The 69,967-nt window shown below is 40.5% G+C and overlaps 1 protein-coding gene and 1 long non-coding RNA gene across 7 annotated transcripts; one reads left to right on the plus strand and one right to left on the minus strand.

The window, feature by feature from the left end:
• Window positions 1-3,596: 3,596 nt before the first annotated feature.
• RPS6KA6 (ribosomal protein S6 kinase A6) lies at window positions 3,597-31,089 on the plus strand. 5 transcript variants are annotated; one of them, XM_057404748.1, is made up of 21 exons: window positions 3,597-3,757; window positions 6,979-7,095; window positions 11,077-11,158; window positions 11,970-12,050; window positions 12,548-12,627; window positions 15,395-15,501; window positions 15,765-15,802; window positions 17,443-17,585; window positions 18,403-18,473; window positions 19,670-19,758; window positions 20,202-20,266; window positions 22,192-22,294; window positions 23,608-23,732; window positions 24,018-24,143; window positions 24,690-24,779; window positions 25,391-25,549; window positions 25,991-26,152; window positions 26,546-26,622; window positions 27,686-27,803; window positions 29,372-29,512; window positions 30,400-31,089. In XM_057404748.1, the coding sequence occupies exons 1-21, from the start codon at window positions 3,713-3,715 to the stop codon at window positions 30,523-30,525; spliced, it is 2,145 nt and encodes a 714-aa protein (XP_057260731.1). In that variant the 5' UTR covers window positions 3,597-3,712; the 3' UTR covers window positions 30,526-31,089. The 5 variants fall into 5 exon arrangements, with proteins under 5 accessions (XP_057260731.1, XP_057260733.1, XP_057260732.1 ...); XM_057404749.1 differs by having other exon boundaries at window positions 3,598-3,757; window positions 24,021-24,143; XM_057404751.1 differs by lacking the exon at window positions 3,597-3,757 and adding an exon at window positions 4,245-5,197.
• Window positions 31,090-42,744: 11,655 nt separating this feature from the next.
• On the minus strand, window positions 42,745-47,939 carry LOC130596784 (uncharacterized). 2 transcript variants are annotated; one of them, XR_008971611.1, is made up of 3 exons: window positions 47,733-47,939; window positions 43,140-43,264; window positions 42,745-42,960 (listed from the first exon to the last, which is right to left on the minus strand). It is a non-coding gene; the product is annotated as an uncharacterized LOC130596784 (long non-coding RNA). The 2 variants fall into 2 exon arrangements; XR_008971610.1 differs by lacking the exon at window positions 47,733-47,939 and adding an exon at window positions 47,654-47,716.
• Window positions 47,940-69,967: the final 22,028 nt, after the last annotated feature.

Genomic DNA, 69,967 nt, shown 5'->3' on the forward strand with positions numbered 1-69,967 from the left:
CTGCTGTAATTACCAGAGGGAAAACCTGTGCAACAGTAGTTAAGCCTTTTGCCAGCTCACAAAAGCCCTTTGGACATTCTCCTAAGGCAGTAGGGTATAGTCCCAGCAAGTCATGGGATCTATTGCAGCTATTTAAATCAGGAGGCAGTTTGACATTGGAGGATTGGGTCTCTTAGCCTGCACCTCTGGAAAAGTAAGTCTCTTACCTCTCAGGTTGTCTCATCTTTTATGTAGCTGTTCTAGTTATTTTTATACTAATCAAGAATGGGCAATATTTTCTATCACTTTCTCATTTTGTCTTTGGAAAGCATGAACGTTGTTTGCCTAAATGTCTGAGTTTAGTTTGTGTTCTAATGAGAGTTAATATTTAAAATGTTCGGTTAGTTGCAGAACTTCAGCAGTACTGAACAACAGTAGTTCCTGGATGAAAATCTCTGTCAGAGTAATGGTACTTGCTTCTTGCCAGCCTGATCTAGTTGATGTCCCTGCTCATGGGGGGGGGGGGGGTGGTGTTGGACTAAATGACCTTTAAAGGCCCCTTTCAATGGAAACTATTCTGTGGTTCTTTCACCTGCTCTCATGGAAACGTGCTTTCCAGTTCTCCATAATTAAATATGTGTGTTTGTAGATATTTAGTAAAGACTTGGAGGTTGAAATAGTTTGGTATATGTTTGTGCATAAATATTTATGATTATATCACTAAAAGTGGTCCCAGTTGGCTGTGGAAACAGAGTTTTGGATTTGGTTTCCACGGAGGTGGGAATTAAGTGTTAAATTTTTTGCCTTATATGAGAGATAGTGAGCACTTTCATTGCTGAAACTTAGCCAATATAAGTATCTGTACAGAAGAGTAGCGATTTGATTTTTGTCATTGAAATTTGTAACTAAATAACTAAAGAAAGTACTAGATTCTGGGTCACAATTCAACAGGTTGGAGGTGGTTTTGTTTTGTTTTAATGGACAGTGACCAGGATTCACAAACAGAGAAGGTAAAAGCATGGTCGTGACTTTCAGGCACCTGAACAAGGAAGTCTTTGGACTTTGGCAGACATCCCAGTCTTTGTAGAGACTGGACAGGAAAAAAAGCCCCATACGCAACAGTGAAGGGGGAAAGTGTATGATAGGAAGTTGTTAATTAAGATGGCATTTGATTACCCACCATAAAAATCCAATAACTGAATACATTTGTTTTGCCAGAAAGCTGAAAGTATGCTTTATATGGTGTGCTCAGGAACTGTGTAGATCGAATAACATGCTGATTTTTGTTTCAAAACCCTGTTCCAGAGGTGACAGCTTTCTGTATCTGATTGCCTGGAATTTAGCTGCTGTTTTCAGTGTATGAACAATTCTTCTGTCTGGTAGTATTGCTTCCAGAGCTTAAATTATATAGCAATACTTGGAAAATGCTGACCACATTTAAAGAAAGAAAAGGCAAAATGCCCTGTAAGTTCACTTCAAATAAGCCCATGAGTGAAGAATTGTATTTGATTTCTGAGCCCCTGGAACGTGGACACCCATTTTACTACTGGGTCCAGATAAGTTTTTTGGACAACTTTGGTGGGCCTCACATTGATTCACACTTGAATGTAACCTAGTGATACTGTGAAAAGAAAGTACGTGACAGTGAAATGTAGACCAGTTTTGGTTGGAAGGCACCTTCAAAGGTTGCCTTGTTCAACCCTCCTGCAACCAGCAGGGACATCCTCAACTAGATGAGGTTGCCCAGAACCACGTTCAGCCTGGCCTTTAGTATCTCCAGGGACGGCACATACCTGGTTCATATCTGGTCTGAGTTTTGGCATTATTTCTCAATATATTCAGTTAATTCGTATAACAACAAGTATATTGGGTGTTTGGTCCATCCCAGTATCTAATTTGGTAAAAATATTAATGCAAAAAAGAGTTGATACTTAGCAAATTAGTTAGTAGCATTGCAGTGTATGTGAGATTTTTGAATCTAGGGTAATGGGTTAGTGGGTTTTGGCCTTGAGAGATTACGGTGGCAGTGCATGATAGGTACAAATAATGAATATGTTGAATATGCCAGTCCTTGGTGAAACTGACAGATTATAGGTAATGTGAAATGTGTGTGTAAACCGTGGTTAAAATAGAAACATAGAGAAGAGTGAAAGTAACCAAAGTCTCATGCTACTTTACTTGATAATCTTTTCTTTAGTGAATCCAAAAATGAGCGCTGATATCTTGCTAGAAAAATTGGAGATACCAGAATCATTCATTTAGCACTTAGCTCCTCAAAGCTGTACTTGAAATCAGGAGTCCTAAAAGAAGCAGTAGAAGTGGTTGAGGGTTTGCTTAGATGATGCAATCATGGTGGTATAAACCTGTCCCTTCAGCCCTACCCGTCTGTCGAGTTTCCTGTTTTGGTTTTAAACAGGGGCATGGTCTACATTTCAAGTTCTTTCTAATCGTGTTTTACCAATTCGCATACTGATAATTATGCCATAGTGCAGTATCTTAGGCATGTATTTTAAGTAAATTTAGAAGTGTAAGAAAAAAAGCGTCGTTATCTGGTCTAAGAGCTTAGTTGGTTTCAGTTCTGTTTTCAGGAAAAAAGTGGTTTGAGTTTCCTTATGTTATTTCTGGTTAGCGTTTTGCTGTGCGAGACTGATGCCACATGAAGGTAGAAATGCTGACAGATTAACATACAAATAAATTAGCAATTATCAGTAGCAAAATCCATAATTGGCTTCACCCATTTTGTCAGGTATTTTCAGTTTTTAATTAATTTTAATTTAATTTGCATGTTTAAATGGAGCACGTCCTTCAGAGTCACTGGGGTTTTGTCAAGTTTCAGTTGTTAAGCACCATCGTTACTTAGAGCTTCAACTAAATAACTTATAAACTTTTTTTACTGTGACTGTGGACTCTTGTCTTCTTTTTACTGCTGTTTGGAGGTGGGGAGGGGGCTGGTAATTGCTAGCAAGTATTGTGCTGGTTTAAGAGCATGTCATTAAGAGCATGTCATTTATTTGCTTCTGTCCAGATGCATATCATACTTTACTGCTTGTCAAAGATGTGCTTTTGAAATTGATCCAGAAGTATTTTAATATACGAAGCTAGTTTCTGAAGTACTTAAAATTTGAGTATTCTATTTGCTAGATATTTAAATAACCTCTGAGACAAGCCAATTTTTAGAGGAATCTAAATTTTTAAAGAAATAGGTGATTATTTTGGGCGTAAGAATTCTGTGGTGTGTATTCTCTGTACTACCTGCTCTTGCCCTTCTCGCTCTTGCCCTGAAAAGACTCAAAATCACTTCTGAATCTTTTCTTCTTAAACTGCAGTTAACTGTCAGCAGCAGATTGTAGGTGTCTGAAAAGCATCTGCAACGTAAGTTTTGTGCTTACCAGAAAAGTTTTGCGTTGCTGTCATCTTGTATGGATGGTATCTGTAGCTTTTAAAGAAGGAATTTTAAATTCATTCCAATTAAATAACACTATCCAACAGCATTTACAAAGGGATATGCTAAATCATACATAAGGGAGATGCTAAATATAATGTCTAAGTAGTAGTATTTGTTTGAAACTCCAGTTTTAGAGTGACAAGAGCATCAGTTTCCATTTGTGTGCTCCGAAGTGTGAATTGGGTCAAATGATGAACTCTGCTTATTTAAAATTTTTAGGTCTTAACTTTGTTTTTGTTTTTCTTCTGCATTCCCTTTCTTTCCCCTCTGTAGCTAAATGGCCTTAAAATGGCAGATGAGCCTATGGAAGAAGGTGAACCATATGCCTACCATGTAAGTATATTCGATAGATGTTCATTTGAGACGCTTATTAGCGTGACTTGCTTTTGAAGCAAAAGTCATGCATTTCCTGCTCTTTAATAACTTTTGAGCCTGTCGTTTTATGTGACCAGATCTGAAGAGGCTCCAAGCCTCAAAGGTGATTTTGAAAATTAGTACCTGGGTAGGGGCCTTGTTTGGGAAAGTTTGTCCCATGAGGTTATGGAAAACCGATTCTATGTGCTGGAGAAAACATTGACAGGTCCCTCAACCTTGGGAAATGCTCTGTCCAGCCTTGAACCATTTATCCACAGAGCGCTTAACGTTGCTCTTATTACACTGTCATCTGTTTGTTTGTGTTTTTTTTTTTGTGATGTAGTTGTGGTACATTTGTCTAGAAGGTGCTTAATTCCTGCTATTTTAAACCAGAATTTTTACACCAGTGTGTTAATTTGACTTGCATAGAAATATCCCAAATAAACTCTGAGTGTGATTTTGACCAGTGATTCGGTGATGTGCATATTTAGGAAATGCTAAAGATCAGTGTTCTATGTGTTGGCTAAATCTTGGACTGAATTTCAGGCTAATTCTGTACGTAGTGAAATGCCTGAGTTCGCATGGAAAAATTTGCCATCAGTTTTCAGCATGCCCATCCATGTATTTTTGAACAGAATCATGGAAGAAGGTATCAAGTAGATTTTACTGCCAGCTGTAACCACTGCTTTGTGTTGCAATAACTTCTTGAGTAAGTGATTTGGAGAATAAACTCTTGGGGATAGAAACGTGGTAATTGGACTTTTCCTGGTGTGGAGTAAGCAAATAAACAGTCAGTGTTGTAGTCGTATTACATGTAGCAAAGAAAGATGCGCAATGGGTTGTCTCAATCTTTTGCTGTGCTTGAACCAGAAGGATGTTGCTGAGCTTGTTTGTTAGGTGCTTGGAGCTACATACCAGTCAAGCTGCAACAAAGTAAGATGGCACAAAGCCATAAATGATTGTAGAGTTTCTTTCAGTGCTTTGTTCTCTTGAACTACTGAGAATAGTTGCCTCTTGTGCCAGGCAGCTCGGTGGGAGCTGGTACCTGAACCCTGAGATGGATGTGCTGTTCAACCAGCAGAGTACAAAACCAGATAACCAGATTTCCAGTTCATGGAGGCCAAACCAGAAATGGAAGTGAAACAGGCTTATATATCTGTTCTACTTCTTACCTGCTTGTTTCTTGTTGATGATGCAGAGGTCCTCTTATACTTCAGTCATGCCAATTTTTAGTACTTTAATGATTCTTAAGTGAGATCTTTTGCAAAGGTAAAACACTTTATAAAAAATAACTCATTTCATACATCTCAAGTTATTCTTTATTTGCATGGAAAACATTTTCCTTCTCGGTTCACATTTAGAAATACTCTGTCAGTCTCCTCAGCAACCACATGTGATGTCACAGGCTAATGACTCAAGGTGGGTGATAAACAGAAGAGCAGGTGAACTCTTAAAGATCTTTTCTCATGCATAGGTTCACAGCGTTAAGGAATACAAATTAGGATGGTGAAGTAAAAAGGCATTTAAATAGACTATTTACATATTTCATAGAAAGAACCACCCATTAAGTCTCTTGTACAACTACACAACTCGCTGCTTTCATCTGTTGTCAGATGACTTGAAATGCTGGTGTTCTTACCTGCCTTAAATTCCAGGCACGTGCTTAAAATATGTGCATCTTTTCGATGAATATTTACATGTACCGTCAGCAAGGTGGAGGGATGAAATGAAGTTGGCATGTGTACACTGTATCGTAAATGTATGTCAGCTGTTTACTTGTTTTAATGTGTGATCTTCATAGAACTGTTTGGGTTGGAAGGAACCTTAAAGCTCCTCCAGTTCCAACCCCCTGCCATAGGCAGTGACACCTTCCACTAGACCAGGTTGCTCCGAGTCCTCCCTGTCCAGCCTGGCCTTAAACCCTCCCCGGTATGCAAGACTTTCTGTATTCAGCCTGACTATAGAATGCTGTTTTTAACTGAAGCCAACCATTTCATTAAGTGGTCAGGTCTTTTTCTGGTGCTGTTTGTACTTGTTGTTGAAGGAGAGCAATGCACTGTGTTAGGGTTAGGGTGTTTTTCTGGTCTCTGCTAAGAGAAGTTTTCAAGATGAAGACCTAAAGAGAGGATAGGAGGATAGTTAATAATAATTTGGATACCCTAAAAGCAACGTACTGCAAATCAGATGTGATTTCCTGGTGTGATTGGGATGTATTTTTTGTGTACAAGAAGTTCATTGGTATTCTTGGTAGGGCAAAGAGGTGCTGCTCCTTTTCTACATGTAAGCTGAGATTGCTGTTGTAGGCCTTAGCACGTAGTTTTAAGTTTCAAGGGTGCTTATTTTGACATGTTGCTTGTTTTGGCTCACACAAACTTCTCTTACACCGTGAGAGCTGCAATACATCATCTGATTTGTTTTCATCATGAATGTTTGTCTTTTCACAATTGAGGGCGCTGTGCTCTGCTTTGCTAAAGATGAGAGTAACAGGAAGAAGTGAACAGTTCAGAATTACCCTCAGCTTTCCAAAGGTCGTCTCCATACAAGATAGTCCTTCCATGAACTCTGCACTCCAGAGCTGTTTCTTCTGTTGAATTCAAGAATTCTCAGAGTTCTTAAATGACTCACAAATAGGACATTTGTGCTCTTCAAATGATGCATATTCCTCTAGCTGCAAATGGATGACCATATTTATTATTTGCTGCTGTGAAAAGCAATCATTACTGAAATGATTAAATTCAATTTAGGTTTCATTAAGACTGTTTCAGGAAAGGGGAAGATGAGAAGACTAGCAACTGGGAAAACTAAAGGCTGCTAAACAAAAGTGAAGCACAGAAGGATCATCTTAGACTTAGTTTAAAGATCTGTGCATTTATTCCTTTCATGCAAGAAAATCCATCTTTGCTGTAGCTGTAATTTATGACAAAAGTAAATAAGCATTCTTTGAGAATTTTACTTCAGTTTAGAAATTTCTGTTTATGAAAGGATGGATGGGAAAATTCTTCATTTGAACAGCTTTCTTGTCATACTAGAATTTAAAACATTAAGAAACCCAAAGAAAACAGAACCCACACCCCCCAAAGAAAACCCCAAACAAACAAAACACCAGCAAAGAAAAGAGGAGGCATTTGTGTGCATTTCTAATGATACTTGACTCATTCAGGCCTGTTCATTGCTGCTTTTTGTTTGTCTTGAAATAATAGGATGAAGGAAGTGTGAAAGAAATTCCTATTACACACCATGTGAAAGAAGGCTGTGAGAAAGCAGATCCAGCACAGTTTGAACTCCTTAAGGTTCTTGGACAGGGATCATTTGGAAAGGTAAGATAATTTTTTATTTGATGTTCAGTTTAAACCTGCTTTGTCTTACTCCCCTTATTTCACTAATACTGCAAGGGAAGGTATAAACCTAACACATCTGAGTGCAGATAGATATGCCTGTGGAAATTGCCCTGTTTTGAAGTTTCTACCCTGTTTTGCAGTTGGGTGGGGAGTGGGAGGTGTTACATTTTTTCTATGATAGCATTTCTGTCTTGTTTTTAGAGGAAAAGGAGATGTCTTTTTCCATAGACCTGTCCAGGCATTCCTGAAAGTTACTGCTGAGGCAGAGTTGCTGGGGATGTTTGAAAAGATACTGACAAATTTCATCTTTTTCAATCTTACTCTGGTGCCAAGGCAGCACTTTTTATAGCAGTACACCCAATCATACCAGACACTGAGGGACAGCAGCCTCAGTCTTTAGGCAGGAAGGGTCAGTCAGTAGCAGATTTTGGGAGGGCTGCCATGGAAAGCTGTGGTTTGCTTTCACTGAAAAGAGGCACATCTGTGCTTCACTTGGACTGGCATCTGCAGTTTCATGGGGATAATGGTACCAACAGTACGGAATTTGGCCGGTTGGATTATAGAATCACAGAATACCAGGTTGGAAGGGACCTCAGGGATCATCTGGTCCAACCCTTCTAGGCCAAGCGTGACCTAGACTAGATGTCCCAGCATTCTCTCAAGGTGAATCTTAAAAGTGTCTGGTGTTGGGGAATCCACCACTTACCTGGGGAGATGATTCCAGTGACTGGTTGTTCTCCTGCATGCAGTTGGTATCTCCCCAGGACTAACTTGTGCCCATTACCCCTTGTCTTTTTCATGTGAAAAGATTTAGGTGTGGGTTTTATACAACAGCTCTTGTGCTGGCAAGCTCTGTTTGCCTAATGCCATGGCTATCTGAAGCAAATCCATGGTGTTTTCAACTGCTTCAGGATTTTGTTGCACCATCTGCTGTGGAATCAGACTGAACAATAACTCTATTCTGTATAGGTTGCTTTTTATCTTCTGTAGCTTGGGTTCATGCTTGGGAGGCACCAGTGGTGTAATAGACACTTCTGGAGGCTCTTCTGGAGGAGGTAGTGATTTGTCTTTTAATGATGGTACTTCACATGCTGTGAATGTTTGACTTTTTTCAGTATACAAAATTTGTATTGATGTAGATATGGGAGAATGATTGTGGTAGTTTGGAACTTGAATCAGCGTAACAGTAAATAACCTGGGAAATGTATTTCAGGTTTTTTATTTTGCTCTATCTGTCAAGTAATGTGCAGCTAAAAGACACTAAGTGAACAATCAGTCAAATAGCATGTAGAAGAAATATGGCAATTTTTTGGTTACACTGATGTTTTCGTAGTGTACCATTTGGAGTCATGTTGCAGAAATGAAAACAAGACTGTAGTATCTCAGTCACTAGTTTTAAACACGAGTTGAAATACTAATCCCAGTGTATAAGAAGCTAATTTATTGTTTTAAACCAGACTCAAACTAGATCTTTTGCAGCTTCAAGTAAGCAATCTGTTTTATACATGCTTCTGTTTTCCTGTTCTTGTGCTGGTTTTATTTGTCTCATGGCAAGAACAAATCTCTGCATAGAGCTGTATGTGGGGAGGAAGACATTAGGAAGGCATTTTGGAAATGATAGTTCAGAAATAGACTTTAAAGTATTTCTTCATGCTTTACAGCTTAGGAAATATTTGTTTATCTGGTAATGTTGGTTGGCAATTCCCTCATACACATCTTGAGAGCTTAAAAGGCTCTGTGCATTTATTACTCCTGACTTGAGATGTATTAAGCTATCTTAGGTTAGTACATCTGGTACCGACCTTTTAGCCCTGACTCAGATTCTTACTTCCCAGAGTTCAGACTCCGGACAGCCTAAAGAAAGCTCTTGCTCAGAATCCTGCCAGCTTGGTGAGACATCTGTTTTAGGGCTCTCAAAACCTGGCAGTGCTTGGTTGAGGAACTAGCTTTAAGAACTGGATGGTGACTGTTGCAAATCTGAGCAGAGCTCATTTTGTCTACTATTTGTGGCTTTCTATTGAAAAGGGAAAACAAACAACAAAGATCAGTGAGTGGTGCCTTGATGGTGTTTGTGTTAATCCCTCTAGTTCATACTTCCCAGGGATCTCCCTTTGGGTTTAGCAAACACAAGGTTGGTTTTCCCTGATCTATTATAGTGCTACAGCCCATCCTCTACCTGTCTTTTCTGACATCTGTGCAGGATTTAACAATGCTTCACAGAAATAGAGGGTTAAATTTCATGTCCATTACTGAATTTCTCTCTTCAGCCTTTGATAATCTAAAGCTTTAGCACCTGATCTGCTGAAGATGATCTTCGGTTAGCTTAGTTGAATCATCTTGCACATGTGGCCACTTTGAATCTGCTTTTCAATTGAATAACCAGTCATTGCATCTCTGCAAGGTGCAGGCTTTGTCTGCACGTTAAATAGTAGTAGTTTTGAGTACTACTTGAGTAGTACTACAACTATGCTTGAGCAGTTTTGACTGTCAACTTTTTTGGTTGTTATTGGCTGAAATTTGTAACTTGTATGTGAATTCCTTACATTCTCACAGGCTGCTAGTTAATAAGCACTAAAATACTTGTACAGGCTTATAAATACTTTTGTAATTGTGAGTGTATTACTCTACAGATGTTTTCTTATTTGCTGGTGTCTGAATTATTCCCTTTACTATTTGAGCATCAACATCATATAACAGGAGAGCAGTGCTGCAGATCAGTCATTAGGCAAAATTTAAACAAAGAGCCCAATAACCTTGAAACACAATGACATTTTTCTACAAACTAGAGCTTAAAATAAAAACAGCCCCTCTCCCAACCCTGTGGAACGTGGTCAGTGGCAGTGTATGAATTTCTCATTCTAAAATGGAGAATGTTGCCAGCTTGTATGCTTATTTTTTAAAAAGCTAATTTCTAGTTATCTAATAATTTCTAATGAAGTATATGTGTAAACAAATCTGGTGTTAATGAAAACATGAATATGGTAAGATCACAGAGGCCATTTTGGGTAGCTCTTGGCATTCTCTTGTGATCATACATCATTTTTTTTTTTATGGTACAAACATTCCTCATGATAATTGCTATTATAAGAACAGCAGCTTGGAAACAGGAGCGCATACCGAGCCATTTTGTAAATTGAAAGACTACTAGTTAGAATATTACTCACTGGAGATACATGTATTTGTACTGCATGATTTTATCTAATACTATGCTTTTCTTAGTGTCGAGTTATATACCATCTATCTTTAAAACTCCCCTGGAAATAAAAGAGTAGAAAGACCTGTTGGAGTTGCTATTCCAGGGGGAAAGGGTGCTTTGATCTTGAATGGTGAGGTTTCCTTGCTTTCATCTTGGCACTCTTACAGAATTCATTAATACAACCTGTTACATATTTCAGACTTGGGTCTTAAAACTCAAAAAACTCTTAGGAGGTGCCAGACCAGGGGCACCTCCAGAATTGTCCTTCTCCAAGTAAGGAATATAAAGACACAGATTTATACAAGTACTTATCAAATAAGTACTTATTTAAATGGCTTGCTGTAGGAAAGAATGCGTAGTTTATAATGAAGCTTAATACTTCAGAGAGCTTGGTGGTGTACGTACCTCTAATCTGATTAAGGGAATGTAATTTTGTTCTTCCTTTAAAGGTGTATACTTAGGAAAGAACACCGAAAGCTGTCTGAAATAAAAAGGATGTTTGCAAATCCTTTGTGATAGTTGCGTATTTGATTACTAAGCTTGCTGATGCAAAAAGACATTATGAATGTTTGGCATCCTTTTCATTGCATGGACTTTTCGAGGAGTGGGATGGGACTAGGGACATGCTATCTCCTTGTCTGTATTAATGAAGTTTAAGGTAAAGACATAAAATAATGTGTTTTATTTTATTTAAGTCAGCTTAATCTAGTGTTTACGTAAAAGATTTTCAGGAGTAATTTTAAAAATGGGGTTTGTATTACCAGGTCTTCCTTGTACGGAAAATAATTGGCCCTGATGCTGGGCAACTTTATGCAATGAAAGTATTGAAAAAAGCTTCTTTAAAAGGTACGTGTGTGAACCTCTGTCTCTTAAATGACTCATGTAAATATTCTTTTTAAAAGCTTTTTTTTGGGTTTGGTTTGGTTTGTTTTTTTCTGCTACGTATTTTTGAGTGAGTTCATAACTGTTCTCTGATGGTAGCTTTTGTCTGGAGTAACTTGTAAGCTCATGTTTTAGAATTATTTTAAATCTGGCCAAATAGCTTTAGGTATGTGGTTAACAGTGCTCTTTCAAACTTTAAAATTGCATCATTTAATTTCGTTTAGTCTGATCATTATATGAAACCAAATTAATTTCATAAACACTTTTCCTTTTGTCTGAAGTTAGAGCTCTACTGTGGTTAAAATTGGTCAGTCATTCCTTCTTATAGGTGCCATAGCAAGCTAGCTTACTGGTTTGTCATTCAGAAGAAACTGTAATGCATGCAAGTTCACTGTGCATAAAGAGGGATTGTTACTAGTTGGGGAGGAAAAAGTAATCTTAGAAGACAGAAAATATATGTTCAGTCCAGATAGTTAATTCAGAGACTGAAGTTAGCTGCCTAGAAATACAGATGTGAGCTTTTTCTTGAAAGTAATGTAGATTATAAGAAAATACTGGAATGTGTTGGAGGGGAAGGAAATTGAAGACAATAATGAATATCAGTCAAGGAATTAAAAAAACAGAGTTTTGTTATCTGAAAGCATGTGTTTTGTGAGAGACTTTAAAGTTATAAACAAATAACAAGGAAAAGTATTGCTTTAGAAATAACTTCTGTTCAATTTGTATTATACCAGATATTTTTGCTTCATCCTAGTCTTTTCCTTTTTCCCCTCAGTTCGGGATAGAGTTCGTACAAAAATGGAGAGAGATATATTAGTAGAAGTAAATCATCCATTTATCGTCAAACTGCACTATGGTTGGTATTTGGTTTTGCTACATTCTTTGAAAGTTTCTTTCATACTTGAAGGCATATCTGATCTTGTTCTTTCTCAGGTTTATAGTGCCCAAATTAGGTTCTAGCAACTTTAAATAATAGGGCTAGAAAAGAAGGTAAATTTTAGATTGAGTCCTCTTGAAATGAAAGATTTGGAAGATTCTGGCAAATTCTGCAGAGAGGTTTTTTTGGTTTTCATTGAGTAAAGCCAAAACACAATAATTCACATACTTGGTTTTTCCCTGTTTGAGAAAGGAGAAATGTCAGTATTTTAATGATCTCTTATGACTAAGATTGTCTTCTACAAGAAGCAGGTGATCATTCAGGAAATTACCTCATGTGCTGCTGAGTTATTTTAGATCCATAACAAAAGTATTGCCTTTCATTGGAATTTCCAAGTTGTAAAAGCATTCAGATCTGTTTTGTAAATCGTCTTTGTCACACAACCATTGATCTGTGTATTTATTTATTTATTTAAGCCTTTCAGACTGAAGGGAAGCTATATTTAATATTGGATTTTCTCAGGGGAGGAGATGTATTCACACGATTATCCAAAGAGGTAAGTACCTAAAATTTTACCTTCACTTAGTATTAAGAGTTTTTGTCAATATAGTATTGTCTTCTGTAGCTGTTTCCCCCATGTATCTTATCATAATCAAGTTTTTAATAACTTAGTTGGGCTTTCCATACATGTTCTAGAATAAATTCTGTAACCTTAAGTAACATGAGTGTGTATTGATTAGAAGTCTGAGTTTTAATTTGGTATCTGCAAAGTGCAGTTCTTTTGTCTAAAAATGTTTTGTTGCTTAGAAACCTAATTGAAGTAAATTAAAATTTAGCAACGAAGGAAGAGGATGTAGAAGTTCTCGTGCTCATAGTCAGCTTAAGTGCTTCTGAAAGCCTGCATCTCTGAGAGATTTCTGCTGCATTGTAAAATTTCAGAATGCTGTAATACAAATCTTAATGCTTAATCTCACAAAGTGTAAATTGAGTATTTTTGAAAGCACTTCCTTTCATCTAACATGGGTGTGCAACTGCACCTTTAATTTTTCCTTTCGTTTTTTGCTTTTTTTTTGGAGTGAGAGCTTCAGAGGAGGGAATAGGATGCAGCCTGGTTTTTGTTGTGGGTTTTTTTTAAACCTTTTTCATTAAGTATTTATTATATGCTACCTTAAGTATTATGAACATGTTTATGAGACTTTTCTTTCTCCAAACTTGTCAAATTTTCATAAAAGATTTCAATTTTTAATGGCAATTTCTCAACAACTTCTCAGTAAGAGGGCTTTTCAGTGTTTTCACCCATGTAAATACATTTGTATTGCTAATACATAGGAAATAACACTTTCTTAAATGGGAAAATGGGGTATGTGGCTGGTCCTTCATGACATGAAGGAAGTGGTTGTGTCCCCAGTATGCAAAGCCATGTGCTAGTTTTATTTCCTCATATGGTAAAAACTAAGCTTGACTTTAAGAACAGGCAAAAGAGAAGGAAGAATTTAAAGGGGAGAGAGGGGTTCTCCTTTTTATAAAAAGCTGACCTTGGTGAAAGAGTGATTATGTCTAAGAATTGAGCTCAAAATTGATTACCGAGACTAAAATGGAGGTCAAAAGGCTTAAACAAGCCAACTGACTTGCAAAGAGTTGTTGGAACAGGATGTAGGAAAGAGGTCAAATTCTGCTTTGATATAAGATGTCTAATTATAGAAGAAATTGTGTTGTAGCAGGAAGAACTTTAGTACTAACACAGCTGGGATTACTCAGTTTGCAATATTCTTAAATAAGGGATGCAAGCCTATCCATAATAATACTAGCTGGGTGGTTGAAAGGTGTATTTATTCCCTTTGGGAATAAAGTAATAATTATCAAGTTTTGTTATTGTTAAACCTCTAATTGTTTTTGGAAGACTTCAGTTATTTTCTTTTAAACGTTTACTGTGTATATAGGTAAGGAAAAAAATCAGGGCTTTTTATTTTATGATGGAAAGATAAAGTATTTTCAAAAGTACATGGAAAAGCAAAAATGGGGACAATATCCTTGAGGGTAAATTCCCCATGGCGTTTCATAGTTGCCACACAAGGATTATTTTAAATTAATTGGGTTTAGTATGAGGTTATTAAAACACTTCTGTTGGTGTTTAAATTCTAATATGCATAGAAGGGTTTAAGCTGTGGAGGTGAAATGAGTATATAATGAAATTTTCATTAGTAACAGTTAATGAAGTTGACTTGCATCATGTTTAATTTAACACAGAAAGCAGTTTTAAGTGAAATGATTATTGGGAGACTGTAGAATACCATTTAGCATCATTGCATTCTGAGGTTTGTATTTTGACTACTCCAAGGATTAGTGATATCCAAAGTTTCTCCTGAATGCAGATAAAAGCCTGTATCAATAATGCTCTTTAAAAAAAATTAGGTAAAACAGTATAGCGTAACAGCTTTATTGTTCACAGAACATTAATACCTATTGTTATGGAAATTAGGAATATTTCTGTTGCCAGTAGAGCAGGTTACATATGTGCAATTCAAAGTATAGATTAGTATACTGCTAAATTGGTACGCCCAGTTACCTTAATTTTAGTGTTGTTAGCTATCTACTGTGCAGTTGAGATGGCTGTTCTCCTTATTCCTGGTGCTTTCAATAAATAAAGGACTAGTTCACTTAAACCTCAGACTCAATTCCAGTAATTTGCAGAACACGACAAGAGGCAAAGCAGGTACAATTCTTGTATGCGAGATGAAAAGCAACCAGTTGAATATAGAGGATAGAAGTGCATCACTCAAATGCTCTGTATGTAATGTCAGTCAGTTTTTCAGTATCTCACTAGGTTTCTTCAAATTTCCTCAGAAGAGCAGGGTGGGTTCTTCATCTCCTACTACAGATTTTCATGTAATTGTTGTTTTCACCAGTTCTATTTTCTGTACTTTTGAAAAAGTATTTCTGCTTTTTCTACATATTGTTAATGTGAATTCAAAGACAGTCACTCAATACAGCAGTCGTGTACTAAATTTTACAATGCAGTGGAAAGCAGTCAGTATAGGATTGTGGCAGGGGTGCTGGTGTAACATTTATTACCTTAAAAGTTAGCTAATGCTCTGCAATAATGCTCTGATGGTTTTGTTTAAGTATTGCAGGTAGTTTGACTGTATACTTTATGATTAGCCTGTATTAGTATATAATTTCTGTTAGGTGAATTAATGAATTATGAGCTCATAAAGTACTTCTAAAACTTATTTGAAATTCAGGCAGACAGGAGTATTTTTTTAGATTGCAGTTTTAAAAACTGAAGACAAGATCAGAAGGTAAATCTATACAGTTCTTATTAGGTTATGTTTACAGAGGAAGATGTGAAATTCTACCTCGCAGAACTGGCCCTTGCTTTGGATCACCTTCACAGCTTGGGAATTGTATACAGGGACCTGAAGCCAGAAAAGTAAAGTAAAATGTATTTTACCACTATTACATGTATTTTGCTTGTTGCTTTGCATTTTCTACTATAGTGATGTAAAAAATTACAAATATTATTGTTAGACTATGTAAATGTAAAAAATATATCTGTGATTTTAATGAGATAATATTGACTTATTAAATTAATAACAGCCATTGGAGATCAAAATTGTTAACTTTTATGTGTTAAATGTTTTATGTAAACATTCCCCTTTATGTGTATTGGTGAATGTGAATTTTAATTTTCAGCATTTTGCTTGATGAAGCAGGACATATCAAGTTAACAGGTAGGTAACACTTACTAGTATAGCACTTTCTGAACGTATTCCTGTACAAGCTTTTAGTTACAAGCCTAAGACATGTATAGTGATGGCTAGATTATGTGTGAGCCAGTATTTAGCTGTTTAGAAATTGATTGGTTAGACAGACTTCTTAAATCTGTATCACTTCTCTATATAAATATTTATTTTTTTTTATACAAGTACTTTTAGTGAAGTATTTTAGATCACCAGAGACTGTATCTTGCAGTTTTCAGATCCTTATGTCCATGCAGGTTCCCCTGAAGTTAGTTTTCAGGGCTAATATTTGTGTAGATCAGGTTGCAGTACTAAGAGCAATATTGCTAACTGCATATCCTAATTGCTGTATTTAAAATTTAGGAAAAGTAGTTGGAAATAAAAAAAACAGCCATTGAACGTGTTTTTTGAGGGAGCTTTAGTTCAGGAGGTGGTACATTAATAACTCAAACTATCCACCACTCTGGTTAGGAAGTGAGCTGTATCAGATTTACTACGAAATGCCTTTTAACAGAAGATCAAGAGGTGGTAGAGACAGGCTTAAATTTGCTGACTGAGACTTTTAAAAGGGAGCAGAGGTGCTTTTGGTGTAAAAAGATTTTAGTGTACAGTGAGACTTCTGAAATATTACTTCTTTTTTTGCCTGTCTAGATTATCACTTTGAAATGCATACAAAATTGCAGAACAATGTTCTATGAGGAACAATTAAAATACATATATTCTGGGAAATTACAAATGCGTAAGACTATTTGGAAATCAAATTGCAATCAATTTCTGCAAGCTTTAAATCATGTTTCAGGTTATGCTTTTATGTTCTAGATTTCATTATATATTTTATCTACCGATATTACCTATTAAATTCCAAGATAAAATTAAGCTTTTTAAACTCTCAAAAAATTGTTGGAATAACGATGGAAAGAAATCATGTTTATAAATTGCATAATTTTAAAAATTCTGTATTATATGTTTAAATCCAGTTATCTCCTAAAATTCTCATTTCCTTCTGAGACTGGAAAGAATAATTTATGGGATTATTGATTAGCAGTCATTTCCCCTTTGAAAAAAGGGACTCTTGAGAGTTGGGCAAATATCAAGGACTTGCGTATCATTGTTCAAACTAGTGAAGAAAAAGGAATCTGGGAGTGAAGTGAGCAGATATACAAGTTTACTGAGTTTGAGTCAGGTTGCAGAACCACGTTGTCTTATATAACAACAATATTTTTAGTCTGATTTTATTTATTCATCATTCAGTAATACTAGACCCTGCAGACTGAGTTCTCTTTGAACCTGATTTTTACTTCAATTTTTTATGTGAAAAAAGCAGGTAGTAAACAGAGATGAGACCTTTTGATTATCTTAAGGCTCTAATCATGTAATATTACAAGTATTTTGAATAGTAATATTGATGGCTAATCAATTTAATAGGACTTACAGAATGGTATGTAGTAAACTGGTTGTGTGCAGTATTTCTAGATATCTGCAGTTTCTTGTTTCATGAAGAGCTAGGATAGTGACACAGTAATCTGAAAGCAAGCAAGCAAAAGCTGTCAACACTTTGAACTACTGTGTACAGTATTTTGTTTTTTCTAAAGTTCTTTACTGGCTATATTCTTGTAATGCTGTTGTTGTAGACTTTGGACTCAGCAAAGAATCAGTAGATCAAGAGAAGAAGGCCTATTCTTTCTGTGGTACTGTAGAATACATGGCACCTGAAGTGGTAAACAGGCGAGGGCACAACCAGAGTGCTGACTGGTGGTCCTTTGGTGTTCTCATGGTACTGTATGCTTCGTTGCTTACCTTGCTTAAGGTCACAAATACATTGCATATGTCTAAGTGAATGTGAAGTAATGTCATTAGAATAAGCTTGTCCAGATCTAATTACTAATGCTTGGGTAAGGGGAAGAGATAATAACTGGATGTCACCTGAAATAGTAACTAATCTGAATAAAATTCCCTTTTCACCTGCTTAGCCCTATAAGGAGTACTTGTCAGGAACCAAAACAATCACATGTAGTCCATTGGTAGTTTAGAACAATTGTGGTCAGTGTGAGTCTTCAGTTTGTATATTTATTTCAGATATTACTTGATAGTTAAAAAAAACCCCACCCTGAATACTTGGTTTTATGGAATATTAATTGCATTTTTGTAAGAGTAAGCCTGTTGAATGAATACTGGAGTGTTGCAGTGAAATAAACCAGTAACTGCTAGCACACCTATGCCATGATGTGTTAGAGCATCAGGCTGAAATATGCACATTGAAATTAAAAGTAAAGTACTGTTTTAGAATTTATTCTTCTTGTTCTTTTCAGAGTATGGCAACATCTAAGAATTGGTTATGGAGGAGATTTTATTACTTAGAGTAGTTTGTGGATTTCAGATATTCCTACATCATAATTGTGTCTCACTTGCCACTGTTGTTATCATGTAAAGTGCCAGTGACAACCAAATTTTAGATTTGTGAACTTTTTGGATAATCTTTTAAAAGCTCAAGGCAGTATGTCTGATGTAGAGATAGGGAACAGTACATTACTAAACACTTTGAGCAGTTGGGGGAAGAAGTGTTGATTTAGATTAACATTTGTTCTTTTCAGTTTGAAATGCTTACTGGTACACTACCATTTCAAGGTAAAGATCGAAATGAAACTATGAATATGATACTCAAGTAAGTATATCTTCTTACTTTTGGAAAGTCAGAAAATGTCATTTAAATATGTTTTAACAGCTTGTTGTAGCTGCTTGTGCTTGAAGAGTTTTAGGAAGAACAGGAACAAGAAAGCCCAGCCCCCTCCCAAAAAGATTCGGATCCCAGACCACAGAAATACAATGAAGTATATGCAGGAATTAAAAACGTAGGGATTAACTTGTATTTTTATTGTAGGTGTATAATAAAGGTAAAAACAGTACTGTGAATTAGACCACCATTATTTACCGCTCATGATGTTGTTAGGCTGTTACAGCATCCTTTATTTTGTAAGCAGTAGTTAATCAGATGTTGCTTTGTGTATGTAGGTACAGAGAGTGCACATACAGGCTGACATTTTTCATATTAAATTACATCAGTTACACCAGAAGCTGTCTAACAGGACAGACTGGGTAAACTGGTAATTACTAATTGAAGCTGTTGGGCAAATATGTTCTCATCTTTATTTGCACTTAACTAACAAAGAGTTTGCTTTTGACCACATGTAGAGCCTTGAGCCTTTTGAAGGGGTGACAGTCAGGGAAGGGGGTGAGAGAGAAGTTCTCTTCTTACCAACGTACAGCAGTTTGAGCTTACCCTGAGGATGACTTTATAGTGTTATTACCTGTGAAAACAGATCGATCAGATCACTAGCCTTACTTGGAGTTTGAAGTGATACTACAGTTTTGGAGAAGAACTTCTTGCCTTAGCAAGTCAGTAAGCATTTTATATGATGGCTTAATGAGGCTTCTACTTCTTGAGGCTTTTGTTTCAAGAGGAATATTAGTAATCACTTCAGGGGCAAGTAATTTGGGATTTGAGTCTCTTCTGGCATTGATTCTGGTGGAGGTATTTTGGTGATGCTTCCTGGTGACATGAAGATATCTTTGAAAATATGTATTCCTGAGAATGGTTTTACTCTATTTTAGCATAAAGCTTGTCTGGGGGGCTTAGCTGTGGTCAGGATGTCTTTTTGTTCGGATTTGTTTTGGGCTTTTGTTTATGTTTGGGTTTGGTTTCTTTTATATAATATGAAATTTAAAAGCTGCTGATTTAAATATGTACAGTCTATGAGACTTTGGAATAGATCCTTGATACATCAGATTGTGCAATAAATTCTGTGTAGACAGTTTTTGGCAAGATACATTTCTTCTTACTTGGTCTCTGTTTTCCTCTAGAGCAAAACTTGGAATGCCTCAGTTCCTCAGCCCTGAAGCACAAAGTCTTCTGAGGATGTTGTTTAAAAGGAACCCATCAAATAGATTAGGTTGGTTCATTTATTTGGATCTTGGAAATAAAAGTAGTTGGGTTAAGTTGATTATTTAAAGGAAGTATTTGCTAGAGACTCTCAAGCTCTGGATGGTCAGTAACATTTAGGTCTAGCTACCATTTTTTGTTAGTTTGGATCATGACTTCCTGGGGTTGGCTAATGAATGTTTACTTTCTTCGTAACTGTAGCAGTGAGCCAAGGCTTTGACAGTGTCAGAGCAAAGATAATTGACTGTATTATGGGCTTCTTGTAATCTGTTTGCCTCCCTGATAAGGTGTATGCTTCTTAATTGAGTATTTTAAGTCTTTAGAATATTGCTGTATTTGTAATTCCCTCTGCCATGTCTGTGCAAAGTTTTTAGAAATTAACTAATTTTTTAGTGCAGTCATCTTCAAAACTTTACCCAAAAGTGTTATAAATACAGTATTTCCTTTGCTCAGGAGCTGGTTCAGATGGAGTTGAAGAAATTAAGAGACATCCTTTTTTTTCTACTGTTGACTGGAATGTAAGTACAAAATGAATCAAATTATGCTGGTTTTAATTTTTCTACATGTTGTAGCATTATAAGTACTTGTATCCAAATAAGGCACAGTAAACATTGCAGGACTGCTGACTGTTACGTTCTGGCTTCTATAATTTGGCATGTGGAGCTGTAGTATTTATGGTATAGAGAGTAATAATTATAAAATGTGCATTTACTTTGTAAATAATGAAGAGTTGCAGCATTCAAATGCTTAAATTGTCTGTTAGAACACTCTAGCTGGGGGAGGATGCTTATGTTGCCTATGTGCAGGAATCCTTCTCTTCAGTAAATGTCTGTCTAGTGCTTCCATGTGGGGCACAAAAGCTCATTGTGATTGTGATTCTCTTTGACTTCTCTCTAGTTAGCTGCAGCACATTCTGACTTTATCAGTCATACTGTGTTCACAGCTCAAGTATTGACTGCGATGATCTGGAGTCTGTACAAGTTCATGACTGCTTGCTTAAATTTTTAACAAGCGCCTTAAAGCTTTTCCTCTGTAGATGTCTATAATCTTTTGAGATGTGTTTCCAGAAACATTCTCAAACCCCAGATGCTCTATATCAGATAAACCCACGCTGAAAACACTCCTTTGCTATAGTACCTACAAAAGGATACAGACAGGACTACCTGCAATGCCAGCCAATACAGTGCTCAGCTGTTTCTGTAAAGCCTGCTATTGTGATCCTTCTCTTTATCTCTTGTATCTGCTTCTGAGAAGGTGTTTTTTCTAGCTGTGTTTATGCAGTATCCACCATAAAGTCCTGTTTAGCAAGTAGAGTTTTCAGTAACAGCAAAACTTTCATGTTAGAACGCTTCATAAGTCCTGTCATTTTTTTTTTTTAAATATCAGTGAGGAAGTTTGAAAGATCTGCAGAGTTTCTGGGGTTTTGTGGTTTTTTTTTTTCCCCCCCTTTTTTTAATTTGGCAGTGCTTTATATTTATTTCACTACAATGTTGATGACCACTTCTGTATTTTACCTCGTTATTTCTTTGGATGAGTTCGGGTCCCTCTTCCTTGGTTGTGTGTTTTATGTGGGTTTTTGTGTTTTATTTATCTTTTTATTGAAATATGTTGCATGTTTCTGTGCAGGAAGATTAAATGAGAAGAACTGCAAAAAAACAGGTCTGAAAGGATGAGAGAAATGCCAAGAAAATGTTCTCAGAACCTCCTGAACTTTGCTTAGGGCTGCAACATTGCTTGACTTTTCCTTAACTGTGAATGGGGCTTATTGCAGATTTGAGATGACCAAGGCAATGCATTTTTTTACAGCATATTGAGTAAAGTAGAAAGAAAGAAGGAGCTTTTTCCTTCCTTCCCCCTAATTTAGTATATTAGATCAGGGAAAAAAATGGAATAGAGCTTTGAGAACTGGCAGTTCCTTGCCAAAAGGTACGTGCCTGTCACTCGTGAGAAGTCTTTGGGACCCAGAAGAGCAAGGTGAAGACTGTGTTCCATGTCTTCCCTTTTGGCATGGGTTTTTCAGGGTTCTGACAAAAGAGCTGTGAACCAGGTCTGAGGTGCTGGCAGAAGGTAAGAGGTGCTATGGCTGTTCCGTGTTTTTCTGGATAAGCCACGGAGGAACTAGTGACAAGTAACAGCCTGTTAGAGTTTTAAAAGTACTGATCTGGTAGATGAGGCACATTCAGAAGAATAAGGAAAAGTTCTGTATTGTTTGACTTGTTTGGTAACATTTACTGTAGCAATTCAAATCAAAGCTCCATGAAAGTAAAGCAGTCTTTCCATATATATTTGTGGTTTTCTACGTGCTATATATTGTTCACTCTTTCAGAAAACTGTTTTAATTAAATAATAATATTGGAGTTGCTTACCCTCTAGCTTGCAAAATTGTAGCACCTGTGGAAATTTCATTCACTCTTGGTTTTATGATCTTCTCCTCCTACTTTAGAAACTGTTCAGAAGAGAAATTCAACCTCCATTTAAACCTGCTTCTGGAAAGCCAGAAGATACCTTCTGTTTTGATCCAGAATTCACAGCAAAAACACCAAAAGGTAAATTGTGCATGTTTATAAGTTGATGAGGTTTGTGGGACAAGAGGGGTCAGATTAGTGTTACAACAGCAAACAAAGAAGTCAAAGTTAAAAGGAAAGGGTGTAACAGGTTTCCCGTACTTTGAAGGAGTATGTTCCCTTGGTGGTTTCTATTCTTTGAAATATTTTGCTATACTTTTATATTCCTTTTTTTTCCTGTTGGTGAATCAGCCGTAGCTTTGAGACCATAATTCAGATGCTAAGCCAGATGTGCAGTGCTTGTGGGGGAAAGCATTTACTACAATAAGTAAACCAAATTTGATTGCAGCAGTGATTTTTTTTAGAGTCAGTATTCCACTGAAAATTACTTGCTTTAAGTAACTTTCTTAAGCCCATTGCTTACTATAATTATTCAAATTAAATCTTAGAACTAGTATTATAATGCCTTTTCATTGAGCTGTTCCCTTCACTACCCATGCTGAATTTGACTTTACTCCTTAGAAAATGGTGATGCAAAGGTATAGAACTGTGGGGAAGATGCAGAGTGGACTGAGTACCTGTACAACTAGATCAGTTGAAAAGCCATCTCCAGTAGTTCTAAGAAGCTTATGAAAATTTATCTTTAAAATATCCCTTAAGTTATTGAACCACAAAAATTTCCAAGTAACTGAACTTGGAAACAGAGCAAGTGCAAACACTGTTTAGTATGCTTCAGGCTTCATTTCAGGTTTTCTTTTGTGAGTTTTTCTTTACTGCTGCATCTTACTTTTAAAACCACTTGTCATGTTTGGAGAACATCTATGGTTCTAATAGACTACACAGAATTATCAGGCTGTGCTTGCTGTGAAATTTCAGTGGATTCAGAAGTACATATATTTTGAGAAAAACTTGGTTCTAATTATTCAGTAGTATTACTAACTGAATGTCTTGTATTGTCTCATTTCTGCCTTGCCAGCAGCACATATACCACTGAAGTAGCAAAATCTGTGGGCGCTCATCTTTGCTATGCAGTCCTTGATCATAAGACTGTGATCTTTATTTCTTTCTCATAAGTAGTAGTGTTGTTTTAATAAACTTCTTCCTAAGAACATGTATTCTGACACTGGTTCCTGCAGTATCTTGCAGTTTTAGATGAAACCAGGGAATACTTGCTTTGTGTTTGGTATTGAAATAAGAGAAGACAGAAAAACGACTGGAAGTCTTACTCACCATCTGGTGTTATTCTTGTTTGCTCCCCTTGCCTCAAAATGTTTTTTCTAACATACCTCTCCTGAATGTTTAAAAAATAGCCTTGCTGGGATTTAGCCACACTAATCAAATGTGCATGCCACTAGATTCTCCAGGAGTCCCACCTAGTGCGAATGCACATCAGCTCTTCAAAGGATTTAGTTTTGTGGCAACTACTACTGTGGAAGATCATAAAATATCACCACTCACCAATATACTGCCAATAGTACAGGTACGTCCTAGGTATATTTTTGGGGAAACTTTTTTGACATGCCAAAGACCAATATTTAGTGTTTGCGGTCTGTTCTTTTTTGTTGGGGAGACTTAAAATTTGCATTATTAGAATGTTTCCAAGGGATATTTCTAAATTTTAGAGTGTGTTGCTGTTTTTCTGGAGGCAGAATTCATAAGAGACATTGTGGGCAACCAGAAAAAACTTTTGCTGTTGAAAACAGTACTATGGGCGACGAGCGTTTTATTGTTTTAGGTGACAGATTGTATGTGTTTTTTTGTTAAGCAGCTTCATGGAAACGGCGCACAATTTACTGATGTATATGAACTGAAGGAAGATATTGGTGTTGGTTCCTACTCTGTTTGCAAGCGATGTATCCACATAGCTACAAATATGGAGTTTGCTGTGAAGGTACTTTAAATAAATTTCCTTGTGACAGTTCTGAAACTATTGCATAGTAGTTTTGTAAATTTAAATACCTGAATTTTCTAGGCAGTGGAGATATTTAGATGCTGTGGGAAGTGAAAAATGGTGCTTGCTTCATTTGTTCAAATTTGGTATTGGCTTCTTTAGCTCTTCTTTTTTCTGGGTAAAGTTTTGAAGATCTGGCTTTGCAATTAGTCTGGAAGCCTGAAAGTACTGCATGATGGTAACAGCTGAAATAAAATAAAATCCACAAGGGTGGAACGGGACTGCAGGGAATTAGTGATGCTTCAGACAGTCCACTGCATTTCCTTGTCCATTGGAGCAGAATGGACTGCATTAATGACATAATTTTAATCGCTAGTAAGGATAGAGCAAGAAATGAATAAGCAGTGGGATGTGAAGATGGAAGATTAATTAATTGAGATTAGTAAGAAGTAATGAACTCTAGAAATATTTTTTTTATTCTGTTGTTGAAGTGGGAGTAAACGCTTTGTTTAGCTAAGTTGTTTTTCCTGTTGCTGTATTTTGCAGATAATTGATAAAAGTAAGAGGGACCCCTCAGAAGAAATTGAGATTCTCATGCGTTATGGACAACATCCAAATATTATTACTTTAAAGGATGTATGTACCTCTCTTTCTCTGCTGTCTCTTATTGCACAGTAATCAAATAAATATAGATGTAGAAAGCTTATTGGGATTCATTTAACTTCTTTTACATAATAAAATATACTGGAAGAGCAGTACATATAGTAAGGTGCTGTTTACATAGAGAAATTATGTAAAAGTTAGAAATACTGTGTTTCATCTTATTTTGAGCAAGTAGCTAATGTGTTGGCAATGTGAATCTGAAAAAGCAGCTGCATGTTGTCCGTATATGCGAAGTGCTGGCAGCTAAAAATTGTCCATGGAGGGGAAAAGCAACAGGAGCAGTAGGGCTACACTCCTATTGCAGCAGAAGTTCTTAGTCTGATAAAACTTGATTCATGAATTAACAACTGATTCCCTTGATGTCTCACAGAATGCCAATAAGCTGCCCTATACTTCGTGCTTTAAGGCTCCTGCATTGCAGAATTAAATTAGACAGTCCCTGCTGTTTGTGCTTTATGTTCATATGTGAAGAGGTGAACAGTCTAGTCTGTAACTTTCATTTATCAGGATACATAATTATAGATGATGTTTTTAAGAGATAATCTGTATTTATATATGCATGCACTTGTTAAATTTCTCCTCAGGTGTATGATGATGGTAGGTTCATATACCTTGTCACAGAGTTGATGAAAGGAGGAGAGCTGCTTGATCGAATTCTCAGACAGAAGTTCTTCTCTGAACGAGAGGCTAGCGCTGTATTATACACTATAGCCAAGACTGTGGACTACCTGCACTGCCAAGGAGTGAGTGGTTTCCTCCATGACATAGCTGCTTCCACATTTCTTAGAATTAACATGCCTTTAGTTATGTGCTTTAGTTGGCTTGCTTTTTATGGCAGAAGGGAAGAGGTTTTCTGAGTATTTTATGACAAACGTGAATAATATAAACAACTCATCCTGTTATTCTGGCAAGCCCATAAGACTCTAATTGTACAGTTTATGAAACAGCAGATATTTGTTCTCTTAGGCTCATGGGCAAATGGTTATGTTCCAGTTTCATTATGAGCCAGTAGGCTTTTTTATTACATTCCTTGAACTAGAACTTATTGTTCCTTGGAAGTTACATAATTGTGTAGATCTCTTAATAAGTATGTTAATCTAGAGAATAGTTTTTCTAAATGTAAATTATGTACAAATATACATGCAAATTCTAAGTGATGGATTTTAAAATTTCTTTGTTTGAAGGTAGTGCACCGAGACCTTAAACCTAGTAATATTTTATATACGGATGATTCAAATAATGCTGATTCTATCAGGATTTGTGATTTTGGATTTGCAAAACAACTTCGAGGAGAAAATGGACTACTTCTGACTCCATGCTACACTGCCAACTTTGTGGCGCCAGAGGTACCTTAAGCTGATGCGTGTGTTCTCACTGCTGGTTTTGATGCATCAAGTACTTAAACTTTGTAGCAGTGCTTCAGAAAAAAAAAAAGAAAAAAATTCTGCTAGTTTTCCTTAAATAGAATTATACATATTTTAATAAACACTGTGCATATGTTTATAATAAACCTGCTTTAAAAATAGCAGAATCCACCCTTAAAAATGAGATGTAAGCCTCCTGAAAACCTTCAGAAATGATGTTCTGGGGACAAGAAGTAGTGTTGGTAGCTGCTGTACTCTGTATATCAAAAAATAGTCAATCCTGGGATTGACTCACCCTTCCTTAGGCTGTGCAGTGGTATTGGTTTGGGGTGGTCTTTTAATACTGAGAATTTTTTAATGCTTTTTGTTTTATAGGTTCTCATGAGACAGGGATATGATGCTGCCTGTGACATATGGAGCTTGGGTGTTCTTCTTTACACAATGTTGGCAGGGTGAGAACTATTTCTTAGCTTTTCTGTTTACCTAAAATTCCAGCATGCTGTGTGAATCCGTGTTTTTGTTAAAATGGTAAGATATTACCTGACTGATTTTTGAATGCAGAATGTCAAAGACACTGCAATGGAACAGGAATCTTATGTACATGTGTATATAAAGTAGGCTTATCTCATAGGTAGGTTCAAGGTTTCTCTTCTATAGTGCATGACTTAGAGATGCCAAAGTCTGTCCCAGTTTCCAGGAGACAACTTGGTCTGTAAAAGTATGTGGTGTTTTCTTTCTCCTTCTGACCCTTGTCCTCCCGACCCTGGCACCCTTGTAGTCCACCTTGTATCTCCTGTCCCAGGCTTGAGTCCTGGCCCTTTTGTAGAGCACACTGGCTTGTAACCTCTTAAGTTTTCTAAACCTCTAAACTTCCATTAAGCACTATGAGGTGCTCAGTGGCCAAATATTTTTTGTCTTACAGATAAACACTATCTGTTGGAAACTGTTCCCCTTGATAAATTTGTAGTTCTTGTAAAATCACTGCCACCACCACAATTCTGTCATAAAAACTAGGATTCCTGTATGATTTGAATGCAAATATGCAGATAGAGACTGGGCAGTATGCTGCCTGCACACTTGAGAAACGTTGTCTGAATAAAAGGTATAGCGGGTTAAAAGTAGGGGGTAGGAGTGGTCCAGCATGTATTCCTGTCTTTCCATTTTGTTCCTTTTAAGCACATCAGCTGGAAGACTAAAACTAACTGTCTGGGATCATTCCTAAACCTCTGTTGATGATGCTGTTGATCTATGCAGTGCTTTCAAAGTACTGAGATAGAATGCATTAAGATTAATTATTATTAAGCTTTATTATTATCATAAGTATTATTATACTTGATTAACCACAATTAAAATAATATAGTTCTGAAGATGAAATGTTAATATAAGAAGTATTTAATAGTATATAGTGTGTTTCTGTTGGCAGACTTGTAATGATTCATGAGATTTTACCAGTTTCTTGCAGCTTCTTGCCTATAATAAGGCATTTTGGCTTTCCTTTTTTTTTCCTTTCAACAGCTATACTCCATTCGCCAACGGTCCTAATGATACTCCAGAGGAGATCCTGGTACGGATAGGCAGTGGAAAATTTTCCTTAAGTGGAGGCAACTGGGACACAGTTTCAGATGCAGCAAAGGTGTAAATGTGTTTTGTTCTCATTTTTTTGTATAATTTGAATGAACATCTGCTGAACTTCATAAAAGACTAACACAGTAGTGTGCCATTATTGCCTGCAGACTTTATTGTAGTGAAGGTCATGTGGCCAAACCTCCAGTTTATAGCAGGGTCAACTGTGACATCTGACCAGGTAGCTCAGGGCTTTACTCAGACTTTAAAAACCTCCAAGGGTGGTGTCTGAACAGCTTGCCTGGAAGCCTTTTCCAATGCTCGCCTGTTGTCATGGGGAAGCAGCTTTGCCATCCTGCCTATGTCCCTTTGGATGGCTGCCCTGCCGTTGTACTCATCGGCCCATTCTCCACACCTCCAGCTTGGTGTCCCACTGCAAACTCAATGAGAGCGTACTCTCTTCCTTCCCCAGTCACTTAAAGAAGATAGGTCCCAGTATAGGCTTTTCTAATAGTCAGTTGGGTTTATTTCTTGTTTTTACTTGAATCAAAATCAGAATGGAAGGATGACTTTTTGCAATTATTGTTAGTTCTAATAGCTAATTAGTCTTGCTTGAATAGGTTAATATTTCAATGCTGAATTCATCAGCATGTTAGTATTTCCAGCAATTAAACTAGTACTTTAACAACCAAACATATTTGGCTGTCTTGCCAAAAACTCTTGAGCAGCTTGATTATACATCTGCCCCTATTATTTAAAGACAGCATCACTCATCAGTTGCTGTATGTGTTGTCTGGGCTTGGTGTTAGCGTGGTCTGTAGGTATCTTAGTCACCAGCGTTACCTTTTATAAAGCTTGGCATTAATATTAAATCTTTTCTTGATCCCTCTAGAACTGCACTACTTGTTCATTTTGATAGGAGTGATTCAGAATGCTTATTGGGCGATGCTGTCTTAGCACAAGTAATTCACTTCAGTATATGGAAGAGTGCTTAATGTTTTGTACCTAGCAAAGGGAACATTCTGTCAGCTTGTTCGTGTTTTGTTTTCTTTCAAGCTATTCTGTATCTGCTCTGTGCCCTTCCCACCCAGCTCTTCCTTTGACCAACATTGTAATTAGTAGCTTATTGCTAATGCTTCTAAACAGGCAAACACAAGTGTCCATTTTTGTTGCTTTTACTCTTTGTATGGTTCCTTGAAGGAAAAATTCATTAATAGTATATCCCTGTATATGAATTCAGTTGTAATACATAGACCCCAAATATGTAGTACAAATGAAGTTTGCAAATAATAGCTTTCTTCTGTAAAATGTTTGCTAAATTTTAGTATTATTTCTAGTCCTTTAAAAGATTATATTAATAAGCAACTGAAATATGAAACAAACAAGAGTAGGTTTCTTTACAATAAAGGCTTGCTCTGTTGAACTGTTTAAATAGTACAACACATTGTTTTCAGACTTCTGCAGTGTCAAGGCACAGAATGATCCAATTTATCTGCAGACTTTTGTGTGTATATTTGCATTGTGTTAATCCCTGCTGTATAGGGTACTCTTTTCTTCACTGCTGCCTTAGTTAATGCTTTAAAGTCTGCATAAGATTATTTTAACTAAATAATGCGTGTGGTTTTCATTTTTATCTAGGACTTGTTATCACATATGCTTCACGTAGATCCACATCAGCGGTATACAGCAGAGCAAGTATTGAAACATTCATGGATAGCCTGTAGAGACCAGTTGCCACATTATCAGCTAAACAGGCAAGATGCACCACATCTAGTAAAGGTAAAACAACCGAAAGGCTGGCTGTTGCCTGTGCTGGTAGATGCACAATGAATTGGGTTGCTTTTAGAGCTACAGGCAGAACTTTTTTTTTCCTTTTGTTTTCCTGTTGTTTTTCCTGGTACCTAGATATTTGAGCTACATATGCAGATAAATTATGGATAAACACATTTTATTAACCTGTGTATAAAGGAAGAGGTTTTCCTGGGTGCTTTGTTTTCAGAGATTAAGATAACTTTGGCCCTACAGAAACCTGGTAAGAAAGTTACTGGAGACAGATTGCCATATGTCTACTAGCATTCTTATTCAAGTAATCCTTTGGGATTTGTTTCTATGGCTGGCTCATATTGTGCTTTCCTAGCATAAGTTAATAAACTATGTTACAGGCTTTTTCCACTGGTATTTTATCTGTTCTCTATCAGTGTTTCTGACTTGACACAAAAACATTCTACTGTATGCAGGCAGATTTTAGGTTGGCTTCATTAGTTTTGTTGGATTCAAAACCAGCAACATGTGATGGCCAGTCTTAATTGTGTTGTCTTCATAAGTCAGGACCTGAATAATCACTTTCGTGGCTGTATTTGTTAAATTGATGCTCATGTTCTTGGAAGGTACTAATTCTGACCCATACTAAAGGGTGACTTCTACATCTAAGGTATGTAAAAGCAATATGCAGGAAAGAATAAGAAATGTCAGACACCTGCGCTTAGACACCTGAAGGATGCAGCAATAAATTTTTTTGTTTGTTTTTCAAAACAAACTTTAGAGACCATGCATGACCTGCCTTAAGTCTTGTGGGGTTTTTTTACAGAGTTAATTAAGAATTTATTTTCTTTATTTTTTGATGAAAATGACCTTTACAGGCTTTCCTGTATTTCATTGTTCTCTAGGGAGCCATGGCTGCTACATATTCTGCACTGAATCACAAGACATTTCAGCCAGTGTTAGAGCCTGTTGCAGCCTCCAGTTTAGCTCAGCGACGGAGCATGAAAAAGCTAACATCAACAGACTTATAGATCCACTGGGACACCTTAGCAAACAGAAGCAAGGGGAAAATCCAATAAGTGGCTCTATTTTGCCTGACCTGTGATCAAAAAAGGCATCTATGGTTTCCTGCTACACTACTTGAATTCTGTAAAAGTCCTTTTTTTAAAAAGAAAAAAAAAAAAAGAAATCCACAGGTTCATACTGTGTTGTTTTACAGGCCGTATCTGTTAAATTAATTTAAACATCAGGTACACCATGATGAATTTCTCTACACTGTCCTTTAAGAGATCTGTTGCAAATATTCTTTCACGTTCTGTATAGTTTTGCTGGGTTCATTTAAAAAATGGTTTAGGGGACCGTTGCCAATGACCAAGTTGTACATAAAGTGTCAGTGTAAGTTTTCTTCTCTTCACACCGTTAGACCCTGTTGTGAAGGACAAATTCTTTGTAATTGGGCACTTACTCATTTAACTTAATTAACTTGTTCACTGCTATTACAAAAAGCTGACTAATGTATCGTGCCAGTGTTAAATGCATTAGTGTTAATTTGGAGGGTCTGTTTTTGCATGGTGCCAGTAACTGATAAGTTTATGTGAAAATACAAACAAAAGGGATGTGTAAGATTCTGCACTTTTACCCATAAGCTTAATTGGATCACTTGTGACCCAAACGAAGTGGGGGTTAACAAATGGCCTCTTACAGGAAAATTAACATTTCTAGTTGTTACTATGAATGGTAGTGTGTCCTGCACTGAGCTGGAGAAAGTAAGTATGTGTATAAACTGCCAGAATTAAGGATCTCAGTAACATTGGTACCGCTTTAAGACATCATTCAATCCGATGCTTTTATTTATTTTGTCTATCCATTAGTACAACGACTATATTACTGTTTCCTTGGCAGTTGTTTCCACTGAATATACACAATATAAAGTTTGTTTGGTATATAAGACAAACTGACACTTTATTCTAACAAACTTGGCACATGGATTTTATTTTTTATTTATTTGATTTTTATAGGACGTTGCTTCTATCTGAATCTCTTGCCGCATGTACAAATATTACAGGACATAAATGCAAAATTCTAATTGCCTAACTGTAGGGGTAGCTCGGGAAAATAAATAAGCCTTGCAGTGTGCCCAGGTAAGGGAATTCTCACCAAGACATTTCACAGTTATGGACAAGTTATTGACCATATCCTGTCGCCAGCAGTTCTTCACCCTCTCTGTCTTGATGTTAGAACTTCAGCTGTTTCTGGGTGCTGTGATGTGAAGGAAATGAATTTCAGGGCCAGAATTATCTTGGGGTTTTCTGCCTCGAAATCAGTGCTAACTGCTTTTAGACTGGGAACGAGTGCATTCAATGATGATGAGCTTAAAAGTATTTTCAAAAGTTGTAGCCACTACTGTGCAGTTGTAGTGTCACGGTAGAATGGGACACATTTTAGATACTAAGTATGTGTGACCACAGTTAGACTATGAGCAGAGAATCCAAGTGACCAAAAAATCAAATGTAGTTCAGACTGCTTTGCCATCATTGAATTTCGTGTCCCAAGTACCTTTGGTAGCCAATTACAAGACACCAGTGATGGCAGAACTTGGCATCCTGAGACAGGAAAAAAATAGCTTTCAGGAGAGTTCTGGCCCTACTGTCCAGAGTGGGAGTAGTAACTTGGATCTTAAAAGGCAGAGGGTGCTGGCTGGTTTTTGCTTGTACCTGTGAAGTACTTGGTGACATTGGAAGTACTATTAGATAAACTGCTTTCTTCTGTTGTGGTGGGGGAAGATGGAAGTTATCTGGCCAAATAGTTAGGTAAGAATATGTGTAGATTTGAGACTTAATGAATATAGCAAACATAGGTGTGCTATTTGTATCATGCAGAACATACCCCATACTAAATTTCTTGAGTGTTTGATAGATGTTGGAAGCTTTAGGGGCCATTTGTGCCTAGTTTTGAGGTGCCTGTTTGAAATGCTTGAAAGCTTATCAAAGAGCACAACTGCTGCCTGGAAAGCTTATTGTTTAGTACAAAATCTGCCCCTTATGCAGCTGGTTCATCCTTCTACTCATTACTGAAGACCTTTGGCAGCAGGAATGCCTGTAAGCCTCTTCAGGCTATTGGTATAAATTTTTTTGTAAATTCACAATTGACTGCCAGAAGAATATGGATTCACTCTAACAAAAAAAAAGGACAAAACACAATAAAGTGGTGGAAATAAAGCCCCCTGAGCTGAGGCCAAGGTATAGTGTGGGTTGAATTGTAGTAGTAAAAACTGTTAGGGATAGAGGGTAATGCAAGGTGCAGAACACAACTAAAATGTCAAACCTGAACTGTCTTCACCTTTCCCATAAGGCAGCAGCTGGTCTTTAATGGCTTTATTCATGAATCATTTAACAGTGTTTATATTGGTATTTTCTTTTAGCTTACTTAGAAGCACCGCATTATAAGCACCTTAAAAGCATTTTGCACAAAAGGAGTTGTAAGCAGCTGAAGGTACGCAAGTTCTTGGTGTGCAACAGACAGGTGGTAAGAGGAAAAGTACACAAACAAGATGGATGTTCTCATTCCTAGCAAAGAATTTAAAGCATCTTCTATAAAGTAGTCCCTGCTGTTTTTCTGTCATTACTAGCCTTTAGTGCAGGTGGTACTCCTGGGGTGAAAGCAAGGTTTCAGTGACTGCAGCATTACAAAGTTGTCTCATCACAAGGCAAATATGTAGAAAAACACTTTTGTTCTATCTGACAGACCAGTGTACCCTGGTATTCCAGTTGTAATTGTTAATTGGAGGGGGAAGTTCACTTGCTATGAATAATTCAGCATATCAGTTTTTGAAACATTTTGGATATGCAGGGATGCAAAAGAGTTCCCTTGCAGTTTACTGAGCGCCGTAGTATTTAATGATCCTCTCCTGTGTGATACTTCTTTTTTTTAATTTCTTGCATACCTCTCAAACTTTTTTTTTTTCCCAAACATGGGTTTTGTTCAGCTAAGTAATTGTATAAAAGTAGCTTGGTCTGCATTATCACTTCAATGTTCAAATTCAGTGTTCTTTCAATTCAAACATGCTCTTGGCTAGAGGAAGAGGTTAGCGTAAATTGTTTCCTTTTTGTATCATCTCTGCACTGTTCAAGATTACAAAGTAGTTACAGTCTTTCTTACTGATTTACTTTTTAAAAAGAAAAAGTAAAATAAAGATTTGCCATTACAAAGAAATGGCCATATATATTAAGTATTCAAAGGGATTTCCAGAGAACTAAGTATTCAGTGGTATAATGCTTTGTCTGTTACTGACAGCAAAAGAGCTTCTGCTCTGATGTTTGGTGATGGCAATTATAAATAAATGCTAGTTCTCAAGAGCATGTAGAGCCTGATAAGTTCTCTCTGAAGAGAGATTTCTAGATACATCAGCTATAGCTGGAGCAGGCTTATGACATACTGTGCTGTTCTTTCACCTCTCGGATATCGTGGTTTCTGTCTTCATTTATCCTTTTGATTAAAAAGTGGGGAACTCTTTTGTATTCCTGTTACGTATCCAAATTCTATGCAGTGGCATCAATGTCAGCCAGTGGTGTGTAACAAAGAGAGCCTATACTCATTGCCACAGGGGGTTCATTTAAGCCACTCCTTTGTGGCTTGTGTTGTCTCAATGCTGTTACCATATTGTGTGGGGCTTCTTTTCTACTATGCTTATAACTGGTATATTTACTTTGACCGTGTGAAGAGCCTGAGGTGTATGGGGTCTAAGGGATAGGGACCGTTTGAGACCTGTCTTGTAGTGTGGTTTAAACGTTTTCCTTGCATCCAGAGAAGGCATCCAAAACCTGACCCAAGTGAGTCATGTTAAGCTTGAATTCCATCTTCCATGGTTTAATTCATTTTTCCAAAGCTGATCTTTATGTCCAACAGTTAAAATTATCTGTAGCAGTCCTGAACAGCTAGAAGTTACTTGCAGTATACTTACAAACTGGCCATTTTGCAGTGATAGATTTCTGCATCCAGTGCTTTGCACTCTGTCCTCAAATTTTGCAGTTAAAAAGTTGGGATAGCTTGTAAGAATTGAGCTAAAAGAATTACACAATTCTGTAGTAAGTATCCTGACTTGTATCAATGAAATCAGGCTCAAACATCAATGCAGACATGGGGATTTATGTGTTTCTGTAGCACTTACGTGGTTTTCTTTAGTCCTGTCCAGAATGAGAAGTTCACACATATCTGTGGGAGGGAAGGGAGGAGCAGATTTTTCTCTCTCAAAGTTTTCAGAAGGCTGTGATAAAAGCCCATATATAATCTTATGGGAGCTCTAGGTGATGAAAAAGTAAAAGATCTCCTTGAAAGTTCATCCTAAAGCTTTCTTGGGTGTGTGTTGATACCTGTTGTTAGCATGCCTGCGCTGTCGTTCATACCGTACCATCCTTTTGCATTAACACCCATGTAGTTAAGAATGCTGTTTGTCAGTGTGCTTTTTGAAACTGTATTCCCCCAAATTATGTTAGTGTTAAGCCTACATTTTCTTTTGGGATTAGAAGAATGAATACAGATTTTAAACCCCCTACTCTTAATATATAGATAAAGCTGACTTGAATTACCATAATTTATGTCATTAGGAGTGTCCCCCCCAAATAATCGGTGACTGGTTTTCTTGAGATTTTTCCTGTGTAATGAAAGCAAACTTTCTTTGAAAGCTTTAAAAGATACTTAATAGATTATGTATCTTCAGTAAGATTTGGGCAGTTGCTTATTCCCAGTAGTAAGTTTGAATAACATTGAATCTTCTTTTGGGTTCTTTGTTGGTTGGGTTTTTTTTCTCATGTGAGAACTGAAAAGATGCTCAAGGTGGATCTCCTTTGCAGGACAAAGTGTTCCTATTTTGTGTGGTTTGCATTAGGCTTATGAGCAGCGTTTGCATTGTCATAATATCCCAAGCACTTTGGCATCTTGCACTGATACTCCGATTAGAGCTAAAAGTCTTCTGGCACGTGACTGGCTATAAATCTCAGTATACGAAAGGGCATTAATTGAAGACGGTGTGCAATGAATTACATGCTCTCTGAGGTACTTCAAAGATGAAACTATACAAAAAGGTCCCCGTTATCAGATATTGTAACTGTCATTTCTTTCTCTGAGCATATTGTGGATTTTGTATCATACTGTATTTATTTCATTTAATTTTAAAAACAAATGTTTTCTTTAAAGCTCTGTATATATTGACATTAAAGTTTGCATTGTACTACGTTCTCTTGTTGTAAGGCTGACTCTGGTAGGGCATTGTATGGTATGTTGTTTTTCTTTGCACTGTTGCCTTGAATTACGACATGCCAAAGACAACCTCAAAATTGTATTTATTTTTGTTAAACTTTGTGAATAATGATAAAGGTGCAGTTTTAAATAGCTGGCAGTTCCTTGAGTACTAGAATAAAAAGATTGCAAATTCATAATATTTTATAATTGAGAAAAATACATCATTTATGATTTGGAAGTTCACCAACTCCTTTTTTCTAAATTGATATCAAAATCAAGGAGCAGACATTTCTAAATTAACTGTACTGTGAATTGCATTATTTGGGAAACCTTGCCAAAAATCTCCCATACATCAAGAGCTGCTTATAAATTTATACTCAGTGAAGTGTTTCATGCCACACTTTCAATAAAACATCCATTCACCGGTAGGATTGAAGTATTACTTTAGGGTGGGATGATCTACCGTGATGTTTTTCAAGTATCTATTCAGATTTTACTTAATCTATAAAGAGGAAATAGTTTTCTGCAGAGATCTGGTCCTTGGGGGACAGGTGCTTGTGTTAGGAATGAATACATTAAAGCCATTGCCCTGCACACTGCTCAGATTTGAACATGTGTATCAGCGTTCACCATGCAAGGTCTCAGGAGCTGCAGGAGGTGGCTCTGCTTCCCGACACCGCTTTGGCTTTGTGTTTAAGCTGCTGAAGTGCTGCAGATCATTGAAGACTTCTGTCCTGTACCCCAGCTGTTGCTGTGAAACTGAATGTTGCTGGCATCCCTTCTACACGGTGATGGAACAGCTCAGTATGCAGTTGGTAATCCTCTTCATGGGACAATAAGGTGAGATTTTGATACAACAGTTGATGTTAAAATGCTTCCAAGGTATTTCATAGAATCATAGAATTTGGTCACTAATGTTGCTGTTTGCACTCAGGATGGGTTACAGATGCCTTATTTTTCAGTTACACTCCTAGTCCAAAAACACAGAATATTTTTTTCCACAGTTTGCCTGAATTAAGTCTATCTCCTTATACTTGCTCCTGTTTGCTGACACAAGGCACTTCTAAAAGCGCTTTGGGGCCTGTCAGTGGTGGAGCTGCCCGCACACAAACCCCTCAGCAATTTGGGGGAGGATCAAGTGCTTCAGCTTTTTCTTTGCTGTTTTAATTAACTGGTAAGTGAAGAAGGAAAGGGAAGGCAGGAGCTAAACAAGCACTGAGCTCTTTGTCAGTCACATCCTGCTCATTCTGCTTTCCTGCAAACATGGTTCTTGGAAGCCGTTTTCCCCATGATTCATCCCTGAAGCTTTATGATTGTAAGAGGCACTTCCCACATCTGTGTTTTGTGCTCTTATGGGGTAAGAAATGTTTTAAGGTGAAGAAAATGCTGTCACAGATACTAAAAATACGCTTATTCAGCTGAGTAGCGTTCTGGAGGTAGTCACCAGGTCGAGCTCACATCATCACCAGCAGCATAGGCTTACTGTGCCGGACACTGAGGAGCTGGGACTTTACGGAGAGCAACTGTTTTAATTCTTGAGTGTAAGCTGTTCAGTGATGGACCGTAAGGATGGGGAGCAGGAGGTAAGGATGGGCAGTTAAATGATACACTGGTCTTAGCTGAAATCCAGAATTAAGAGCGCTCTTTTCATATTGCTCCCTAGTGAAGTGAAGGTTGTGTCTTACTACTGAATGCGGTGCCTTCTTAGTGGGGCAGAATATGTGTCATGCCATTTCCACCTCGACATGTCTGCCCAAGCCCTAACTTGTAGCAGGAAGAGATAGCCAGTGTGTGCCGATGTGTTTGCCTAACACATGGATTTAACTGTATTTGTATTAATTTTTGTTTCAGTTTCTCCCCCAGAGCTTCTGGAGAATTTATCTTAAAGAAAGAAGAAAGAGGCTGGGGCTATTTGCAGGCCTCTTGAAAGACACAAGAAAGCTTTGCCAGCTGTGCAGGTCACATTTCTCCCTCGCCGTTCTGCTGTTCCTTAAGGACAGTTTACACCAGTGCTCCGGCAAGGGCTGCCTCGCAGCTCCCCCTTGGGTCTGTTACTCTGCAGCTCCATCCTCCGATCAAATCCTTAACTCCATAACCAGTTTGGTGCCTGCTCTTTTGGTTTCTAGCATCCAAAGCACCCCATAATAGTGCTATGCCAAGTCCCCAACATCTGAACAAAGTTTGATGTACTAATGCTGGCTAAGAGTGTGAATTGCTTTATTCCTGGACAGATACAGGGGTTTTTTTGGCAGTCAGCATCCCAGTTTGTGTCCTGGTCTCTGCTGAGATGGCTGGGATTCGTGGCTATAAAGGGCTACGTGCTTCTTAATTTAGGAGGGTTATATTTGCTTCTAAAAGCTTTGAGGGGAATTAAAACTGTGTTTGTGGAGCACTGGCTCGGCACTGTGCGTTGCTCATCTGGCAGCTAGGTGCACTGAGAGCCTTTAGGGTTGTTTGGAGGTTTTTAACTTAGGATGCTGCTCATGTAGCAAGGTGTTAGCAGCAGGTACTGTGTTGTCTTCTCCTTCTTTTGGGCTGAATTTGATGGTTTTACAGGTGAGCGAGCAGCTACAGGAGGAGGGCTGAGGCGTAGCATGGGGGCTGATGCACCGAAAGGATGCGGTTCTTCACTGCTCTGGAGAAATGGGTACCGGTAAGGTACAGAGACACAGCACCCCACACCCGCGCTCAGTACCGGTGGCACTGCCGCCTGCCGCGGTGCCGGTGCGGGGTCTCGGCGGTGCTTGGCCCGATGGAGCTCAAGGGGCACCTTCGCGGCTGCCCCCGGTTGCGGCCCCACCGCCCCGCGGGCTCCTGCGCCGCCCGCTCCCAGCCTGCGCTCCCCGGTGCCTCCGGGAGAGGGAGGCAGCGCTCCGCGACCGAGCCCGCTCCGGCCGCTCCCGCAGTGCTGCCCCCGGTGTGAGTGAGGATGTTCCGAGGCCGCTTACGGCTGGAGGGCACAGAGCGAGGACGGTGCCGTTGGAATCCGATTGCATTTACATTGTTATTGTTGTTATCGTCGTTATCTTTATTGTGTTTTTTTTCCTGCGGCTGCGCTGTTGAATACAACTTGCTGTTCTCCTGGCTGTGGGGTAGCTTCGGTGTTCATACCCCAAAAACAGCAGAGCGTTCCCCAGTGAGACCTTAGAGCCGCTTCTGGTGCCTAAAGGGGCCAACAAGAAAGCTGGAGAGGTTTTGGCAAGAGCCTGTAGGGACAGGATGGGGGAGAATGGCTTTAACCTGCCAGCGGGGAGGTTGAGATGACCTCCTAGGCAGAAGCTCTTCCATGTGAGGGTGCTGAGGCGCTGGCACAGGGTGCCCAGAGAAGCTGTGGCTGCCCCATCCCTGGCAGTGTTCAAGGCCAGGTTGGACACAGGGGCTTGGAGCAAGCTGCTCTAGTGGAAGGTGTCCCTGCCCGTGGCAGGGGTTGGAGCTGGATGAGCTTTGAGGTTCTTTCCAGTTCAAACCAGGCTGTGATTCCATAATGATTCTATGAGACATGCATTGAAATGCCTTCACCCCTGCTGCCCAATACCCCCCTGCTCCTCTTGACTGAGGAAGGGACAGGCAGGCGCAGGCAGCTGCCTGCAGTGGAGGGCTCTGCAGGGAGCCTGTGGGGCAGCCCTTGGAACACAGAGTCCATGCACCCCTGGCAAGTTTTTCCCAGGGTTATCAGTGTTGGGAAAGGTGAAGGTGATGCAGCGAGGAGAGCAGGGTGGGCTGTGGTACGGGACCTGCAGGGACACCTCATGTAGAATGTTTGGTGATACCAGGATGTGGGACTGGCCTCCTATGGCACTTCACTTGCTCTTCCTTAGTAGGCAAACTTGGTGCAGCTAAATAGAAAAGCTGCAGATATGGGAACAGGCAAGAGGCAAATTTAAAAACTTCTGAACTAGAGCAAAAACCTAAAAATCCACAAAATATTGATTTCTTTTTTTTTTTTTTAAGAAGAATTTTGAGATCAAAGCAGAGATCAGGTGTATATTTTTAGTGACTTTTTCAAAGCTATTGAATGCTACTTCAGCAAACTTAACTTGGACACCTGTATACTTACAAATACAACTTTACACGTCATTACTATCTTGGTTACAGCATCTATTGCAGTTTAATGTTCTATGGTACTCCAGGGTTCAGCATCTGGAGTAAATTCCACAATAGAAAAGCTCTCATTAAATCCTGCTAATTAGACAGCAATTTAGGATTAAAAATCATTTAAGAGCTTGCCTCCCCGAGTTAGAAAAGCGCATTATGTGGTTTGCTGAAGGGTGATGAAGAGAGCCACTGCCCTGTGTCACCATGTCCCATGAGGGCTGCCATGTGCAAGGGGGAACTGCCATAACTCACTGGCTGGGACTTCTCTTTGGTGTATGGGATTTCTTGTACCTTCATTTATACTTGTTTGTATCCTCTCCCATGCCAAGTGGGAACATATCCTTTAGGGGTAACATATCCTTTAGCAGTGTGCCTAATTTTCTGTGCCTCCTGGAAAACGATCAAACTCAAAAACAGCTGAAAGAATGAATGTAAATGCATGGTTGTCAGTGATGGAATATGCCAGCGGAAGGGCAAGCTCCTGGAGATGGGTAACACAACTGAAAGTTCCCAGCCAGCTCCTGACAAAGGCAGTGCAAACTTGGTTTCAAATTAATTCTTGCAAATAAACATTTGCGATGCTACAGGCCAAATGCATATTTCAGAACTCTTCACTATTTATTACTGTGCTTCATTTTCTTTCTTAAATATATTTTGGACCTGGGGCTGTTAAGAATTTAATTTTTGAGGTACTTTAATGAATTATCAAATGTGTTTTAAACAAAAATGAATAACTAATAAATGCCCAAAGTGATTAATTTCCTGCAATGAGGAGAGACCTTTGTATTTAATTAAAATATTGGCCTAAATTGTTGGAAAGTAAAGAGAAAGAAAATACAAAATGGATCAATTGAAGTTTTGATTTAACTTGCTAAATCACAAACTGGTTTCCCTCTGCTGCAGCAGAGCTGAGCTGGGGAGGAACCAGCTCTTGGTGCTGTGTGGGGTTAAGCCCTGCTCCACCATGAGCATCCCCTGAGGCCCCTGCACGCTGCCCCGGCGCAAGGCTTGTCTGTAAAATGATGCTATGGTGAGATTGGGGGAAAATGTAGCAAAATGGTCAAAAACCATCATAAGGATCCTTTAATTTCTTCCTAAAAGGCAGGGAAATAATTTCCCTCTGGAGGAGACATCCAGATGGGTCATTGGCGTAGGCTGTGCAAAAGGCCAACGAGGGGTTGCTCATAGATGTGGGGAAACTAACAGTGATTTAACACACAGAAGCAATTAAGAAAAGTGATTTAGCTTAGGGTGTAAGTTATCAGGTATGAGACACCCAAACTGTAACTTTACAGTATGTGAATGGTAGTGGTTGGGTGACTCATACCAGTATTTGCTACCTGATCTGCTGCTGCTTTTCGCAGGTCACCTTGCTGCAGTGGAGGAGTTGTGGCAAGGTTGGATTGAATTATAGCACTTGTCCTGTGCTAGTTGCTTGATGTAGTTCCCAGTGTTGGGTTGGCTCTGGGATGCTCCTGAGCCTATTTGTTCATTTGTAGTTGGCGAAACGTTTCCCAAAATACAGATAGTTCTCACTGTCTTGATTTTAACAAATAGCTCTCCCTCTGCATCATTTGCTCATGGTGCTGCTGGGAAAGCTATTATTGGATGTTTCAGACCTTGGGGCTGACTCTGTAGTTTGATTTTTGGCTTGACTCAGGCAAGCTTCCCCCTGAACCGTGGAATACCCTTATTGTTGGGATGTTTTGTTCCCCACTGGGACACAGTTGCCTTGTTTTTCCTGACAAAATGATGAAGCAACTCGAGAAAGTGGCTTTGAAGCAGAAGTGTATTCTTGTGGGGTAGCTTGTCCAGGATGCTGAGGAAGAGCTGCTGCATGGTTCCAGCTGTGCCGTCCTTGGAGTGGTGGGGAAGGTTTCACTCTAAAGAAATTTGTGGAGCTATTTGGCTTCAGGCTGTAAAATAAGAGATGTTACTAACATTTTAGGTAGGTGCGCACCCATGAGCCTGAGCTCTTCTTTACAGATTGGCTTCTTTATATGAAGCGTTGCTCGTGCTGGGATCCCTCTCCTGTGGTGCTGGGACCACTCTGCACCCACCCATGGCACATCAAACCCCAGAGCTGAAGATCTATCAGTTAAACCAGCTCCTCCATCCTCTGTATAAATAGGCAAGATAGGACATTTTGCTGCAGGATGGTGCTGGGGAGGAGTGGATGAGCAACGTTCAATCACTGCCAGCAGTTGGCGTAACCTTGGATGCTGTCCCATGGGGAGGGTGACCAGGGGATGCACCACAGCGGGTACCTGGGTGTCCCCCTCATCAGCGAGGGTCACCTGGAGAAAGAGGCAAGTTTTAATTAACCCTTCAATTAACCTTTTAATTAATCCAATCAAATTAAGTCACAGCCTTACCCAAGGTGCAGACCTGCGCTCTCTGCCTTCCTCTCGGCTGCCCGTGGCTGTGTCCCCATCGGTGCCCGGTGGTTCGGGGTGGTCCCTCCCAGCAGCCCTTGGCAGAGGCTCAGTCCCGGCTCTCGTGGTGCCACCGGCTCCGGGTGAGGAGCTCTGGTGTGACCCAGGGAAGGTGGTGACGGTGAATCCATCCTTCAGCGAGATGATTTCCAGGCAGGGAGGTGGGACGCCAGCTCCTGGTGCTTCTTGGCCTTCCCTGGTGGTTGCGGCAGAGAGCGTGGGGAGCACGGGTGGGTTTTCTGAGCGTTGCTGATGGTTTTCCCTCGATGGGCTTTGCTGTGTGGCCGGAGCGAAGGAGCCGTGGCTGGAGGGGGAGGCTGGGGGGGACGCCAGCGCTCTCCGCAGTTCACTCCAGTTATCTAAAGCCCCCGAATGATTTCCCTTCACAGCAGCTTGAGTGGTGATGAGGGCTGCTGTGGGAAGGGTTGTGGTATCACTGGCTGTTGAGCATGGGGCCGGAGCAGAGCCCATCCTGGTGGCTGGAGCAGGAGATGGCTTTTTCCACTCAGTGATGAAAACCAGCAGGTGCTGTCGGCTGCGCTGGGGCCGGGAACGCTGCCGGCTTGGTTCCAATGGCCACCTCGTGCTGCCCATGGGTGGCTGCAGGGGGTGGCTGGCACCAGTGTGCCGAGGCAGCCCCTGGGATGGAAACGTTGGCGTGGCGGAGGCTGTTTGACCATCTGGTGTCTCGGGATGATCCTGGTCCAGGAAGAGAATTTGGTTTTGTTAAACATCCCCAAGCTGCTCATATTGGCCAACAACCTCTCCCGTCTGTGTTGGGCGTGAGGACGCGCTCCCTTCCCTGTGGTCCTGGGAGAACCGGTGTTTTGGGATAGATTTTAAATGGGGGATGCGCAGTGACCCTTTTAAATACTCACAGTAACTTTACGGGCACGTAAAGCTGATGGCTTTGAGCGGGGCTTTGTCCCTGGCCGCTTTGGCTTCGGAAACGCCAGAGCAAAATTCATCCCTGGTTGTTGCAGGAGATGGAAATCTTGGATATCTGAAAATTAGAAGGGGAGACAAGCACAGGAGAAGGAAGTTTTAACGTGCATGTGACGCTCGGGTCTGGACATAATGACGGACATTGGATGATGAAAATTCTCTTGTAGCTGTTGAAGTCAATCAGGACAAATCGTTTTCTAATGCGCTCTGAACAGGCAGCAAGTTGCATATTGTTAACGACTGATGCTAACAGAAGTAATACATGCATAGTGCTGTAAATAAATACAACACATAAAGGTACTCTGCTAATTCAGAATGACATTTTTGGTTAAATATCACCTAAGCCATCACCCTCTCCTGCTGGAAACCCTATTCCATATAATATATGATAGCACCGCCCAGGGTAGAGCCCCAGTGGAGCTCAGTCTGGAGCTTTGCGTCTTCCTGCTGGTCTCTGTATTAATGGTTTAGGCTCTGGAGAAAACTGCAGCCTGGGAGAAGGCACCTCGTTCCTTGTGTTTTGGCTGGGGACAGGTCAGGCTGTGCCCACATTCATCTTGCTTTGCCTTTCGGGGTTACTTTGCTTAGGGGAAACTTGCTGCTGAGAGGCGGTGTGCTCCGTCGCCCTGCCATGCTGGCTGACGGTGCTGGTCTGTCATTGCTTTTTCTGACACTATTTTCTTCTATGAGTCCCCAGTCTCTTTGTCTTATCCTTCAGATAAGGCAGTGACACGGAAGCAGATACAACCTCTGAATCGTGGCCAGCTGGATGAACAGCAGCTTAGCCTGTTTAAAACTGGTGCAACTAAACTCTACCTGGAATAGCACTACATCAAGGAGATGTGATGTTATAAGCCCATGCTTTTCTGGCCATTTTAATGTGTTTGTATTTTTTTAAGTGAAAACAAAAGAAAATGGCTGTGAGAATGAAGAGGGGTTTATGGTTTAGGTGAGCTTTTAATTTAAATTTTGAATCTGGGGCTCGTGTAATGCTTAAAATTACACGAGCCTCATCTTGACATGGGGATTTATGTGCACAGCTTCCTGCACGTTGAGATGAGAATACCTATCATTAATTTTTGTGGCTGGAAACTGAGCTTGATTTAGATGCTTTCTTCCCAAGGGAAGAGACATTTTATAAAATCACTGCAGTGGTAATTGTTTGGAGTTCAGAGTGAACTAACTTAAATTTCGCATGAATCAATTGTGTACTGTGAATGATTTATGCGCTAGCACATGCCTTCAAATGTCCTTACAAATTATCCGGAGCTAAGAATAGGATGATTTGCTGCCAGTGACACTTGGTCCCATTCAGCAAAAACTGTTTGCTTGCAGATCTTGTTATAGGAAGGTCCAGCTCATCAGTGGGGGCAGTAAAACACAAATTCCTTCCAAATTTCCCTTTCTTCAGTGTGCGGGAATGCATGCACATACACACGCATCCCATCATCTTTTCTACAACGAGCTACCTCTTAGCAGGGGTTGTTTTTACACCTTACATCCACCATTCCTCCTCAGCAGAAGACACAAAACCTTTGAGAACCAGAAACAGAGATGCTCAACAAAGGTAGGGGTCCGACAAAGGTGTCCCTGCTAACTGTTTTCCAAAGGTGTGAGCGTCGCGGGGAGGAAAGTATTGTTTGAGAGGCGAAGATAAAAAAGCTGTATGCAATTTAGTACTTGGATGGAACTAGAAAGGGAAATTCAAAATGAAACATCAAACAGAATTTCTTAACGGCTTAGAGGATGAAGCTATCATAAAAAGGCATCAGGAAAGAAACACTAGAAAATCAATTTATCTAACTGTGAAATTTTGCAATTTTTGGCAAGTTTCTCTAGGCTGTTGTATTTTTTTCCCCCTTATTTTTTTAAGATAGGATTTATAGAAAAGAGATAAAGTCCTTTTTTTTTTTCTCGGGGCTTTGAAATTTCCTTAATTATTTTTACTTGGAAATTATTTTTCTTTGGAGCCTTTTGAATGCTTGAATCGATTTCTGTTTCTTCTCTTATTAATGAAATCATTCATCCGAGAAAACTTTGGAGAAGAGAGATCTAATTTACACACCTACCCTAGTGAAAAGAAATAAGGTGAACAATCAGCTGGGCCATCTGTAGGATTATTGCTATTCCAACGTAAGCTATTTAAGAAAATGTCTATGGGGAAATATGTGGAAATGTAATAACTTAATCCTAAATATCATGACAACAAAGCAAATAACTGAGTATATTGTAGAAACTGAGAACATGAGCAGAGATAGCTGCTCATCCAGGAGGTCTGGGTTAGGCAGGAAGAAGGTTTTTGTTTGGCTGCAATCTGGCCCTTAAAAAGAGGCTGCCCTGAAGGATGCTGTGATGCCATGCAGGTTGCTGGTTTACTGGGAAAAAATCTCATTTTCTTTTAGTGCCTTGGCACTGCACATGATGCACTTGCATATGATGTACTTTAAGGCCAGAGGGATGATGTGTCTTAAAGGGGTACTGAATTCAGTAGCATTCACTATGGCAAGTACTGAGTTTGTGGTTGGACTAAGGCTGACACATCTAAATTCTCTTCAGTTTAAAGATTTCAAATGTCAGAATACCAAGATCCTGCACACCCCTCTTTGTTAGCACATTACCTGGGGCTTTAGAAGTGTGAGCGTTCCTATCTGGGCTATATTGTAAATATACGAGGAATTATGTAAGCTCATCACAACTGACCTTAAAGCTTTGATTATTGATTTGTTACCTTTGACCAACTGTTTTCATCCTCCCTTTAATTAGCTCTGCCAAAAATGGCTTCTTTTTCTAGCTAATCTTGGAGGAGGGATATGAAGCTGAAGTTTTTGCCAGATCATGGAGATGGCCACAGGTCAGACAGACAGGAGGGCAGCCCAGATGCTGGGCAGATGTGAGGGTATTTTGAAGTCCCTTGTCAGAGCTTCACTGTAGATCAGTAGAGTGATAATGGCAGAAATGCTTACTGTAGAATCATAGAATAGTTAGGGTTGGAAAGGACCTTAAGATCATCCAGTTCCAACCCCCCTGCCATGGGCAGGGACACCTCACACTAAACCATGTCACCCAAGGCCTTACTGTAGGACCGTGTGTGACTGCATTGCGAATCTCTGCTCACAACCCTACAACACAGCATCTCCCGAGTCAAGCTCACCCAACGCCGGGAGGGAACGGAGCCAGACGGGGTGAAGTCTGAGTTTGTTGTGGAGATGTCAAGAAAACCTGCACTCTACCCATTGCCAGGCCTGTGCAGAGCAATTATTCATGCTGGTGACCCAATGCTAGGAGACATGGGCTCAGAGAGAGGGAATGTCTAGTACTAGTAGGACGAGATCATTGTGCTGTAGCTCGAATGAAAGGCATTATTTATTTCATAACAAAGATAAGACAGGCCATGAAAGACACTTTTTTCCATGAAGGAAGAAGGCGTTATCTTGCTTAAATGATTTAGACAGACTGTATTTTCTAGGAAAGGCATGAGTCTCTTCATGGATCATTGTCTCCAAACTGAGTTGCTCAGTGAGACCTTCCGTCTATGGAAAAGAGACCCAAACAGTGTGAATTGAGCCGGTGACCTTCCACCACTGTAAGTCAGGAGCCACAGAAATGTTTGTCAGCGCTTTGAAAAGAAATGGTTGTACTTTGAGATGCTTTCCTAGGAAAAAGTCCTCAGTATGGAGTTACAGCGAGGATAGATTTTAGTGCGGATCTGCCAGGACACATAGATTTCTTTCTCTTTTGAAATGAAAAAAATGGAAGTCAGCCAGAGCGTCTGAGATTTTGCAATATTATAAGGAAAATACTCAATGTGCCTGTTCTTATTTTGAATTCAGGTGAGGTGAGCTCTGCGTATAATTAGTTCTCTAGAAGCAACACAAGTATATTTTTGGGGAAGTGATATGCACTAGTCTGCAGAGAAAAATCCCCAGGTCCCAGTTCAAACAGAGCATGTAAGGTGTCCCTGCCCACGGCAGGGGGGTTGGAACTAGATGATCTTAAGGTCCTTTCCAACCCTAACTATTCTATGATTCTATGTGGCCACCAGCCCCAAAGGTATTTTTCCACTGATGGAGAAAGGATTGTCCCTTGTTCTTGGTCAGATGAAATTCTGAATTTAGCGCAAAATACAAGGATATTTGAGGTTATTTCTGATAACTTGGGATCCTAGACTCATCAAAAAACAGCGATTCTGCCTCCTGCAGAGACAGTTACTGGAAGCAGGAATTACTCTTTTTGGGTTATCTCCCCTTCCTCCCCCCTTCTTGACACAAAGAAAAAAATGATGTTATCACAGACTGAACTTTGGGCTAACATTAGTACGTAGCATCTATTTCCAGTATCAAGATTCCTGCTTGTCATTTGTAATACTCAGTAATTCCTGTTTTTTCCCAAACCTGTTTCCCCTTTTTTTTTTTGTCTTCCCTAAAGCAGGACAACATCTCAAACCCACACTTCAGAAGATGTTTTCAACAACACTACATTCTTCCTGGTCCTTCCTGTTTCCTCACTCAGTTTCTGCAAACACTTACTCTCCTCCCGTGGATGATGTCTGCTTTGCTTACATCACACAGTTGCCCTGAGCAGATGACATCATAAGGAGAATAGGAATTCCACCAGGGATTCTACCTGGTTTCTGCATCTGCTGTTTGCCATAAATGCTGCATGTGGCATTACAGCTATTTAAATGCTGTGAATTAGGGGATGGGAGTCTTTCATGAGCAGTGGAGCAATTGAAAGTCAAAACTGCATTGAAATAAGTTCTTCCATAGTATAGCATTTTGTTAATATGGCAAGATGCTGTGGTTTAAGCCCAGCGCTCGCTCACTCCCCCCTTCCTCCCCCCCAGCTCCCAGAGGGATGGGGAGGAGAATCAAAAGAATGTAACTCCCATGGGTTGAGATAAGAGCAGTCCAGTAACTAAGGTGTAACACAAACTGCTGCTGCTACCACTAATAATAATGACAAGGGAAATAACAAGGGAAGAGAATACCACTGCTCGCCACCTGCCAACCGATACCCAGCCTGACCCCAGCAGTGATCTACCCCTTTTGGGTAACTGCCCCCAGTTCTACATCCTGGACATGATGTGCTGTGGTATGGAATACCTCTTTGGTCAGTTTGGGTCAGGTGTCCTGTCTCTGCTTCCTCCCGGCTTCCCCTCCTCCCTGGCAGAGCATGAGGCTCACAAAGTCCTTGGTCAGATTAAACATGACTTAGCAACAACTAAAAACATTGGTGTTATCAGCACTGTTCCCAGGCTCAAAGTCAAAACCACAGCACTGCACCAGCTACCAAGAAGGAGAAAAAATGACTGCTGCTGCTGAACCCGGGACACAAGATTAACCTGAAAGTTCACTTATCCATATTACATCAATACAGACCGCAGACAATGTGAGAAGATGCATCTCTTGCTTGATCATGATCTAATGCCAGTCTTTAATTTTCTATCCATTAATTTGGGGTTTATTGATAGAAATGAATGAGAGGTGAGTGTTAGTTGAATTCATACGAGTCCTGGCATAGTGCTAAAATCCTTCTGTTGTCAGGCATACCAAGCAGGTCTGCTCAGGCGTACTGTGCACTGGGAATGATTTGATTTGTATGCAAAGCTGCAGCCAGGGAAAACGTTGAACAGTTGCCCATGAGATGTCTGAGAAATGTCTTTTTAAGAAAATCTGTATGAAATGGAGGGAATCCACTGCCGTATAGAGGAGGTTCTTTTCTGTGTGGGATAATGTGATTTTGTTGTTGTTGTTTCAGAAATGACTAGGCCTAGTTAGAAATTGCCTTGCTTGGGTTTGGAGGCTAGAACCTCATTTACTTGTGTAATGTTAATTCCTCCTAAATCATCACATTGATATTAGCAAGCTGGTAAATAATAATTCAAAACCTGTGCAGTGACTCTCGGACATCTACATAAGGCAGCATTCAGAGGAAAATTAGTTGAGCCATCTTCACGGTGCTTAAAATAGGATGTGGTGTGAACAGAGTGGGGTGCTCATTCAAAGGCTCCTGCCTGGTTGCATGTACTTGTCTCTGGAAGGGACAGCTACAGAAGACACCGCCTCAGTGCTTGGGTATCAAGAAGTGTTGAGTTGTCTTTTGCGAGGAAAAAGCGATCTTCCCCTTAGTACATGTTAGCAGGTTGAAATTAATAGTAGATGGGGGAAAAAATGAGCAGCTTCTGCTTCCTTGCATGCAAATCATAGAAGTAAAGGAAAACAATGTTTTCTGAAACTGTTATTAAGACTAATGTTATTTGTAGAGTAGAATACTGAACACCGTGAAGTGGTTATTGTGTATGGAAACCTGGGAGCTGTCTCTTCCATGGGAGTAGGCATCAAGGAGGGAAGATTCAACACCAGTGAGGCTTCCTTGACAAGTGCCTCTCACCTGTATCTTCTTTCAAAATCTTTACCTTACTTCTTTTGATATTTTGCCTTACTAAGCTTTTGTCCACATGCTAAGCACAAATTGGAGCTTCTGTGGTCAAGTAGCTCTAATCCACACAGGTAGGCACCACGTCCTCCAAAAAGATATCAAGCTGGATGAGATTACCCAAACTGTTTGTCAAGGGTTGTATCCAGATCATATGTACCTTGTACAAAATCATATATGGTTAGCATCTGACACCCATAGTATGACAGTATCCTTCACAAAGGCAGATCATTCCATTTATTCACACTGAATGGTGCCTGATCGGGATTTCCCAGTGGGTGTTGCTCCTGTGAGAGAGCAGCAGTGAAACAGAGCAGGGTAAAGCTGATGTTCCTGCTGTTGCTGCTCAGCCTGTGAGCCTATTGCACTCAGCAAGTCATATTTCCTCACCAGCAAAGAACACCCCACCAACATGCACTGAATGTTTGTGTGCATTGTTGCTCTTACTGATGTTTTCCAGAACTCCTGCTTTCATTTCCTAGTCTTCTGTTTTGTTACTTTGACAGACCTTTGATTTTGGGTGGAGAAAAAAATTCTATTGTGGAGGAAGGTAAAATATTGAAATTTGAGCCATTGTGAGTTTAAAATTTAAGTAGTTATTTTTCTGCTGTCATACCGAGAAAATTGCAAAGCATATCCAGAAATGGATGTATATTATGGGACCAGAATGGTGTCTAGGAGGTGCTTTGTAAGCTCTTTTAAAGAGGATGGTGACTGCTGAGGTATGCACCTCAAGACAATTTAATGGGTCTTTGTTCACCCTTAGTGATCGGGTATTTGACAGTTGCAAAATGTTTACTACAATGACAAAAGCAGAGGCATTAAATATGTCTGAGATGATGATGAACCTAACAAGACTCATGGATCAAAACCTTAGTTGCTTGTTGGTAGGGGGTGAAATTCAGCAGCACCCTGAGTCTGTGTGTTGGATATGGTGGAAATGGCCATCCTCCTACAGCTCCAGGCCATCAGGGTGGGATGTAGGTCTGCAGGCAATCAATCAGCTATGTCTCACTTGGCTCCTTCATCACCTTTGGTGGCCTTCAGGATTTCCAGAACAATCGCCTGCCCCTTTGCCCCATTCTCATGTTTTTTTTCATTAATAATCAAAAAAGAATTTTGGATCGATTGAGACATTTCTCTTTAGGACAGTGTATATGTTCAGTGTCAGATACGCCACCAGAAAGAGTTATTTCTGTATATCTGTTGAAATATATTGTCTTGCACTTAGCGTCACTTGTGTTATAGACCTGAAAATGCATCTTTGGTGTTTCTTAGACTAAAGCAGAAGACCGGGATCTCCGATAGAGATTTTTCTTGCTGTTTCTTTCTGCTGAGAGCAGCATAATTGGCCCATGCCATGTTATTGCATCATTAAATTAGAAAGCACTGGGTTTATGACATCATACTTTTCTGGCTTTTTATGGATCTACTCTAGCCAGTTCCTGGGCATTCTCTAAGTGAACAGGGCTTTAAGACCTGTATGAGTCATGGTCCATGTTGGACCCAGTGAGTGCTGACCAGGGAGCCCTGTGCCAGCAGCTGTATTGCTCTACAGGCAGGTACCTCATGCAGCTTTTATTGCATCTTTGCTTCAGGTGTGGGAAACTTTTAGGTTGAATGAGCTACTTGCATTAAAGGTGGCAAATTATTGTATTCTCCAGATATGGAGAAAAACTTCAAGGAAAAGAAATAGACATGCTTTCTTTGATACTTTTTTAAACTGAAAATAACACGAAACTTCATTTTGAAGTGATGTTTTAAGCCTAAATAGATCTGGTTACCAGCAGTGATCCAGTGATTGGTTATGACACTGTAATAAATCTCTTCCATCTTTTTAAATCATGATTCCTCAGCACTGGTGGTTGAGTGGGGTTGTTTTAGGGGGGTGTGTGGTGGTGGCAGTAGTGGTTTTGCTTGCTTAAGTTGTGTAGAAAGTTAACACTTCTCTTTGGCAGTGCTGTGATGCACTGAACTGATGAACCTCTTGGGGAATGAATGGCCTGGCTGGGTTCCCCAAAGGGCTGGGGAGCAGCTGGATGTGACCAAAACCTCCCAGCTGCCTCCTGCCATAACCCCTTCCTCCCCTCTCCCAGCTGCACCGGGAAAGTGTTTGCAGCATCAGCTTTGGGTGGGCTTGGCCTGACTGATGCAGGTCAGACGCACAAGCATACACTTGCATACATATTTGCTAGTGGCAACCTTTCTTCTGATGTCAAACTCCCTAAATCAGGTGGTCATATGTAACCCAGATATAGCTGCAAACATTTGCCTCTACATGTAATTTATTGTAAGAGGTGATTCACAAAACAAAAGCTGTAGAGGAAGAAATATTTAAATGATAATCCTTGAAACCTTGGACCCCATTGCTGCATTGCAGAGCAGATTAGCTCATTTATTTTCATTGTACAGTGCAATGAGCAACATTCATGCTGAAAAGTAAACGAGATTTGGAAAATGACTGCATCTGAATAACTGTAAATTTTATTAACAACATAGATTTAGATAATGGCTTTTCCTGTATTTTTTTTTATTCCTTTTGTGTCCCTGTCTGCTTGCCCAAGTCTGTAAATCATTCATTTGATCTCTTGTTCAAAACTTATTAAAATTGATTACCATTGTTTTCACACACAGAATGAATTTTCCAGATCATCTTCATCACTTTATTCCTCAGGCAGCTTGAGCCCTATCATGGTCAGGTGATGGGATGCTCTGGGATGAGCATCTCCCTCAGCTACAAAGGGTTGAGCACAAAGGGCCGCCTTCATAGTCCCTGCAGGATAGGGAAGAAGCTATGAGGGCTACTGGGGTCAGGACCCTGAGCAGACATGGGAGCTCTTTCTGAAGCTTCTTGTGCCCCAGGTTTGCCTACATCCATAGCTTGCAGCAGCCTGCCATGCTTTGTTGTTCATGGGTAGCCAGCACATTATAAATGTAAAAATATTCAGTCACAGGCATTTAGCTGTAATAACTACAGAATCATTGTTTTGGGGAGGAAACAGGGTTATTCTGCTCACAAACTTGTATCTTTTTAATAAGGACAAATTGATCAAGTTTAAAAAATATTGGAGGTAGAAAGTGTATGCACCAATACACCTGAGCCCACCAGCATCTGAACCTCTGCCTACAGGAGTCAGCAGGCTCTTGCAGGGAAAGATCAGGTTCTGGGCAGGGAAGGAGGATGACAGGATAGAGGAGCTCCAGCAGCTCCACTTTCCTCCTGTACATGCTGGCACTGAGGTGAGGGCTCTTTCTTCAAGGCCTCTGCCAAATGTGTCAGCAGCTCCTCCCCAGGAAGAAGCTCAGGCTCTGCTCCAGCGTAAGGTGGCTTTCCCTGTTGGGAGTGTGGTGGCTTCACAGCCTGGGCTAGCTGGGGCTTCTGGCCTTCAATGGGAAGGGTATTCCTCCCAGCAGAGTGAGAATGGGAGCTTTCGGAGAACCAAGCCAACACGGGAGGTTTGTGATACAGCCCTGAGAGCTGCCAGACTGCTGCTACTCCTGGTATCACCTTAGAGTCAAAGCATATGGGTGTCATCTTCCTGTAACGTTCAAAGGAAACTAGAGTCCATCACAAGAGGAGACTGTATTGCATGCAGGAGTCTCCCAAGCTTGCCAAGGAGATGCTGAGCAGGTCCCTGCACTTGCCTGCCCTCTATGGCATGTGATGTTCTCAAGCTTTGAAGATCTGAGCCGCTTTCTCCTGCCTGCAGCGGAGGCGCTCAGCGTGATGCTCAGAGTAGGACCCAATGGGGCTGGAGGTGGATATCTGATTTTCTGCACAGCACTGCCGCTGAATGAGAGCTAAGCCACACTGAGGGATGGACTGAGGTTCAGAAGGTAAAAGTGCGGACAAGTAGCTGCATGTTTACATTTATAGCAAAAAATGATGCTTCCATGCTTCCATGTATCTAGAGAGTAAAGTTAATGTAAAGATGAGTATTACAAGGAATACAAGCTGACTTTAAACTTGGTCATGTTCAGCACTTTTGTATAAGAAGGCTCCAAATTTTGCAGAGAAAGCAGATGCTGGCTTGTGTGGAAAGAGGCTTCTGTTGCAAATTATCAAGTAATGAAGATGTTCTTTTCATTGGTAGGTGTTCTTATTTAAACAGTATTTAGGTACTTAAGATATTAAAATGAATCACTGCAGTTTACATTAGAAAGGTTTTCTTAATACCTTTTTTCTTTATTTCTGGAGTTTGTTTTTCAAAGACTGCATGAGGCTTTAAAGAGCTCATGGGATCTGAAGGGTCTCCTTCCTTCAAAGCCTTGCTACTGCTTTAGGTTCGCCCTCCATAAATCTCCCTACTCAAAAGGAAAGGTTTGGATGCCTCCTTCTGCAGGTGGATGGCTCCCTGCAAGAAGTTTTGTGCTTGACTGAGGAGGCTCCTTTCAAGCAGCTATTTACTTCATTCCGTATTTCTCGTTTATGAGGAAAACATAAAACTGCTTTCTGCACTTAAAGTCGTTTGAGTAACGTTCTAAATTCTATGCTTAAGGATGCGTTTAATTAAAGATTGACTATGGCATAAAGTGTAGGTTAATTAAATACCAATCAATTCCTTTATAAGATACGTATAAAGGGGCTTTGACTCAAGCAGTAAAATGAGTCTCCAGGAGGAGATAACCCCTCTTGCACGCTGTGCAGCTGAAAAATGACTTCCCCCACACTTTTCCCCACTGTATTTTCCATTTGGAATACGAAAGTACCTGTATAAAAGCCCTGTTTGTGGAAACAAAGCCATGGTCTGACCTGCTCCTGCTTTGCAGAAGAGATTTCACAAAGACTTTTCCATTGATTTCAATCAGATCCTCGCTTTGTTATGGTGATGTTGGTATAATTAGACAAATCCCTAATTGAGGAAAGAATAACTGTGAAGTGTTGTTAATTTTTTCCAAAGGTTTTTGACAAGGTCCCTCATAAAGTCAATGTGATGGGAGGCATAAAGTGAAACCAGAATGCCCAAATTTAGTAAAATGAGATGACTTGTCATTAAGCACGTTCTTAAATTGTAAATAACCTTATCATAGGATAATTCTGTATGGTGAAATTTAGGTGAGCTCCAGGGAGGAGAAAGGAGTTTTGGAGCAGAGGGTCTGGAAGAGGAGTTTGATGTGGGAGAAGCCTCATGTAGTAGTCCCCCTCCTTGTATTCCTCCCTGGGCCCAGGAGGGGACATTCCAGGGCTCAGCAGATGTTGGTCTGACCCTCTCCATCTGTTCCTCTGGGGTACAGCTCTCTGGCAGTGAAAGCCTAGCTGTTAATGCTGGAATCTCAGAAAGATGCCTGGAGTCTGAGCTCCTGCACTGGTGGCCATTAACGTGAGACCAAATAGGCAGGCTTGAAAACAGGGGTCTTACTCTTAAAGGTGACATAGTTGATCAAGTGCAGAGTTCCTCTTCTAACTAGATCCACTTGCTAAGAATGACTTAGAAGAATGACTTTAAGATGCTCACCGCTCTCCATGCTCTGTAGTACTTCAGCAATGTGCTTACATAACGAAAAGCAAAGTTATCCTACTTCAGAATGGGTTTTAACTGTGGGTTTTTTTAAGAAAAACAAACAAACCCCCTATTTTTTAAATTCTCAGTTTTAAAGTTGTTCAGAACTTTTTTTTTTTATTGGGCATTCATGTATTTTAACTACCAAAACCGCATTCTAAACATTTGGGTTGTACTCAGGTAGAAAATTATTAACATAATTTTATTATGTTAATAATCTTATTGTTTTTTTAATACATGGTTCCATTAAAAATACTATTGTTCTTTTATTTCCCATAAATCCTCTTGAATCAAAGCTTTTCTCAATAATGAATCCTTTGGAGATGTCCATCTCCTCCTTTGGGAAGCTGCTTTACAGGACTGCAGCGATGTTGCTCCGAGGAGCCCATGGCGCCTTGTCAGCATGGCAGCACCTCCTGCAAGTATTGTTCCAGGTTTGCAGAAGGAGAAGCGCGAGCTAAAAGCCTCTGGAGAACTTGCCTGGGATTTAGTGGCACCTTGCCATGCTAGACCAAACCGCAACCCCTGGCTGCCGGCTGCCGCTGTGCTGCCTTTTCTTGCCACCCAGAGCTCAGTGATTCCTGCACTTGCATGTCAAGCTATGTCTGGCTTCCCAGCCTGGTGGATTTCCTGACTCTGAAGGTGCTTCTCTGATTTTCTTTGCATTCCTTCTTTCTTTTTATTCCGTCTTGCCTTTGAAATTGTCATCTCAACTTTTGCCCTTTCTCCCTCCTGTTTCATTTTGTCTTTTCCCCCTCATGCTGAGTTAGCAGATGACCAGGGTGAGGTGCCTCTTCCCACACCAGGTTTGAGCCAGCCAAGTTAAAGGGAGAGCAAAGCAATGAGAGGTGAACCCCTCCTACCCTAATGACACTGCGGGGCTTCTTGTTAATGCTGTGCCTGACACACACATACAGGGTACGGGTTGCAGAAATGAAGTTGCAAGTTAATTGTTCTTGTTGCTGAAAGGCCTGGGTTAGTTGCTGTCATTAAACTAATTTTTATACTGTCTTAGTGACCTTCATATCATATTAACACTTTTATATTATGTTAGCAAATTGCTCAGTGAGAGCTGCTAGTCTGATTGCATTCTGAAGGTCATTAATATGATATGAAAATATTATTGTATTCTCTCCTTTCATATTTTATTAGTGATATGGAAAGCAATAAAGGGGCAGATTTTTGCTGGGAGGTTCCCCAGGGAAACATGCTCTACAGCAGTGGTGTCCCACATTGGCTCCTAATCCAATCTCAATGGGAAGTTCAATTTCCTCATCATTAATTATTTAGCTGTATTTAACTGCTGTAAATTCTCAGATTAATTTTTTTAACTGTTGAGTCTGATGACCTCTAAAGACATTGGTATTAACAGTGCAATATGAAATACAGTTACTTAATGCAAATAGCAGCTAACTCTTCCACGAGGATTTGTGTGAAGGCATAATAAGGCAAATTTAATTTTTCTGCTATAACAGTGAAGGCTTATTGTATTAGTACCTTTGGTGTGCAATTCAGTACTGCAATATGAAGGATGAAGACGACTGAGGCTGAGGCATTCCCTCAAGGTAAGCCTGGCTCGGATGGTCGCTGGCATGGTGGCACAGGGGCTGTCTGCAGGACACATTCCCAGTGGCTGGCCATACACTCCCGTCAATGAACCTCACAGTGCTTTCAGCTGCCGACCAACTGCACCAGCACAGGCAAAAGTGAACGTAACTTGGGCTTCGGTTTGGGCTCCTGGAGGTTTATTTCTCGAGTGATACAGAGCAGTAAATCCTAACACATGTGAGCAATGGGCAGGAATGTTATCAATCAACTAACAGAGCCAAACGTGAAGGCAATAACCTGTGGGCAGTTTTTGCCTATTATTTAAGTACAAGGAAGCTTTAATCTCGAAGGAAGAAAGTTAGAAACACTAAAGACTTTAATAGAAAAGAAAGGTCATCGCTTGCCAAGACAAATGACTTTTTGAGTTAACAATGCAGTATACATTAGAATGGCTTCAGTGGAAAGATGACTTTGTTGGTAAGCAGCAACAGTTAGGTGCTTTAATGCTTTAACAGCCTTGCGGTCCCTTAACTTGCCCTTAACATGACATATAACAGCAATTTATGAAATGTTACCAACAACAACATTGAACTATAATATAATAGGCTCCAAATGTTGTTTATTAATATGACTGTGCCAACTAGTATGTTTTAATGTTTGAATTTATGCTTTTTCCCTGCCACAATATGAGGCTGCTTTGAGTTCACCCGCTCGAGTGTCACAATGGCTGCAGCACAGTTAATGTAGCACCTCACATGCCAGCAATATGCTTCCAAAACAAATCTATCATTGGCTCACCTGGTGGTAAGGGCTTGCAGGGAAGTTAGTCTGGAGGTTCCTGCAGCTGGGGGAAAATCCCTGGGGGTGTCTGCACCAAATGGATTATATCATTCAGTAGAAATCTGTGCTGAGGGTTATGGGCTGAACTTACAGCAAGCACCACTGTGCGATGGGAGCAGTATTCAAAAGCATCAAGTATTCAAAAGTATCTGATTAATTAGCGCCTAATAAATAAGAGCTAAGCTGAACTTCCAAGGTGGTTGAAGTTTTCTCTGAGTGAAGAATGAACTACAAAGCTCAAAACCCAGCCAAAATAACGTTAGGCGCGGCTGAGGACCTGACTCGGAGTTTGTGCGTGCAGTCCCCACATCTGCACCGCACCAAAAATCTTACATTCTTTGTTTGCCCTCGGCCAAGAATGGAGCAATAGCACTGCATGGAGGGAGCCGGTCCTGTGCAGTGCTGCTCGCGGTGCTGTAGATGGCAATGCTCCACCGGTGCTGTGCAGTGCGCCGAGCCCCAGCACCGCCAGTGCACCCCACTGCCCACCTCTGCCACGGATGCTTGCTCGCAGGGGGCTCCACTCCTAATTGTTTATATAGAGACGAGGGTGACTCCTGCCCCACACACTGTGCTGTGGCTGGTGCTGCCATGTAGGGAGTGGGAGGGCATATAAGGGTTTGGGCACTCACCCTGCTCCAGGCACAGCGGTGAGCCTGAGCTCCAGGAGAAGAGGTATTTGCTTTCACTGGTGGTACAGCGTGGCAGGGAAGAAGGACCACTGATGTAACTCCATGCCTGTGTATTTTAACTGACAGCTTGGAGAAGAGAAGGCTGCGTGCAGACCTCAGAGCAGCTTCCAGTATCTGAAGGGGGCCTATAGGGATGCTGGGGGGGGACTCTTCATTAGGGACTGTAGTGACAGGACAAGGGGTAACGGGTTAAAACTGAAACATGGGAAGTTTAGATTGGATATAAGGAGGAAATTCTTTCCTGTTAGGGTGGTGAGGCACTGGAATGGGTTGCCCAGGGAGGCTGTGAGTGCTCCATCCCTGGCAGTGTTCAAGGCCAGGTTGGACAGATCCTTGGGTGACCTGGTTTAATGTGAGGTGTCCCTGCCCATGGCAGGGGGGTTGGAACTGGATGATCTGAATGTCCTTTCCAACCCTAACTATTCTATGACTCTGCTGCTTAACTTTTCAGCTTGTGTCTTCTGCCCAGTGAAGGGTAGGACCCAAATGGTAAGAGACGGCCTGGAGCTGTGCAGTGCATTACCACGTGTGCAGCTCATGCAAGGCATGTCCATGGCACTGTCTGGTCCTAAACATGGCCCTGTAAAACTCAGTGAAAATCTAGGACAAAACAGGCGAAGCCACACCAAGCCCCAGTAATAATTTTATTGACAGAAACAAAGTCTTTTGGTATTTCTTACAAGAGAGACGAGCCCATCAGGTGCAGTACTGGTTAACACTGTCTGAGACAACACACTGAGAGTACTGAAGGTACAACCCTGTGGAGTAACCTATATTTCATCACAAACAGAGCCCTTTAACCAGCAAACTTGTTCTGGGAAAGTTTCCAGTTCCATCTCCTGCATTGTGGGGTGGTGGGATCTCTCACGCTAGGAGCATCAAAGGAGCCTTCTGGAGATGCTTTAAAAAGAGGACAGGAGCCTGGGAGGGAGACATCAAAATCCTGGCAAGTGTACAAATAAAATACAGTTCAGTCTTCTATTAATGTAAAATATGATGAAACTGTCTCTCGGAGATTATTCCCAATGTGGAGTTAAAATATAAGCAAACAAACAAAAGAAAACCTCAAACTGCCTGGTTTCTAACCTCTGTATGACGCTGTCCTCCAGAAATCACCTCTTGGGGATGATTCCACATCACCAGTCTTTATCTTCATCCTCTATTTAAAGCAAACAGAGATTTCTGAGCTCTCCGAAAGAAAGAGAGCTTGTCCCCTGACTGAAACCATCGTTTTATACGATGGCTTCCACCAGCAAAGCCCAGCTGGGGCTTTCTCCACCCTCTGGAGCAGCGCTGCTCTTCCAGCCTTCGTGGGGCTCTGTCGGAGTGTGGCTTCACTGCTCCAGGCTCATCCTGAATAGGAAAACCCAACTGGGAAAGCCAGCTCTCCTGCCCCTCCAGGGCCTCCATATGGCTGGAGAACAAATTTGGGCTGTGTCTGTCTCAGGAAGCAAACAAGAAAGGCAAAACGAGGAGAAAAATAAAACAGAAAAGACCAGCAAATAGAGCCTGAGCAGAGAAGAAATTAGAGAAAAAGATAATAATATTAATGACAAAAATTAATTAATAGGCAGCTAATGAATTTTATAAGCATTGCCATAACAGCCTAATTGCTTTGCATGTCTTGCCAACAGCCAGTGAGAAGATGAAGTGTTATAATCCACAGGATTTTGATGTGGGAGGCAGTGATCAAGGGGACATGCTGGGGTCTGCATGGGCAGTGTCACCACGCCAGGGATGGCCCCTTCCCACTTGAACGGCTGCCACCACAGAGGAGCAAGGCTCGGGGCAGCTTTGTGGTGCTGGAGAGGGGAAAGCAGTGGTGCTGCTTTGCCTGAAGTATGGGTACAGTGACAACAAATGGTTTGCAAATTGATTTCCACTTCCTCAGGTGGCATCGTGGTCACACTTGAAATAGTTGTTCAGTAAGATTGGTGCTTTTCCTGTGCTGTTTCTAGCAGTATTGCACACTTGCCGTTGTGATGAGTAATTTGGATTTGTCTGCATCAACCCCTCTCATTTAGGGATGGGGAGAGGTTTCTGTTATGGCTGTCTGTTTTCAGGAGTTAGTCCTTTCGTTTCTGAAGGCGGTGATCAATGAGATCACACCATCATGTGCCATAATGTCATTGCTAAATGAGATTGCATCTCATCCTATGATTTCTGAAGAGAAACATTCGAGGCTGGTTTGGGTGATACTGGCTCTGCATGATACAGCAAAAGTTCTTTGGCTGTTATTTCATATAATTTGTGCTGCTGGCTTTTCTGTCTTTACATATTTATATTCCTTCCATTCATAACAAATGTTTTTTCAGCGCTTCTTTGTCATAAGTATGATGAGGATTAACCCAATGCATTTAAACATAACCATAAAAAAGGGAAAAATACACTGCATGTGCAAACCTGATACTCTTCCCAGTTCATTAGAATTTAATGAAGAAATACTCAGTGCCCAACAGGGGAATCCTAATTCATTATGCCTTTTGAATTCTCATTAAGCATATGTACGGCGACTACCAGAAAACTGCACCCGTTGAGCTCTGTTGTCCATTACGCTGACTAATAAATATCCATTATACTTAAATACTGATGATAAGAGAGACTCATGGAAGTTTTATTTGTGTCATTAATTTTCACTCCTGACACCTTTCCAGTGCTATACTGGTAGTGGCTGACTCAAGATCATTGCAATGGAGAGGTTAAAGAGAAGCTGCTCTAAACAGGATTTGAGACTAGAGAAGGGAATGGACCATAAGTGAACATCCCTGCATCCATGAAGCAGTGGCTTTCTCCCTACCTCAAGGACGTTGCTTTGGAGTTGAGGGGTTCTGTTGCTTTGTTGTAAGGGGAAAAGCTTGTTATCCATTTAAATGGTGTGAACTGGTTTTGGCCCAGATTCTGAATGATAATGGAAGTTGTCTACTGTTACCCAAGAGGTAATACTTTGCACAGTGTTCCACCTCTCTTAGGTGAATGCTTTCAAAAGAAGCCTGTATCTGAAAACATATTACTAAATGCTTCTGACTTATTATTTAGCTTCAGGCAATGTTTAAAGGCTGTTTAATCACTTGGAGCTATATTTTAATTGCATTATTGTAAGCACCAAAGGGGTTATTCATTGCTATAGCTCTTCAGTGTTAATAATACCTTCACCTTTTACATTTATTACTTAAAAATGGCTGGTAGCTTTGAAATAGAGAATCGCTTGGGGTGTTAGAATCAAGAAACGGCTGGTTCTACTACAGCTACTTTCCAGAGGACTTTTTTTTCCCCTGTTCCTTGCAGTTCAGCTTTGGTGCTGCATGAAGAATGTATAGGAGGTTTCTGTCTGTCAGCTGCCCTGTGGGGGATGCCAGCCCGAGTGAAAACCCCAGCTCATGATGTCTTGATGACTCAACTGACACAAATGGTTTGCTGGTGTAGGAGATGACTCGGACTCAGGGATGGGGCAGAAGTTCCTCTGTGTGGGAATCGGGATCCATGCTGATTGAGGTAAATCACTGCAACTGAAAAACAGCTGATAAACTTGAAACCAGAGTCAGGGTGGTGATAAATGTGCTGTCCAGGAGCTACAACTCCTGAAACATGGGATGAACCCATCCCTTGCGATCCTGGCCCCAAAAGGAGGTAGGGGTGAGACTAGGAACACTTGTGTTGTTATTTATGACCGCAGTGTGGAGCTCCGGCCGCTTGTTTACGATGACTTGCCACTTTGGCGTTAGATCAAAGTGCATTACTAAAGGAGCTCCGCAGGAAAGATAAAAACTGCTGTCACAGAGGGACATTCCAGGCGTGGAAGTGCTGAGAGCTGGGTTCCTCCTTCGACACTGGTGCTGGAGGCTGGGGTCCCCACAAGGTTACAGGTGTCCGGGTGGGAGGGCAGAGGAGGACCTTGACTTCTTCCTGAGACTGTGCAAGCATCTTCCATTGAGAGGGACTTATCACAAGGGCATGGAGTAATAGGACAAGGGGGCATGGCTTTAACCTGACAGAGGGGTAAGTTAGGTTAGACATTAGGCAGAAGATCTTCCCTGTGAGGGTGCTGAGGCGCTGGCACAGGGTGCCCAGAGAAGCTGTGGCTGCCCCATCCCTGGCAGCGTTCAAGGCCAGGTTGGACACAGGGGCTTGCAGCAAGCTGCTCTAGTGGAAGGTGTCCCTGCCCGTGGCAGGGGTTGGAGCTGGGTGAGCTTTAAGGTCCCTTCAACCCAAACCATTCTATGGTTCGAACCCCCATTGGCTTCATAAATGTCACATATTTGTGTGTGTCTATGTATATATACATGTAATATATATACAGTAACACTGTTAGTGTAATACTGCAAAATGATAGCATGTGGTTGAAATTATCTTGATTGGGGTTTACAGAAGTTTTTATAATAGTCACTGAAATGAAATTATACTCAAAATTACTTTTCATAGATGAAGCTCTTGTATATCTCAAGAGATCTTGCAAGAGGTTCCTTGCAAATTTTCTTAACATATTTCTTCCTGATAACCTTGTGTTTCCTAATCCCCTCAGGAAGATGATGTCAGCCTCCAGAAATTTTTGATCTTGTTCTTTCCAGGATAACTTTAAGTCATTTAATGTTTTCACAGTGGTGATAACTCTGTCAAAACAAACTGTTATTTCGTGCATGTAAAAATAATCTGTGTATCTGACCTGAAATCGATGGGAGTAAATTAGAAAGTTGATCTGAAGCAGACTGAATTTAATGGGTGTCGTTTCACCAACCTTGGTGGCTTTCCCAAAGCTTCCCACCACCCCTGCTTTTGATACAGGTGAGCTCCCTGGTGGTGGTGGAGTTGTGAACCCTCACGTTGACTCATGCTGTCCACATATTCTTCACTGAAAGGGTTGTCAAGCACTGGAACAGGCTGCCCAGGGAAGTGGTGGAGCCACTGCCCCTGAAGGTATTTAAAAGGTGTAGGGACACGGTGAGTTGTAGACTTGGCAATGTTAGCTCTACAGCTGGACTCAGGCTTAAAGGTCTTTTTCCAAACCAAATAATTCTATGAGTCTGCATTGTCCTAAGGCTGAGTTTGCCTCCAAATGATACCTGCTTTCCCAAGACGTGTGGAGTCTTCTCCAGTTTTTACTGTTTTATATTAGGTTTTACTTTCCTTATAAATATGAGAGAAATGTAGTAAATCTATATATAAGAACAGCCTGTGTTCGTTGGTGTCGTTAACCTACTGACTGCTGTTGACATGCCTAAACTACACACGCACACTCTTGCTCTCTTAAGCTTTAGAAATTAGCCATTACTTGCTTCATTCCAATGACAAATCTCCAGTATAATGAGGTTTTATCCTTTTAAAACAAAATAACTTTTATTAATTCCTTGAATTAATAATTGAAGGCTTGACTTTAAAGGGGGGGCAGGTGTTTGTTGTGATTAATAGCATGCATTCCCTATGTATCACATAACTTTACTAAATCTTAGTAATGGTGTGGGGGTCAGTGTCACTGTTATTAATAGTAATGATAATTATATCTTCGGGAAGCTCTCAGAAAAGTGTCTTTTCTACGAGTCAGAGCAGTGTAAACAGATTGTACAGGCAGGCACTACCCTTTCCATCAATAGGTAAACAATCTTTGTTAAGCTCATCTTGATAGTCTTATTTTGTTGCCACATTTTAATTACCCATCCTGTCTGTTTGTTATTCCATTGCTTTTTGCTGAAGATACAAGCTTTAAAAATCATTGGTATTTAGGAAAATCCAAAGCTGGGGTGATGCATGCTCAGGTGCTAATTTATTTACATCAATTAATTTCAGGCCCCTGATGTAAACCAATTAGTATTCAACACTTAATGGAGTCATTATCTGTCAGATTAGCTTTAGAAATGCTTGTCACTGCTACAGGACCAGGCAGCAGAACTTTGCTAATAAAACTAGCAGAATTAATGGAGTGAACAGCATAGATAATGACTTAATGTGGAACATACAGTATAGAAAAGAGACTGAACAACTGTCTTCAAGAAATGAAGATATCATTGAGCTAGCTACTTTATTCCAAAAATGAGCTCAGATGGAGCTCTTCAGAAACATCAAAGGTGTCTAGCTAAGCCTTTGCAAAGTTATATGTGTCTTAATAAATAATTTTCAACCTTTGTGCCCTCACACACTCGCAATCTACCTTTCTAGCTTGATGTGGCGTGCAAATAAATGCTTCCCGTTGTATCCCCCTGCTGTGACTTGAAGCTGTTATTTCAAAGGATTAGAGCTGATGGGAGTGACAATACCCAGGTTACTGAGCCCCTTCCGTGGGTGTCACCTGCCAACAGCGTGGCGTACAACGACTCCAGGTGAGACCTACTTTGTGAAATGCACTTGTCACCTAACCTCAGGGCTGTGGGACACTGCAGAATACATTATATTCAAGAAAGGTAGGCAGGCGATCAAAATCCCTAGGCAGGCAAGGCTGGCATTGCACCCGCAATCGGCAGGTGAGATCTGCAAACAGCAATAAGCCTCCAAAACGCATTGCTACAGCTATGCATGTTTTCAGAAGCTTCCCATGAGGGTGCGAGATGACAGCATTTGCCCATGTTTTGCTCTTCCAGGGTAAGTTGCCTTTTTTTATCGTTCACCAAGGCAGTTTTATGCAATTTTCCATTTGTGGACTGTGGTTAGGCTGGTTATTCTGGTGCCGCTGTGACACCCTGTGTTAAATTTGTGCTTGCATGGAGGGTAACCACAAAACTTTCCAGCTTTAGCTTTCAAAGAGCACAAGTGCAGCTTAAAAAATACAATATTATATGCAAATACACATTGTGTATTCGCATAACAACTCCCGTGACCTATGCTTTACTGAGAACCATGGCATGTACCCGCACATGTGCCGGTGATAACACTGACCTCGCTGGCTGAGGACAGTCCTGCACCTTTACTCTTTCATGGGTCCTGCTTTCAGAGATCACAGGTTGGTTTGGAGACCCTGGTGTCATGAATATGTTCATAATTGCTTGAGGAATTCCTCTACAGCAAGTATGTGTGTGACTATTTGATTAGGAGTCACTATACCTGATTATCTAAGCCATGGTGACAATGACCATATTCTCCGGTGCTCTTTGCTTTCATATGTTTCCTTGTCCTATGGTAGAGTTCAAGTACTGAAGCTTGAGCTCTACCATAAGACACAACGAAGGTATTAATGTGTTATTTACTATTCTTACTTATTACAGCTTGTAATGTCTTGCCAGACTTTTTCCTGCGCTTCCCACCTGAGCCTGAATGGGCTCTTGCTCTTGCCAGGTGACCATATTGGTTCTCATAGTTTTAGGTTATTATGCACTCCTTAGGTAACACTACCTGATAGTTGACTTCAACCTCAGAGATGATTGCATGCCATACATGTTTTTTAAGTCTTCCTCCTTTAAATAACTGCACTAGAACCTTACATATCTCACCTATCCTTGTATAGGTCTTGTACGTAAGCACTGATGGCCATTTATGTACAGTTAACAGCTCTATATACATATTTTATTTTGCATTGTCTCTGGAGACATTTGGCCAGCCAGCCTGGAGAAGGTACTGCTGGTGACACAGGAACGTGCTCCATGTTTGGGTAAACAGGGCATCAGTTCTGAAGGGCGGACTGCCGCCAGCCAGAATATCTGTATTGGTTTCTCATACAAGCATGAGAAACAAGCTGGTTTTATGAACTTCTGGCTCAGCGAGCCTCATTTGAATATCTGTGAAGGAATATAAACCCAGATTAACCCTCCACTACACCCAGATTTCATTGTGAACATTTTGTACAGCTGTTCGGAGTTTTCTGCTGTTCCAAGAACAATTAATTTTGGTATCAATAATTCGCCGCTTCAAAGGGTATGTTCATATGGCTATCAAGACGGTTTGTGTTTCCATAATTGAAATCATACATGACTGCTGCCGCATCCTCAAAGAGGGTGAGATTCTTTGATATTTATTTTTTGTTTTCCTACTGCTTTACTTAGCCTTTCTGGTCAGTCTTAAACAGTGACTGGTCTTACTTTGTAGCTGGTGGTATGGCCTCACTGCTGCTCTTTGTAAATGCACAATATGAGGTATCACGATTCGGATGCTGCTTTATGGTCCTACCTGCTGGAGACACCCCTTTGAAAGGAGAGGAAATTGCTTTTGGATAACATCACTCTTCCGTCACAGCTGGTATTGGCTGGTGCAGATACATGTTTACATTTTGCTTGGGAAATGTAAACACTAATTAAGCATTAATGTTAATAGGTCCTGGGACTGGCAGGCTGGAGACACGGCTCCGATGCTGGCTCTGCCCTGGCTGCAGTCCATTTCACCCCACTCGCTATCTGTGTTTCCTGGCAGAAAACAGGGATAATTGTTTATTCCTTTCCAAAGAGGGAGGGAAGAGACACCAGAGAGGGTCACGTAAGGACAAAATATTGTGTTACTGTGAATAAAACTGAATCCCTCCATCAGCCCAACGAAAAAGGCAGGAGTGGTTTGCTATCACCAGGTTCAGCTGTGGAAGTTGAGCAGGGAGGGATTGTGATGTGATCCCTGAGCCCCCAGAGCAAGACAGCCTCCAGAGGAAAAATATCCTCTGTATCTCCTGCTTCCTGCACCCAAACTCAGCTTTCCTAGGCAGTTTGCTGGAAAACCTCTACAACATGCCGTAACGCAGGTGAAGAGGTGTCTAGCAGTTAGTGTGGTGGATGTAAAGCAGCATCTAGCCCTGCTGTAGTGTAGGCAGTCCAGATTTCAGGTTTAATTCACTGTATAAAAGACTTTGTTATTCTCGTTCCTAATGCGTTCCTTTTTTACGTACCACTGTGCAATGAAATGGTCACCGAGGTGCCTCTGCTGTTGTCTGGTCCTGGCACGGTTTTAGTCGTGGCCATTTCAGGTCTTTGATGGCAGGTTTTACGTTTTCCCTTTGGCTGGTTTCGGCGTGCCTGTGAGAGCAAACAGCGGCTCTTCTAATTAGGCGAGTGTAATTTCTCCCAAACTGGTCCTCTCCCTTTGTGAGCCCATAGATTTGCAGAGAGAATGAAAGCGCCCTGATTGTCCCCTCCTTTCAGCCCTTCCCCTGATGAGGAGTGTTGCTACACCTAATAAATTAAAGGACACAAAGTTAATGAATTTTTCATTTGAACTCACAGCTAGGTATGGATTAGTGAGGCTGACGTTACTGAAGAGCTCAGAATTAGGAAGGGTCCTACAGGGACATTTTCCTCTTTACTAAAATCTTTTCATTCACCTTTTCAAGCATTATCTCGCTTGGTAGAAAGAGTTCCTTTCACAACATATAGCCTGTGGGGTCTGCTTTCTGTCCGTGGCATAAATGTGATCATTCATTTTGTTTGTCTAATGGATAAAAATAAAGGGCAATGTGAGTGACATTCAGACAGCTTTTCTCCTGAAAGAGAAGCGATTCATATGATCCTGAGCAGTACGCTGGAGCAGACCTTTACTAGGCATAAATGGTCCCAATTCCTTTAAATTCCAGCTCTGACAGTTTACGCCAGCTGAAGGTTGTCTTTCCTCCCCCTTCAGTAGCGCTGTGGGCTGCAGAAGGATTGGGCTTATAAATAAAACTGTACTCAATTTGCTTAGAAAATAATTTTAAGTTAATGTCAAAGGACCTGTATTATTCAGAATTATTTTCTCTCAGTCTCCCATAATTTCAATGGATTGCAGCTGCTCAAACTGATTTCTGGTTCCTGAAGCTGATCTAGTGAGAATCGGCACATCCATCCATTTGGAAGGGAAGCTATGTCCTGAATAGTTTGTTATCCCTATTTTTCCTGTCCAAATTAAAGCTCGTCTGTGACTTCCATTTTAATATTCACATGCCTTTTGATGCTAGTAGTGGCTGGGTTATGGCCTTTCCCACACCCCACACCCATGTGGCTGGGATGTACTTTGACAAGCTTAACTTAGAAATCTGATTCTAATTTCTAATTAGAACAGAACCAAGTGGGGTCTCTTGTGATGCTGCAAAACAGGATGGGGGAGGAGGGACAGAAACTACCGCAAAAATAAGAAAAGAAGGAAAAAACCCCGCAATAATTCCCGCAGGGAAAGGGAGAAGTCAGGGCAGGGAGAAGGCTGGTGGGCAGCAGGATGGAGGTGATGGGGATGGCTGCCTGCAGCCGTTTGTTTGTGGGAGCTTGCACCAGTGATCCGTTTCTGGCTCTGGGAGAGGTTCAGGGCGCTCATTACTGCTCATTACTGAACGTGTTAGTGGGTATTTCCCCATTGGAAACGCTGTTTGCCTAAGTCCCCCTGCTGAAATCCCAATGTGACGTTATCACTGTCTCAGGTTCTCTCACCATCCAAACTGGAAATGACATTTTTATTCATTTTTACTGTTTCTGCCCTAAACTTTAAGTCATTTTGCTGAGTGCTTTTAAAGCAATTGCCTGTTGCACCTACAAATGCATTTCACTAATGGTTCATTTTATGCAAAAAAAAAGTGCAAAGGCCTTTAGGAAGAGTCTGGGTAAGTAATCTGCATTTATTCCTTTATTGCATGTGCTGTATGACTTCTGTATAACTTAGTTTGCATTGCTGCTTTCCTTAAGCAACCACAGAGAAGCAGTTTGCAGGAACAGGCACCCCATCTGGGTTCCACTTGTTGGGGTTTTTTTGGTTGAATAGGTAATGCCGAATGCCTTGCTTTTGTGACAGATTGGAGGAAGGGCAAAAATGCCACAGATCGGCCCATAATAGCTACTTAGATTAGTATTAATCAACGCTAGAAACATAAAGGGTTGTTTTCTCTCCTTATGCTCTTTTCCTTTCCTTGAGTTAGGAAGTCTTTTTTCCCCTTGTGAGCATCTGGTTTGTTTTGGGTATAGGAGGTTCTTCTGGAATGTACCAACTATAAAGCACAACTTTGTGGCTCAACTAAGTCCATGATATGTGCTGAGGATGCTGAAAGATTTAACCCCCAAAGATCTTACTCTTTTTGCTACTTAGTGCACATTTCAAGCAGAAATGACCCGTGCAGGAGGGAGTTCTCCAGTTCCACAATAATTTGGGATCAAAGATCCTGGCACGGGGTTAGGCAAGGAGGAGCATAAATCTGGCTTTAACCGAGATTCATGTTTCTATTAAAAAATAATTGCAAAGAACTAACCGAGATTGTCTTAATAAATGATATTTATGTCCCTCAAGCAGCATAGCTGATCCATCACTTTATACATGGCTCTAAAAGGAGGATTAATACTGCTTATGATGCTATGGGTTTCTGTAGTTCACCAGCACTTCGGTTAATGTGCAGGTCCTTCATGTGCGTGTTTGTACAGAGACTTGTATTAGCAGACTGATGCACGTACAGCTGATTTTTGTGGTATGCATCGGTGTTTTGCTCGCCTCCTCCAGCTGTTCTGAGCACCGCACCAGCTGTGGTGCCAAAATGCCTCCTGTGGCACCAGCCAGAGCTGGCCCGAGGTTACAGCCTGCTTAGACACGCAGCACAGCCCAACCCCAGGTCTACAGGAGTCCAGTAGCAAAAGCAAGCAGAAGTATTTGGTAGGAAATTAGCTAAATGAGCATTTGCAGCTTAATTCTTCCTCGCCCTAAGTGTGAATTCTGGAACTGGGGACTGAATGTTAACTTTCTGATATTTCTAAATAGCTGGGGCTGGCATTGATTTAGTGTCATGAACTGTTTTATTCCCTGACTTCCTATGGCTGCCTGTGCCCAGAGACTCACTGTGCTGGCAGAGACCATCCTCCTATTCCAGCAGAAATGAAGCCTTGCAGTTTCTCCTAGCTG

This window comes from Pezoporus wallicus, unplaced genomic scaffold, assembly GCF_028554395.1.
Source record: "Pezoporus wallicus isolate ANWC-B61680 ecotype Strahan unplaced genomic scaffold, APGP_CSIRO_Pwel_v1 contig_5104, whole genome shotgun sequence".
Taxonomy (NCBI): domain Eukaryota; kingdom Metazoa; phylum Chordata; class Aves; order Psittaciformes; family Psittacidae; genus Pezoporus; species Pezoporus wallicus.

What these genes read in the sequence shown, in the direction of transcription:
- RPS6KA6 (XM_057404748.1), top strand. Translation starts at nt 3,713, where the DNA reads ATGGCAGATGAGCCTATGGAAGAAGGTGAACCATATGCCTACCAT. An exon ending in TATCGTCAAACTGCACTATG is followed by an intron (nt 12,051 to 12,547) that starts GTTGGTATTTGG and finishes TATTTATTTAAG; the next exon opens with CCTTTCAGACTGAAGGGAAG. An exon ending in ACTATGAATATGATACTCAA is followed by an intron (nt 18,474 to 19,669) that starts GTAAGTATATCT and finishes GTTTTCCTCTAG; the next exon opens with AGCAAAACTTGGAATGCCTC.